This window comes from Neltuma alba, unplaced genomic scaffold, assembly GCF_004799145.2.
Source record: "Neltuma alba isolate B1F8T4 unplaced genomic scaffold, ASM479914v2 tig00012081_pilon, whole genome shotgun sequence".
Lineage (NCBI taxonomy): Eukaryota > Viridiplantae > Streptophyta > Magnoliopsida > Fabales > Fabaceae > Neltuma > Neltuma alba.
In genome coordinates this window covers 1,017,583-1,080,027 of record NW_021636640.1, presented here as the reverse complement: position 1 = coordinate 1,080,027, position 62,445 = coordinate 1,017,583, and the positions used below count along the sequence as shown (strand labels likewise).

Sequence of the window (62,445 nt, the reverse complement as noted above, 5' to 3'; positions counted from 1 at the left end):
ATTTTAGGAGTTACGTTTATTATCATTTGAAAAACATTATAGCCAATAGATTAAAGGGTTCCCCAATCCACCTGACAGAATACCCAACACCTACTGTTCCCTATTCCCAAATAAAGACATGAACCTTTACAACTTGCTATGCAGTAGAAACAAAGTAATGTTGCATTTTAGCCATTAGATTCTACATCAAGACACGTAATACCCCTCTACATAAATCTAGCTTTCAGAGTAAATAACTGAAACAAAGTATAAGGATGGTTCCAAAAGAAAAGTTTTATGACAAGTTGTCGTGATAACTCACAGGGAATACAACACGGAAATTTGATTCTCCTGTCATGCATCGTTTAGAGCTACGTGCATGATTCCAACAGTTTTCCCTAATTCTAGTTTTCCACATACCGTAGTAGTAGATTTTGGCTCCGATGTTAACAAGGAGTTGTTGAATATCTATGCAAGAAACTATTGCTACTATTATTGTATAAGTTAACTGTGGTCCAAATGTGCCAAATTACTTGGAACTTATTTCCGTTTTAGTTTGTCAAATTGCAGTAGAATAGACACTTTCGACAACGGCCCATATGAAGTTAAGAATAATATTGAATTTCTCTCAAGAATTTTGATCATGATGATCAACAAAAATAAACTTTTGGCATTAAATCGAAGCTTGAGTGACACTTCTGAGAATGAAAGTGGACTTGTGCAACTTATGAAACTTTCAATATCTTCAGCATCTCATTTTCATCAAACCTATTAAGAGATTACGAATAACCATCAATAATTATCAGGTCAAAAGCAATTTCATGCTTAAACCACAAAAATAAACCCCTACGGAGTGTTTTATCATGGTTGTAGAGATCCTCTGCTTTTTTTATTCAAGATGCGCAGTTTGAGTGGCATTGCCACCAATACAAATAACTGGACGTATCAGGGATGCAATTGTATCAGTGCATGAATCCCTAAACTCATGAAGCAAATCAGAAACGCAGGTTTGCAGCATTTCAACCATTTAGAACGAGCTTTTTGGTCCAGTCCCTCGTGTCCTAATGGACTCAATAGCCGAAAGCGAGTGCTTCAGCTGCACAAGTCTTAAAATTTCCCATCCTCAAGCATCTGTTCTTTGGCCCCGGGATAAAAGTCTCCCATCTCTTTGTCCTTTGAGATAATTAACAAGTTATTATCCTCAAAATTTCTAGTTCAAGTCACGGCTTTGAAAAAGGTGAAGAAAGATGTTTCTTAGATAACCTATAGTTCGAGCTATGAGGTATTTTATTAACTTATAAGTTGTCAAATTACAGAGTGACTGAGTTATGACTCGTGATTTTGTTTTGTGAGAATTGTAACTTTTTTTTTTTTTCAATTCCTTGTTTATATGTTATCAAGTGAGCCCCTTTTTGTAGTATACAAAATTTATATACTCCCTCCGTTCCTAAATATTATACCCATTTTGTAGTGTAAATACATTACAAAATGGGTCTTATAATTAGGACCGGAGGAGTAATATATTTCAAGCTGGCTCTCATACTATATTTGAATCGTAAGATCCAATATGATTGACAATTCATGATTCACAAATTGGCCCCCCATTCATAATTGCAAATTTGGAATTGTGAATTGTTGACTACGTTCCATAAATGACAATGGTGGAAGAGGAGCTTCATCAAACCCAACTTTTAAGAATAGCCAGCCAACATCCCAATTCCTTTGTTGACAGAGAATATGTTTCCAACATTGAAAAGACATGGACCCAAAAAAAAAAAAAAAGAGGGGGGGAGTCTGATAGCCTGATCAGCATTAGTTAATAGGTGGGGACTTCCATAGACCACGATGAACTTGGTCTGGTCCTCACCCAAGTTATCAAATTTGCCATCGGTAGATATGTGAGAAATGTAAAGGACATACCTGAAGCATGGTAACCTGAGCAGAGAGGTTTGTTGCTTCATTTTGAAGCGTCTGCACCTTCCTTTCCAGCTCGTTTGTGTACCGAATTTTTCTCTCCTTTGATCGCGCAGCAGATTGCCTATTAGCAAGAATCCTACAGCGCCAATTTATCAAATGTCATTACATCAAGTTTATACCCGAAATTTCTTCTCCAGCTTTTAACCCAAACACCATTAAAAGAACCCGCGATGAAGCATGGTAAGCACAAAATACTCATAATTTTCAACTGCAAAATAAATCAACATTATCACGAGATCAAAGTCACAAAATATATTTCTCTCGTTTCATTATCCTCATCACCAAAGCAAACCTGGTAGTCATAAAATGCCATCAACGATTTTTTTAAGCTGAAAAAAAAAAAACGGTTTTGCCCAAAATTTAGTTGAAAAAGAAAGAGCGAAGTAGCAGAAGTAGACTGATCAACCTCCTAGCTCTCTTGGGATCAACGAGAGCAAGTTCAGCGAGCTTATCGGGAGCCATGGCCTTCTTCACACCGTCGATATCCATGGAAGAGTCGGCCTCAAAAGACAACGATGATGACCCATCCATGGAATTGCTGTGCCTGTGATGACCCACCCTTCTCTCCTCTACACCTTTCCCGCCAAGTTTGTCCCCATCAACGCCACCAGTCAATCCCAGGCCGTTGAAAAAATCGGAGTCCATGGACAAGCTCCGGATATGGCCGACGGGGGAACCCGCGGGCCTGGACCGGGAATTCCTGCAGTTAGATTCCTCCGACGGCTTCGAGGCAAAATCCATGGCGGCAGGAAAGCCGCTGCTGGGTGCAGTAGCGGCGGCGGCGAAAGGCGAGGGGTTGGTGCCGGTGGCGCTGGGCAACGCCGGCGAAGGAAGGTTGGAGATATCGAGGTCGGAAGGGTCGAAGAGGAGGAGCTCATCGAAGTTGGCGATGCGGAAGGAGTTGTCGGAGTGGGCCCTACGGTGGTGGGACCCTCGCTGTGGGGTGTCAGGCATCTGCTCGAGGTCCACCGTCATCGGCGGCTTTCCGACGAAGTTGGGGTCCATGGAAGAAAGAAACTCTGCTGCTCTCTTTCTTCCAAAAGTTGGCGGGTTGGCTCTGAGAGAGAGAGAGAGAGAGAGAGAGAGTGATTCTTCTTCTGGTGGTGGTGGTTGTGATGGTGGGGTATAAATGGTGAGTGTCTGCCTGGGGGGGAGAGAGAGACGTTTGACTAGAGGTTTAGTGGCAGAAGAAGGAACTGCGTTTGATTTTGAACAGCATCACCAATTCTGGCGATCGTGCCCCCACTGATGATGAATCATCAGAAAATTGGTTGACTTTTTACATGTCCAAAAGTTAATTGTCTCTGTACCCGGGGGGCAAGATTAGGTAATTATCTTTTCAAATTACTAATTTTACTACCACCACATGTTATTCAAGTCCTACTTATAAATCACTTCTAGCATATTTTATACAGATTAAAAAAAAAATCTTAAACTTTATTTACTCTCATTTAAAATTAAACAACTTTTCAACTTTAATCCTATTTAATATATATTATATTTCATATAAACAAAGTTAATACAATAATAAATAAAGGGTAAAATTATACATTCATATAAAAAACTTCTCTCAGCACTCTATAAATAGGACCAAAAAATATCTTCTCTCTCTACTTTATAAATATGACTAAGGGAGTAACTCATGCATTCATTACATCTTCCATTCAAATTTTAAAAGGAGAAATGTAATGAAATCTCAAAAAAAAAGTCCCAAAAGTGAATATCATTTTTTTACTTTAAAACTTATCATTACAAGCTGTTTAAATTGTTATTAGGACTTATTATTTTTTTTCCTGAAATTGGATTGTAATTCTCCTAAAAGTGTCGCATCAAATTAAAATCAAGCAAAATATTAAAACCTTGAGTTGTTTTTTTCCAAAATTAAAAACACCAATAGTTATTATCTCAAGAAAAAAAAAGGTTCAGCGGTTGGATAAGGTAAAATAGGGGGCAAAAAAAAAAACCTTGTTGAGAATTATCTACATTGCCTGAACCCTGAAGCCTTGAATCTAATATGATAATAATGAATTTCAAAGAACATAATTGAATCATTTCAACATAATCAATTTGGATTCTCGATTATTAGTGATCAATACTAATATTAATTTCAATAAATCTAACCTCGAAATATGTGCCGTTACCCCATATTCGATGACTAATTATAATAATTTTAATTATAAATATATTTCACAATTAGAAAACAAAGTATTTATTTTGATGCATGGTTGTCAGGTGTTAGCAGGCGTGAATATTTTCAATTCCTTAATTTATTATTACTTAGCTGATTGGATCAAATTAAAATAAGTATTTTCACACTGTAAAAGATAAAACTTTCTTAACATATCTATCCACTGCAACTCAAAATGATCTCTTCACAACTAATCCAAACCATGACCAAACAAAGTAAGTTTATGTAAAGTTCACCTAGAGCTTAATTTCTCAAATTTCATTTGCTAGAATCATTTTTATTTTAATGTCTCGGCCACTAGGTGCTCACAAGGGACAAATAGTTTTAATCCTTAATTTATGATTAGTCCTGAATTGAATCTTTATCGGGTCAACACGATAGAATCAAGATTTTCATTTGTCACATTGCTGAGATGAAATATTATATTGCCAATATTTACAAAGCATGAGTCAAAATATTATTACATGATATATATATATATAGAGAGAGAGAGAGAGAGAGAGAATTTACTACTCATTAGGCTTGAGCAGTGTGGCTTATTTTGCTGTGACAAAATTTGGATTTTTCCCACTTCCAGTCCATTTACCCCACTTGCTCATCCCAATACCCAATTCTCTTTGTAGCACAGTTTCATAGTTCGTTTCCACTCAAAATGTTCCATCAAGGGATTTGCCGCACTCAAGGGTAAATGATTAGAACAAGTTAAATATAAGAAAATTTGTAGAGTCTGGATTTTATCAATGACTTGATTAATAGAAGACTTAATCAGAGGGATTTAAATCACCACATACAGCAAAAAGCAAAATCGAAGTGGCCATTACATCAGAAAAAGGCTATTAATCACTGTATCAAAAAGATGAAGAGATAGCTGAAAAGTCCAATCAGTAGGGGGATACATCAATTTTATTTAAGAAGGGCATCAACCATCAAAAACAGGGGACCTTCATTATCTTCCTTGCTATGCAAGCGTGTTCCTCAGACGACCCAGGTGTTAGGTACACCCAAGAATGTTAACATTCAAAGAATCCATCCAGCCCTTGCCACTTCAAAATCTTCTTGACCGATCATGGGTATGAATTGAGTTATTATATCCTACTTTTAAAAAGTAAAGCTGCACACCGATAGCCTTGTAATTTAAGGACACGAAATTAAAGTTTCCAATAGATTAATGAGAGGTCCTGATTTTTATTCTGCCTGTAACATCAGGTGCTTACCCCTTAATTAGAGAAAAAGATAAAAAGAAAGTAAAGTTGCATACTTACAATGGAGTTTCACTTTAATGGCAACAGTTTAGTTTAGTTTGAGGTTAATCATATTCAAAATTTAGAAAAGGAGGCTTAATATCTTTCTTTTCCTTAAGTCCTCAAGCAAGAGCCAAGTTATAGTGCCACGAGATCCTATTTCAGTGGTCAATAGATTATTTCATTGGGACATGGATGAAATAGTAACGTTAGGGAAACACCAGATTTCGCCATTGAGGATCGTATTTAGATAAAGCCATAAAGTTGAAAACCATTTTGGTGTCTAACCAAAAAAATAGTATGAACAATAAGAGACGAGCATAAGCAACAAAGGAGGATGTTACTATGAAAAGGGATTGCAACGGGAATGGATGGATAAGGCTATCTTTTCTTTACTAGCCTAGATTTGCTTTTTCTTCTCTTAAAATATTAAAATTTCTCGAGTGAGGTGGCACTATATGGACTCTAAGATAAATCTAATGACTATTTTTAAAATCTGAATCTCTCCTTTTTTTTATTTTTAAGGTATAACTAAAAATGGACATCTTGTAGCAAATTTTTTTTTGGTTACCCAGAATATCCTCATATCTGAACAATGAGAGATTAATTTCTCGGGATATTATCAAGTGCCGTAGTGAGAACCCCTCTTAAAAGTGTTTGTTCTATACATACCGTCTTAAAGATCGAATCCAGGATATGATGTTTAAGGTACCTAATTCCTTTCTACTTGGACTAACACTTGTTGGTATCTTATAGCAATTACACCATTCAGATAAGGAGTAAGAGCCCACTTAACTTGTGAGTTTCCACCACTCTCACCCTCCCCACTAATTCACAAGCCAGAAAGGCTGAGAGGGGTTGAAGTGGCCCAAATCATATGTTGATCCCTTAACTCTATCTCTCTTCATTGTATTATCCAAACCGTTGTCGAGAATTAAAAACATTAATATGTCAAAACCATGCTAATCTAATGTTTGTCCTCGATCATTAATATTTTCCATTCTCTGTTTTTTTCAACATTTCAAACTTCTATAGCACTTGTATTGTTCTAAAAAAACAGAGAGAGAGAGAGATTAAGAGGGTTTGGTGGGCCCACCTGACGTATAGGTCCCACTATTATATCTCTCTATTTATTGCATTCTAAAGTATATATTTAGTTTTTTCAATTTTATAAAAAGTTTTAATTTGATTTTTTAACTCTAAAAAGTATACTTTGGATCTTTTAACCATAAAATTGTTAACCAAAAATAATGATATTAAGATCTTAAATGTTGAAACAATATTCTCAAATGCTAATATATTAAATTTAATTTTTAAAACATCTATGATTGTTATTAAAAATCATAATATAAACCTAACAATTTTAGAGTTAAATGACCAAATGTATGCTTTGTAAAATTAAAGGACCAAATTAAGATCTTGTGTAAAGTTAAAAAACTAAATATACACTTTAGCTTTTATTGTATAATTAAGAATCCAAAACATCAATATGTGAAAGTTATGCTAATTCAATGAACGTCCTCACTCGTTAATATCTTCAATTCATTGTATCTGACAGCGTTTTCTTTGCTGTAGGGAAAGAGAAAAACTGTAAGTGCTGGGCAGGCCTTCTTAAGTAGCGTATTTTGCAAGCTAAAAGTTTTGCTAGTGATATTTTCTGCATTGAAAAAAGAATATATATTAGAGGCTCAATCCTTTCTGCATTTGTGAATTAGCAACAGATCGATTTTGATATCAAGTAGGTTTTACTTGAATATGTCGAACGCAAGATCTAATGCAGTCAATTTGATCTCAGCTAGATTGAACTTGAGGCTGAGCAATCTAGATATTGATTCGGAGGGAGAAATATGGAGCATTCTTGATGATGTTTATGATCTGTTGAAACTCAAGCATGCAAACTTGGAAAGACTCAAGATTGCTCGTGAGAACATTGAGGTAATGAAGAAAATTTATTTTTCAAAATGACCAATATTTTCAATTGTTGAAGTTGTGAAAAGTTACAGACATGACGAAATATAGATGGCATTTTATCAAAAGCACATGCATATTGCTGGCCTTAAATGAGCGCTAAGAAGTTTATCTTTATATATATATGTGTGTATATATATTTTAATATTGTCCTTGTCCTTTCATTATGTGAATCAAGCACTGAGATTTTGACTAAACCTTCAACAGCTAGTTTTTCCCAGAATGTGAGAATCATAAACCCTAAAAATTATTGATTTGGGGATTTTATTTAGAGAACATGAAAACATCAAACAGGCAAATTTTGCACTTGCCATGCATCCACTTCATTTTGCCCATTATGGGCCCGTTTGGCACAGTTTATAAGTAACTTTTCAATCGTAATTTATAGAATACGAGATAAATAATAAGAAGAGTTTTGTTTCAGTTTCCATGAAACATGTTTATAAGTGATTTCAATTGTGATGGCAAACATGGGCTATATCTCATATGAGCCTGGCTGTGGATGCATATAGCTTTTTTTCACTATATGGAAACACTATTGCAACTCAGAACTATTGGATTGAATTTGATGACAGATTTGATGGTTTTTTAAAGTAAAGATCCAATTCTGATTTGAGCAGCTCGTAAAGCGGAGAGAAATCAAGTCCTTATTGTAAAAATGATTTTTTTCCCCCGCAAAAAGTCAGCTCCAAAAGTATATTCGGATCTGTTTAACATCTGTTTTAGGTTTTAATCGCAACACGTTTGAGAAATGTGTGGATGCTGATGTTGTTGTCTCATAAACTTGTCATTTTCCTTTATCCTGTATGAAGGATTATATATTTATGTTCATCTTATACGCATTGCTGGCTCAAGATGAGGGAGGCTAGTTCTTCAATTATTCCATCTTTGATGTATGCCCTATCAGTTGTACGTCTTCAATGATTCTTTATGTTTCTTTGGGATTCATGAGAGAAGGAGACTGATTTTTGAGTTTTTTACTCCAACTTGTCTAGAGAATATTGTGTATTAGGTTGCCTCTCGGGTGAAACTCATTGCATAATTCAATTCAAGATGAGATTCAAAAGCCTCTGCCTTATATTTGGATATGAAGAGAAAACTAGAGAAGAAAAAACATAGGAAAAATAGAAAATAAGAACCACATTTTTTTTTTCAAAGTTTTCCTTTCCAAAGTTAAGAGATTTTGGAAAGAACACGTGTTTTCTAGATTTGCCTCAAATGAGAGAAAAAGAGGCATGGGATTTATATCTTCTTGTGATATGGGTGTTACACTCCTTCTAAAGTTAGTCACTTTTCTTTCTTCCGTGATTTCTCCTGTTGATCCAAAAGTAATTTGAGAAAATATCTTCTCTTCACTATTTTTTTCTTTCCCCGTCCAAACAAAGCAAACTAATTTGTATGTGATATACAGAGAAAATATGGAGAGTTGACTGCTGAGACTGAGGAGCTTAAGGGGCAAATAGAAGCTATGAAGCGAGAAATCAAACTTGAAAAAGGTAATTTTGGGTGAATATATATGTAGTTTATGCTCGTGGTTTCCTACAATGAGTTGGATTATAGACAAAAATATGCTCAATCTCTACTGTTATTACTGTTGAACGAATTGTGTTATGTATGAATCTTCATGCATAGCTTTCAGTATAACATTGTTCTGCGTATTAATTGTTTTCCTATATATAGGTTCAAAGTGGAACAGGAAACTCGCGACTTGATATGCTTTTGATAATTTTCCGATTATCGTGTGTCACTGGTTTTTATGCTTAGTTTATTATACATTATATATATGGATTCTACTCTATATATATACTCCTCCGGTCCTAATTATAAGACCCAATTGACTTATTTGAGGAGATTAAGGAAGTAAGTTAAGTTGGTTATTTATAATAAATAAGTGTTGTCATTCCTAAAATATCCTTGCTAATTAAGTATATTGGCTAAAACTATCATTATTAGAAGGATTATCTTGGGAAAAAATGCATAAATATAAGAGACAAAATGGATTGAGTCTTATAATTAGGACCAAATAAAAAGTCAAATTGGGTCTTATAATAAGGACCGGAGGAGTATATATATAGACAATAATTCTTTCTTGTTGGTGGCTGTTTACAGCTTCCCAGAAATCAATGATGGAAGAAGCGAAGCGACTGAACCTGGATAGTTTCTTTTTCGATGCTATTGCAGCAGCTCTTGCAGCCCGTGGCCTTCTCCCTCCCGATTTTTAGTTGTTTCGTTACTTTCCTCAACAGACAACTTCCTTAATTTAGCATGCATCATCATCAGTACTGTTTCTATTTCTATCTCTACTTGTTGCTGTTGTTGTGTTGTTGCTGTTTCAGACAACATCCTTGATTTTATCATGCATCATCGGTACTATAGTTGTTGTTGTGGTTTCAGGCATGTTATGGGTTGAATAAGAAAATTGTGAGTGTCTGATTTCTCATGGTTATCTTTCTTTTTTCCTCCCCCTTGTTGAGGATCTACATTTAGATAACAACAAGATAATTTTAGAAAAGATATTTTGGGTTAATACATTGTTTTGATCCTCATAGTTTGCTTTTATTTTTATTCTGGTCCCTTAAAAAAAACAAATGATCCAAGTTTTTATTAAAATATAAGAATAATGTTTTGGACAAAAAAAAATAAAAACCTAAAACCTATGATTTAAAATTATAAACTAAGTACCCGTTTGGTTCAATTACAGGCTTTCTTAGTAGTGCAATGCCTTGTCATGCAATCCAATGTGATACAATCTTTATTACCTTGAGCATGTTTAATTTGGTATGATATTAAGAACAACTGCGCTAATGTTATTTGTTAATATTAAACTAAATAAAAATAAATATGAAATTACTAAATTATGTTTGTTAAAATACCCTCTTTTCCTTCCATCCTCTTACACCTTCCTGTCATCACCATTCCCAGACGGAATAGTTTCAGCGGGAAAGAAAGTATAGTACGTCGTCATCATCTTCTTCTACCTTGAACTTAGTTGAGCTACAGATGTTGCTGATAGTGGGGAAGATGCAGAGGCAAGAGGCTGCTGGTAGTGAAGAAGATTCACATACATCTGTTCTGCTCCCTCTTCGATCCATTATTTTACAAACATCATCATCTTCTACCTTGAACTCAGGAGACGCCATAGAGTTTAATGGGGAGGGAGAAGAGGTCAATGATAGTGGAGGAAATGAAGAGGGAATAGGGTGTCGGTGGTGGAGAAGATGAAAAGGGAAGAGGCCATAGGTGGTGGAGAGGATGAAGAGGTCAGCGATGGTGGAGAAATGCAAATTTGTTATCCTCCACTTCAATCTATTCTTTTAGAACTCTTTCGATATTGTAGACATCACCATCTTCTTCCTTGAACTCAGGCGATGTCGTAAACTTCAATGGAGATGGAGGTGGTGGATGACTGCGGGGGAGATGAAGATGAAGAAGTCACGGGTGGCAGAGAAGACGAAGATGCCGCCGGTGGTGGCATTGATGAGAAGAAAGGCAGAGATGATGGCGCTTCGTACAAGAGAGAGGAGGGAGAGGATTTTTTTTTTTTAATGGGTAAAATAGACAATCTAAAATGAGAGAATTCTTACAATCAAGTCTCACACAAGACAAATAATTACCAAAAAGTCTCACTAACAACCTCAACAGCTTATAATGACAAGTCCTATATGAAGAATGACAACCTCTGGGACTTGTTTTTCTTACTTGGGACTTTATTATAATTCTGTCATTTAAAAAGGATTGCAGTCTTGTAATGATCTGAGCTCATATGTCCCTCTTTAGGAACCAATATTACCAAAAAAAAAAGTGCGATTCTCATTATTATATAATTTTTATTATCATTAAAAAGTCTAGCTAAACATGCTTTTGATGCTAATGCAATAAAAATTAACACTATAAACTGTTGAAACAAACTGGCTCTAAGTGTCAAAAAACAGATGAAGGCAAGTTATAAAAACAAAACGTTCTAATGTTCTATTAACCCAACTGAAACTAAAAACGACCATGGGTAGAGTTGTATACATGTCTCGATTTGTTTAACTTCTTAAAGAAGAAAACCCAACTTAATTAAAACAAGAGCTCAAACTAGTGTAACTAAAATTAAATATTTCCTGGAGCTGCATATATTGGATTAATTAACTATGTGAACATCGATTTTAGCACTAAAATAATTTACAAACAAATGAAGCTTATGACCTGCGCAAGCCTCTTCACATGGTTCAAAGAATCAGTTATTTTTTTCACGTGCTTCGCATGTTTAGTCTGAGCGTATCTGAGTGTAATTATTCAAATTAATTAGTTTGAGAGGCAATTAAACATGAGAAGCTTGTTATTCCCTCAAATTTGAATCTCGATTCTCTACATATAACTATCTAGAGAAGTGTACACAAAATGTATCGTCATATATCAATCAGAATTGGTTCAAACAATTTGAATCTTATTATTTCTTTTAATGTTTAAATAAACATAATACCAATAAATATAAGTTTTTAACTGCTTAAATAATTATTTAAATTAAGAAAATTAAAAATATAATTAAAAAAATTGTCAGAGAATAAGATAGATTAGGCTACAAGTTCATATAGTCGGTGCGCATGGCGAAGTTTTGGATTCTATCTATCTAGTTTTGTGTCCAAGATTTGAGCCTTCCGTTCTATATACTCCACAACCAAAATGAAACTCTTCTGATCTTCACACACGGCAAATTGATATTTTAAATGTTGTAATCTCCATTAGATAAGATTATCGAACAGATAGGACAGTGAAGCCCACGAGTTCTTGTAAACTTAACAAACACATTCTGAGGGAAAACGTCAAAAAGTTCCTTAAAATGGTGTCCCTTTTCCCTTTACTTCCGCAAGGAAGAAAGGTGCCATTACATGTGGGTTATCAGTACCTTCACTTGTCTTTGTCTGTGTTTCATGCCCTAGTCATGATGTTCAGATGATCAAGCATAACTGCCTTCAACATATATGACGTCTTATATGTTACCATTCTTTTCTTCCCTTACCTTCCCTTGATAAAACCCCTAAATATTTCTGTCTTTTTCTTCTTCCATCCTAAGAACCTATGTTTTCTATGAGTCTATAATGCTTTTGTTTGGTAAGTTCTTATCCTACCCTACAGGCTCCCCTATGTGATCTTCATCTTCATTATTTAAGAGAAAATCTGCCTTGTTCATCAACAAAAGCGCTGCAAATAGATGCTAGCTATATATATTTTTCTGGCACTCGGGATATATACTGCGTCTACAATTTTACGTTTAGTAGTGTAAATTTTTCTACTCCATAAGATACTTTACCTTCTGAGGCATAATATCTCATCCTTATACTGTGTTTTTATCTGTTGCGTTTTTAACATGTGATAATGACCCAGGACCGCCAAGTCATACATTAAACCACCAAAAAAGCTCAAGAATATATCCTTCGATTTTGAGGCCAATGACTGAATATATGAAGTCAGTGGAAAATGAAAAACAACACAATCTTGTTCATCATCTGCTTCTTCCTCTCTTTCTAATGAATGAACTTTTTTCACCTCACCGAAAACACGATACTGTTTTGTCCTAACAAATTTAGTAAACACAGCACATCCTTTCGTCTTTAACTGGCGGGATATTGTCCAACTTTTGCCTCCAAAGTTGACAATGTTCATCCATAAATACTCTTCTTTATAATAGCGTGTGTCCTCCACACTTTTTCCACACGTCATCTTCTTCTTCATCCATCTCTCTTCTCTCAAGAGCTTTGGTTCTCATGGCGTCCAACCATATACCCAAAATTTCCCTTCAAAGCACCGACCTTGAGACGCAAATCACACCTGTAGAGATAGACCAGACTAATGAAACCAAAGACTTTGATTACTCCAGAAGATCTCAATGGCTAAGGGCCGCAGTTTTGGGAGCCAATGATGGGTTGGTGTCCACGGCGTCTCTCATGGTGGGTGTGGGAGCAGTGAAGCAAGACATAAAGGCCATGATTCTCTCAGGCTTTGCTGGTCTTGTGGCCGGAGCTTGTAGTATGGCCATCGGAGAGTTCGTGTCGGTGTACTCGCAGTTAGACATCGAGATCGCTCAGATGAAGAGAGACAAGGAAAGTGGGAAAGATCAGAAAGAAGAAGAGGAAGAGAAAGAGGGTTTGCCAAAGCCATTTCAGGCAGCGGCAGCATCAGCTTTGGCATTTTCTGTGGGAGCAATGGTGCCATTGCTTGGAGCTTCATTCATAAGAGAGTACAGGTTGAGGTTAGGGGTGGTTGTGGCCGCAGTGAGCTTGGCCTTGGTGGTCTTTGGATGGCTAAGTGCGGTTCTTGGTGGGTGTCCTGCTTTGAGGTCTGTGGTGAGGGTGTTGGTTGGGGGGTGGCTAGCCATGGCCATAACTTTTGGATTAACCAAGTTGATTGGCTCAAGTGGACTCTAGTGAATCAATCATTTCACTTTGCCAACTGAGTTTTTCTGTGTTTTCAGGATGTATGGTTCCGTATATATGTAACCAGCTGATGTTATTTTGGTGACGCACCTAGTATCAAGAGAAAGGATGATATATGACTCAGATCTCTCCGAACCGGAAATATACTATTGTGCTGTTATTCTTCACAGGATGTTAATAGCTTTGTCATGGCTTCTTTCAAATCCTTGTATGATCATTTCCTATTGCAACACCTGTGCTTTCTCTTTCTTTTCAGTTTTCATAGTATGTTTGTTTCTTTTATTTTCTAATTTGACAGAATTTATAGAAAACTCAGCGTCCCCGCTTTAATAAAATTCACTGTTATATTCCTATGCATGGGGCATGTTAAGAATGGGAGGGGGTATATCGAAGATTGAAGGATATTGATTATTAAATTATGTGTTGTTAATACGATTATGAAATCACGTTAGCTAAATAGACGAAAATGATTTATCTGAACAAACGTGTCTTATTGTAAGAAGTGACAAATTACAATAGTTTAATTTAATTTCCTTGAATAAAGAATATAACGACAATAATAAAAAGGTACGGGTAAATACTTTAGACAACGTTCCGTGCCCATTAAATCTGCTATTCGTATTGAAACCGTTTAATTGTTGGCAAAAAAGAAGAAGAAGAAGAAACCGCTTAATTGAGAATTTCTTTCCTTTCACAAGACACCATAATATTTCAGTTGTTATGTTCCGCATGACTAATAAACATGTGTCCGCAATTGATATTTCACAAGGACCAACTAGAACTTCACAGATGCAATATCAATCGCAACAATTAAGTATAGCATATCAATCGGAAAACTGTTTTTGCAGCATCTAAGCCCACATTCATAAACAATGCAGCCACATCAAAGTGCCTTATTCCAATAAGGTTATAGCTTCCCTAAAACAACCTATATCTTCTAAGATATTAATATAAGGGAAAATTAATTTGAAAGTCCTTGTAGTTTACTTTCATTTTGAATCAGGTCCTTCTACTCTCTTTTTTTTTTCCTTTTTATTGGATCCTTATATTTTTTACAGTTACATATGTTGGTCCTTGAGGGTTAAATCTGTTAAATAAACACTAACACCGTTAATAATTTTCGTTGGGCCCCCCTGAAATATCCCTCCCTCCCTCATAAACCCAAGTTCCTGTAAATTCTACTCTCTCCTGCGCTCATCCCTAAAACCGTCTCTTTCCCCACCATTCTCTCAACCTGTAAATGACTCGCCATTCCTTCCTAGCTCTGCATAACACCTTTCCTTCCCTTAGTCACAAAGTCACTGTGATCCTCTTCAACCATGCTCACGGTCACATTTCCTTCACCATCCAATTCGATCCCCGTTAGACAATTATGTAACAAAATAACATGAAAGAAAATGATAGTCTAGAAACTCAGAAGAGTTTAGAGTGAGGAATACACTTAGATAATGATGAAATAAAGAGGCACCTTTGAGGTCAATATATGTAGACATATAAAGCAGCGCAGGATGTGATTTCAACTCAATATATACCATCTTTATTTGTAGAATTATATACCATTATATATACAGATACATGAAGAAAAATCAAAGTGTTAGTAGGAGCATGTATTATATATAGTATGGTCACATTGAGGAAGAAATTGAAACAACTATATTTGCGGAGGCTATATGAATGAAAAATGAAGAATGCCTCCCCTGTCTTAGTACTAAAAAATAGAGGCATTTTTCATATCTTATTAAAATGTTGTTTGCAGTGTATGGAATTTTGTTGCAAACTAGTTTTAGTGCATCATATTATTCATTATCATTCTTTGTTTGTAGAAGCATCCTGACAACCATTAACACTAGCGATCTGGTGACACCGTCATCACTGTCCACTGCAACAGTATTTCTTTCTTTTGAATCAGTCAAGAAGTGGGTCAGAATTCTCTCCGTACAATTTACGTTGTAGATCGTTTCCTTAAGGTGCGAATAGCTCAGTATGAGAAGATCACCTCGTGTAGCTTCTTCGAGCTGCAGTCCTATCTTCTCCAACACATCTCTGCCCTATTTGAAAACATCCAATATGTTGGCCGTTCGCAGTAATCCAAAAAAATACCTAGTTGTTGTTGAGGACCCAAGATTCCTTTGTAGGGGTAGATTAGAGAGTATAAACCCTAGCAACTCTTTTTGTTCAACCCCTACAACTACAGACTAGGACGACGACGATGATGACATTAGCGACCTTTGACTTGGACTTAAAGTGCTTGGATCGTAATTCTTTGCATAATACATGAGGCAGCTCTATATGTATCTCGGGTGACATGAGCGAACGAGAGGAGAGCTTGCATGGATATGGTGTTATGGCAGAAGGAGATATTTCATACGGTGCTCACAGGAAATTATTAACGGTGCTGATATTTATTTTAACAGATTTAACCATTAGCGACTAACGAACGTGACAGTGAGAAGTTAAATAATCCAATAAAAAGAAGAAAAAAATAATATAAAAACCTGATTCAAAATTGAACAAAACTGCAAGGACCTACAAATTAATTTTCCCTTAATATAATAAACACAAACCTTAATACCTTATTTAAGCAAACGCCGCCCTCGTTAGCAAAAAAAAAAAAAAAAACGCCGCCCTAACGTCTCAACCAGAACGGGCCGCCACGTTCATTGGCGAAAAAAGAATGGGTAGACAGGGCAGGAAAATTGTTGGAGAAGCTATATATGGTAAAGAAAATGCAACAAAAACTGAACGTTCTACACTATAGGTGGGTACATTCATGTAGTTTACTCAGGTAGAAGATATTTTCCCCAGCGAATAAACAATCGATCAGTAACAACTGTCAGCTCCAGTCACTCTCTTATCCATGTTTAGATCCTTGTAACTGCTTCCGGCCCCGGTAAAAGTATACCGCATGATACCGGGAAACATTTCACAAAACTCCAGCTTTTGCCAGCCCCCTTCTCTCAGCGTTTTATCTTCAACTTTGCCTGCTGATACTGAGCATGAGTTTCTCACGGAACAAAGCGTTCCTCGACAAACAATGCCCCTCTATACTCATCGCACCATTTGTACGAAGGATCCAAATCGCTGCCAGACAAAAATCTCTGAACCGCTTTGTTTGCGTAAAACCAGACACTTCAGTCAACTTGTGTTTACCGTAAAGAACAATACTCGAGAGCGCCCACATCAAGTCTCATTGTATCTTGAAAACATTTTTCAGTTTCGCAACCAGCTTCCATTCCTCCATACTCAGTTCATCCTACACCATGTAATAATAGCATAAGCAGCTATGAAACAGAATCCAGACCTGCATACAAATATTGATGCTCTATTACACCATACCCGATAATTAGCTTTGAGAATATCGATGGATCTCCTCGAAATATGGCTTACAAGCTCATCATCATCGTCAAAGTGCCTCCCGTACATCTTTTGTTGTTCCTCCGGATTGCCGCCAACAATCTGTAAAGCATAGAGGACTTGTAACTGAGAAAATAAATCTGTGCATACACAAAATCAAACATGATATGCTTTTCTCTCTAATCTTATGCACGAATCATAACAATGTCTGACAATGCTACGAAATTTTACTCCAACAATTTAACAACTACTTATCACCCATTTTCTGTCAGTATTACTTACACAGACAAACCAATGTTTTCATTGTCAACCACAGCATGCTTAACCCACGTTTCAAATTCCCCCTTGCGCTGGGGCAACTTCGTGACAAGTTAAATTTAGGGAAAATATTGCTTTAGGTCACTAAATTTTCTTTTAACTATTGATTCGGTCCTTAAACTTCAACTAGGAACCACTTGTCTCAAGGAGCTTATTGGCTCAAACCGCTTCAGTTCTCATAGTTTCTTAACTCAATACAGCCCGATCCCCATAATTTTCTAACAAACTATCAAGCATCTCCAAGTCAGTGTTCAGTTAAGCATCTCCAAGTCAGTGTTCAAGGACTGAATTGATAATTTAGGGAATATTCAAGGACTACAAATTATAGTTTCCATTAATTTTAAAAATTTAGATTCAGTCTAAGCACATTAAAAAAGATTTCCAAGAAAAGCATCCTTATTTACGAGTTCAATCCAACATAAAAGTTTTCCAACCAAAAAAAATCATACCATGATTCTTTCATTCTATGGAAGAACATTCAACAGAAAAGGTTTAACATATAAAGATAATAATAATAATAAGTGGAACACATGGAGTATTCATACTAAGAAAGTATCACATCTGTCCCATACCTTAATGGCTATTTTCTGCCCTTTCTTGGCATAATCAACAGTTTTATGGTTATTTTCAATGGATGCAATGCGACCAATATCAATGTAATCTCTGGAAGGAATACAAATTGGAGTCCCAACCTGTCAAGCACATATTATTAGATACCAATTCAAAATGACGCAAATCAGTCAAGAAAAAGATGCCACTAACATGATCTAATATTCAAACTTTCAGAAGTTCATCCACGTCAGAACACACCAACAGGATAAAGTGAATTAGACAGTGAATTGAACATTCTTTCCATTTTTGAGTTCAGAGATAGGTAATTAGGTCGCAGTGACACAGATGAAGCATAAGTTTATTGAGAGTGCTTTGTAAACTACTGATACACAACTAAGCAAATACCAAGGAGAAATATAATCTAAACTGTGCAAGAAAACATCAGTGATAAAAGTTAATAAATAGGGGAAAAAAGTGCTATAAATAAAATCCATCCATGGCTATACCTTCACAACACCTTCAAGAATATCAACTCCCAATATGATTGGATCCTTCTTGTTGAAAACGAAATTTGGTATGATTTTCAGAACACATGGGAAGACTGCCTCATCAGCTGCTTCTTTCTTCTTTTCCTCCTTAATGTTGTCAATATAGGCCTTGAATTGGTCAAATAGGTGATAAATTATATCAGCCATAAAAATTTTCACACCTAGTTCTTCCGCAAGATCTTTAGCCTCCTGATTGACTTTGACATCAAATGCCAGGATAGTGGCAAACTCTCGTTTCTTTTCAAGCATTACACTGGCCTTCATTACATCTTTTTTATGTACAGGGCCTATGCTTATGCCACTAACAGGAATATTGACTTCTGGTGTTTTCAAAAACTCCAGCAATGCTTCCAAAGAACCGAGGGTGGACGCCTGCACACAAACTCCCTCACCACTCTTGTCAATCCTGCTCATGACCGTCTTCATATCATCCATGGCATCTTCTTTAACACTTTCTAAATCATCGTCAGGCTTCACCACATATAAAGCAGTGCCCGCAATAGCATGTTCAAGCCCCTGAGATACAATAGATCAGAATAAAATCATCAAAACTTCCACATTCATAAAAAAGGCAAGAGATAAATAACAAGTTGGATTGGCAAGAACAAGGCCAGATCAATATCAGCACGAAGTACCTGGGCAGTTATTTTGATACCCATAGCAGCCTTAATTTCTTTATGATGGAGATAAGTGCCCTGAAATCCAACACCATCAAATTACTTCACAGAATATGTAAGCTGACGGTTAAAGAATTCCCCCTCCATACTGGAGATAGATGGGATATGCTTACAAGTCACAGACCAACCAGGCTCCCCTATCTTACATTTCAGGGTTTTTGGCTGAAGTACTTGACCATTTCAGTGCAGCCAAAAAAGGGCCAAAGCAATGAAACACACCGAAATAACACCAGAAGTTGTTGAAAAACAGAGTTCTAATATATTAAATTAAATAATGAACACTAGCATTAATAATTATAAACTGAAGTTCATTATTAATTTTATTATTTCCCACAATTCATTTATACCACACTGTATTCTAGATTATACAAAACTTACTACTATATCAACTTCAACCAGCAACCATGCATCACAATAAAAAACCTAGGGTTATTACATCTTATCTTGACTTCTAACTTAAAAAATTCCAGCAATTAAGTCATTGATTATCATTCCACTTTAAGACTGACAGAAAGCACGAGGCGGAGTGCAGTGCATAGTGACATGACAAAATCAATCCAGAAAAAGAATCTGAGAATTCTCCCTCAATGTTCAAAGAGATTTTCACACAAACCTCTGAAAACCACTCATTTACTGCAATAAATAAATAAAATTAGAAAGAAGGTCCCTTTCTTCAATCAAGAGAGGGGACATATTTGTTAAAAGAACTCGACAGAGAAGGTAAGCAAACCTTAACACGGAGCTCCTTCATAGGATGAGGTGTCAATAGAGCTCGAATTGTAGTAACAATAGGCCCCTATGATAGAAATTTTATTAGTCAGAAGCTCAATGCAGATTAAAGATGTCGCAAGTACAGTTTTGAGATACTTGCCTGCATTCCACATACAACTATTTGATCCCCTTCATGGAGAACACCATTAACCAAGACGACATCAATAGTTGTCCCATGACCTTCAACAACCTTAACCTCCAAAACTGTACACTGGTGGTAAAATCAAACAACAATCAGTGCCCGGCAGTTAAGCCACCTTACAGCACTCAACCAGCATAAACTTATGTGACAAAAAGCTAACCTGCACTTCATCACTATATGTGAGTTTCTGAGCCATTGTCTTTTGTGTCCATTGAACCAACAACAACAACAAATCTGGGATACCTTCGCCACTGTAATATTGAACACTCAAAACATCAACAAAAATACAAAAAAAGCTACGCAGTAAGTATTAAGAGGGTCATACAACAGGTGATTAAGTCCCAGACAAAATAAAAGAGCTTGCTTCACCCAATTTGGAAAGTTATGCATGTGCAGAATCAAATGCGAAAAATAAAGCGAGGGCACCATTAGACCAGAGAGTGACTAAATCTTTTGGGCAATTCTTCCACACAAAAGAAATGGTCCAGGTTCATTTAATGAACTTCAAACTAGCCAGGTGTGCGTTTGAATTAACTACCAATAAAGAATTGCAGAAGACTGACTATTGAAGTTACCTTATAGCACTAGTAGGTACAATGCTGAAAGTTTCTCCCATTTCTTTGTTTTTATAGTACAACTCACTGTTTAACCCCTGTTCCTTGAATTGAGTGATAATCTAACAAGGAAAAAGATGAATCAGAACGAGGTCAATAACAAATATATGTGTATGACAGATAAGATGTGTTATCTTCCAGAACCTGAGTGACTCTCATATTGAACTCATTTTGCACATCCTTGGTTTGCTGCTTCATTGCCTTAACAATTGGAGAATTACGGCATACTTTCCAACCATAAAGTCTGTCAACCTGCAATGTGGCAAGTCCATAGTGACAGCCCTGAGCATTGACGAAAATAAAATAGAGAAAGCAATATCTAAAATAAGAATAAAACTGAAATACTCACTTTGTTCAATGCAACTATGAATTCTGTATTCCTCATTTTCAATAGATTGAGTGATTCTATTGTCTGAGGTTCTAATCCATGCATAATGTCAACAACTAGAATTGCAATATCACATAGGCCAGAACCCCTTGACCGTAAGTTAGTAAAAGATTCATGCCCAGGAGTATCTATCACCAGTAGACCTGGAACTTTCAGCTTTGCATCAGCTTTTAGTTCCTTTGTTCTTTCACGTATGTTCTCAGCAGGAAAGTATGTGGCACCAATCTGTTGCGTGATACCACCAGCCTCACCTTCCTGAACATTAGTACCTCGAATACAATCCAGCAGCTTAGTTTTACCCGTGTCCACATGGCCCATAATACAGCAAATTGGGGAGCGAAGGTTCTCTCCACTAGACTGAGAAGGCACAGCCAGCTTAGCTGGTTGCTTCTCAACCTGCTTTTTACTTTCAATTTTCTCAGTTGAAGCCTGGGAAGCAGCTTTCTTGGTTGTGCCTGTTGACTTGACAGCAGCCGGGGGTCCTAAAAGGTAGACAATCAAAGGAGCAAAAGGTCGCAATTAGAAGGGAAACACTTAAGTCCCTAATAGCAATTAGCAAAAGTAAATGTGTAACAAAACCTCCAAGAGCGACACATACAGACAACATAGACACATTCATGATTTGAACATACAAGAACAGATTATTGCTGGGAGATAAAGGATATTAGTTCACAGTTTCTCATCCTAGCCAAACAAAACATATTGGTTGGAATGTTTGACTGAGGTCCTACGAATCACTTACTTGATAACAACCCTATAGGAATGGAGAGGTATGGCATAATAGACATGCAACGAAGATGCCATACGAGGACACAAACAAAAAATTTTGATCATGTATACCAACAGCGACAATGACAACAACATATATGTCATGAGCCAGGCAATGCGAAATGACTAATTAGCAAGTTTATTTTGCAGCACACTATTAATAAACGAAAATTTTGATACAGGAAGCATCCAACACTAAAATATAATCGAAACAAATGAACCTAAAACCAAGTTTTGATACCAAACAAGCAGTCATATAGTCTAGAACAACAGGGAAGGAAAAAAGTCTCATCCGACCCTTCTGGCTGGGAGCATATTCGCATAGGAAAGTTAAAACACAGTCTTGAACCCCTTTTTCTCCTTGAGCAGGGGGAGGAAAGGGATAAAACACACTTTCACCTCAAAACAACAAATTATCCGTCTGAAAAGAAGGACGTTAAACAAACAAAAAAAATTCATTCAACGCATCAAGCCAGCCATAAAAAGGAACAAAAAAATTTAATGCATAACAAGTGCTCATATTTTAGCTCTCAACAAGATCAAAGAAGTTCCTCAGACTGTACCAAAGGCAACACTACGAAACCAAACATTCAAATTCAATCACCAGATATTTCGACAGTGCTTAAATTATAACAGGAAGGCTTATTGAAATGCACATCTTACCAGCATTTTTTATCTCCTTTTTCACTACAGGTTCCGGTTCAGAGTCAGCCTCCTCATCAGCAAATGCACCTTTTCCATTTAAATTAACATCATCCCAACTCTTTGCATCCCATTCATCCTCATCATCTTCTTCAACTTCAAACTCTTCAACATCTTTAGAAGGTTTAACTTCATCCTCGTCCTGCACTGACTCAGCCGCTTCAACCTTCTCCGGTTCCAATGACTCTGCATCAGGTGCGGTCTCTAGGTTTTCCTTTGCTTCCACATCTTCAGCTGCCTTAACAGGAGCAGAGCCATTCTGCTGATGATGGGTTTGTTTTGACTTCTTTGTCTGATATATGGGTCGTTTGGCTGGGGCACCAGAGTCCCCAGTAGGAAGAGTGACAGCACCTGTACCAGCAAGAAACTGCTTCCTCATGGCCTCCAAACGACGAGCTTCTTCCTTTTGTTTACCGGTTAGCAATTTGCCTTCTTGCTTTTTCTTCTGTAGCTTCTCCTTCTCCCTTTCCTTTTTCCTACGCCTTGCCTCTTCTGCTTGCTTCTCAAGTTCCTCTTGTCGCCGCCGCTCTTCCTCTTCTTTCCTTAGCCTCTCTTCCTCTTCCCTTTTCTTCCTCTCTTCAGCCTCTTTTCTTCGGGCCAGTGCCTCTTGCATCTCCCTAACATGTTTTGGCACTTTCTTGTCACCGGCTTTAGTCTTGGAATCATTTTTCTTTGATTCTGAGGTCTCAGGTTTAACTTCTTCATTCTTTTCATTATCAGGGGCACTTGCAGCAGCTGCTGCCGCAGCAGCCTTCTTCTCCTTCTCTTTTTCCTTTTTCTTTTTCTTCTTTTTTGCAGCAGCTGACTCCATTGTCTCTTCTTCCCCTTCTTTTTCCACCACAGCAGTAGCAGGAGCAGCTACTTCAGAAGAAGCCTGAACTTTGTCATCCTCTGCTGGAGGGGATGCAGGTTTTACTGGAGGCCCCTCCCCTAGCTCGGCTAGAAGCTTGTCCAAATCTTCCTCTTCTTGAGCAGTCCTTCCGCTCTTTTTATTCTTCTTCTTCTTCTTTGCAGCAGCTGGCTCCATTGCATCTTCCCCTTCTTTTCCCACAGCAGCAGTAGCAGGAGCAGCTACTTCAGAAGAAGCCTGAACTTTACCATCCGCTGCTGGAGGGGAAGTAGGTTTTACTGGAGGCCCCTCCCCAAGCTCAGCAAGAAGCTTGTCCAAATCTTCCTCTTCTTGAGCAGTTCTTCCACTCTTTTTATTCTTCTTCTTTTTATTTTTCGATGTGTCAATCATCTCTTCATCCTTATTACCTTTATTGTCTATTACGCTAGGCTGCTTAGGCTCTACAGCATCTTGACTTTCATTAACAGATTCAAAATCATCACTAGCTTTGGTAATAGCGGTCTTGTTTTTCTTAGAAGACTTCTTTTTACCTGAAAACACAGGAATAGAAACATCTTCGTCCTCAGCCTTACTTTCATCAGCTCTAGTAGACTCGAGCACAGAATCATCATCATCATCCACGTCCCCTTCAGCAAAAGCTGCACTAAATGAAGAATTAACAGCCTTCTTGGAAGACTTCGATGACTTCTTTTTCTTCCCTGAGAAAGTGATCGGAGCAATCTCTTCATCTTCATCCTCTTGGTCATTTTTGCCCTGCTCTCCGTCACCATCACCAAAACTAGACGCTGTGAATAAGGCACCAGCCTTCTTGCTACTTTTTGATGATTTTTTCTTACCCGTAAAATTAATAACTGGTTCATCCATGTCATCATTCTCTTCACGGCTGGCTTCCATAGAATTATCGATCACCTCCCCTTCATCATCTTCGTCTATAGCATCAAAAGCTGATGTAGTGAACAAGCTACCACCCTTCTTCTTGGAACTCTTTGAGGACTTCTTCTTACCTGAAAAACTAACAACTGGGTCGTCGTCCTCGTCGTCCTCGTCGTCATTGTCCACCCCACCAATTAACCCGGATTGTTTGTCTTCATCATCATCATCATCTTCTTCTCCGCCCTCCACATCACCAAGCAAACCAAAGCCCGAAGCAGTAAACACACTATTCCCACCACCCTTGTTTGACTTCCCCTTCTTTTTCCCAGTAAAGACAACTTCAGGCACATCATCATCATTATCATCCATCGCCTGTTCTAAATCTTCGTCCTCGGCTTTTGAAGCCTTCGAGTTACCTTTTTTACCTTTCTTCTTTCCCATCGCCGCAGGCTTCTCTTCTTGAGAAGGCTGTTCCTCAGAGAGCTCCGTTCCAATAGAATACTCATCATCATCGATCACTAACCCCTTCTTTTTCGACTTTCCACCGCCTTGGGACACAGTGGGGGCGTTATCATCATCACGGGCGGTCGGCTTCTTTCTACCCATTTGAGACTTTAGATATCTTTTCGACGAATTTACCTTAGTGGGCAAAAATCAAGCCCTCAGATCATAAACTGCAAATCAGAAAAGGCGAAGAATATATCAAAAACAAACATCGAAGCATGAATAATTGGATCCATTCATGCGAATTCACAGCATAATAACCCCAAAAGAGTCGTATTGCCAACAACGTGGCGTACCGATCAACCTGAAAAGGAAGATTAAGCTTGACTGCAGGAAGGATTACTCGGAACTGATGCAATAAAGAATCGAATACCCAGCAGCGATGAAATAAACAAGGGTTCCAACGCAAATGGAGGGGGGTAAAAACTTAATGAATAATCACAACAGGAGTGATGGATGGGGATGGAAGAAAGCAGATTTATAACGCAAGAGCGAGGAGAGTCCGAGACCAGCAATGACTATAATTCCTTTTAGGGTTGGCTTATATAAACTGGACTTTAGGTGAAAAAGCCCACGCCGCCTTCTTGTCAGTTTGGAAGCCTTTTGGACCCGTTTACCCTTTTCTTTTTGTTTTTGCCAACCTATTGGGCCCATCTTCAAGGCTTATGTTTCTATATTTTTTCTTGGTCATCACAAAAAGACTGGCCTGGTTCTAATTATAAAACGTTGGTTAGGCAGTAGTTTCTTGTTGTTACAAGCCTGACGCAAATTTGGGTTTGTTTGGATTGACTTATAAGTAGCTTTTCAAACGTGATTTACGGAATACGAGGTAAGTATGTGAGAAGGGTTTTGTCTCGGTTTACGTGAACTTGCTTAAAAGCCTGTTTTGAACGGAGCTCCAAACAAGCCCTTTGAGAGACCCAACGATACACTGGAATCAGAATACAAAAAATTGAAATTTTTTATTTTTACCAGCAATACAAAAAATTGAATTTACCCCTTAATGGTGGAAAGTTCTCCATTTTATTTATGCAAATTTTAATCTCCAAAATACATAGAATGGGCCATAAATAAGTAGAGATATAAAATTATAGATTAGCTTATCAAAAAACAGTTATAGATTAAAAAATCTTTTCATAATTGAGGAGGATCAGGTAAATGATTTTATTAATGAAAAGAGTTTTATTTGACTCTTATTTTGGGTAATACAATAATTTAATACTCCTCTGGTCCTTAATATAGGACCCAATTGTTGAGTTAGTTTTGGTCCTAAATATAAGACCCATTTCTCATATTTATCAATTTTCTCTAAATTACCCCTATAGATACTCCCTCAACCATAATCAAGTACAAGAGGGAGAGGAGGTATTAATAAAGATGATTATGGTGTTTTAGGAAAAACGCGTCACATTTGTTATAATTAACTAACTTACCTAACTTCCTTAATCTAATCAAATTAGTTAAATGGGCCTTATATTAAGGACCGGAGGAGTAAATCTTTACTTCCAAGAAACAATTAACCCAACTCGAAATCTCTGGGGGAAGAGACTCGAAATCTAAAGACTATATGATTACAAACTCGAGTCTCGACCATCAAAAACATGAAACTTAACGAGATCCCATGAAAATGTAAAAATAGACACAAAATACAAAACTAAATGAAATCTTCTAGCTAATAATTGTATGACTTACTCGAGGAGCAAATGGCCATATGACTAGAGCCTACCAGCCCACAAAAAATAATGGACTCATGTTGGCAAAATGTTAACCCACCAAAATACGGGTTACTCCAACTCGCACCACTTTGAACCTGTTCCGCCACGAGCTAACCCGCTTTTCTTTTCTGTCTTTTTTAATTTTTATTTTCATGTGATTTTTAATATATTATAAAAACATAGTTGGAAGATTTTGATCATCAAATTTCACATTAACATCGCCTCATTTATATAATTGCATATGCAATACACATAAAAGATCTACTTAATTACTCCTTCGGTCCTAAATATAAGACCCTTATACTAGTAAGGGTCTTATATTTAAGATCGGATGAGTAATTTAGATAAGAAAAATAGTCAAATTAATTATTTACAAAAAAATGTGTTAGTTTTTCTAAAATATCTTCTCAAATTATAAATTAATCCTTATATTATTTTATTATAACACACTACTCAAATTCAAAACTCTAAGTCCAATTTCAACATTTCAAACTAAACTCAACCTATACAAATAATAATAATTTTTTTAAAAGAAAATTTAGGTGGGCCGCCAAGCTAGCTCACTAACCCGCCTTGGCAGGTGCAGGTTGGCATTTTGCCAGCCCACTAAAGCACGAGTTACTTCAGCCTGCACTATTATAGATTTGTCTGTATCCACATCGCCAACCCATATTATCAGCTCTACATATTACTTAAGCAGTAAGATTGGATAGGTAAGACTCCTTTTGGGCTTTCCATAGCTTCACCTCAAATATTCTCTGCGATCCTTGCAAGATTTATTTAATGAATTAAGTAGATTGTTAGATAAGTTAACCGAATATAATAAATGTGAACAAATTTTCTTAAAATACTCACGTGTTAATTTATAAGCTAAAGCATGTATTTTTATTATTTAATTTTGTGCAAAATTTTAATTTGATTCTCTAACCTTACAAAAAATATTTTTTGTTCTTTAACTCTAAAATCGTTAGACTCAAATGATAATTTTTTTAAAACAATTATTATTGTTTTGAAAATTAAACTTAATATGTTAGTATCTGAAAATATTTTATTAACATTTAAGATTTTAATATCATATTTTTTGTTAGCAATTTCAGGACAAAGCGACCAGAGGTGTACTTTTTAATTAAAATCCTATATAAAGTCCAATGATTAAATGTATACTTCAAATTAGTTTACAATTAGGTAAATTAAGTTGATAAAAACTGCAAATACGAGAGACAAATTAAATTAAAGTCTTATACTTAAAATTAAATTCAATCATTTAAATAACTTCTATATCAAGAAGTATGTTAAGAACCAGAGGCAAAGCTAACTAAGTTTTTTTTTTTTTGGTGAACAAATAGAAATACGAGAAAGCTAACTACTTATACCGCGCATAATGCCTACACCCTCCGGGTCTTCGAACAACAGTGGTTGAAGCTCGCTGGGAGGAGATGCCAGTAAACGACTCTGATTTGTTGTTCCAGACTTAGATAAGCCAATCTATCTGCACAGCGATTACTTTCTCGGCAAACACGAGTGATTATCACGTTCCACTCTTTCACCATCATTTCTTGGATCTTTGCAAAGATGCTGTAATTTCCAGTCATGGTAGCATTTTTATTAATTGCTTCCACAATCAGCTCTGAGTCACACTCTACCTCAATTTTTCGAAACCCCATCCTCCCACACAACTCCAGACCTTCCAGTACACTCCTTGCTTGGCTTCATTGATACTGCATCCCGCAATTTTCATTGTAAATCCTCTTAGCCACTCTCCACAGTCCCCTCTAATCACTCCTCTACAACTATTTGATCTATCTATTGTCCCTGTGCCGTCAGTATTCAGTTTGCACCACCCTGTCCTCGGTCGTTGCCACTTTACGTAGACGCTTTCCACTTCTTTCGTATCCCACAGACCTTCCCCCCATTTATGATGATAATTCTCCATATATTTCCATATTTCCCCCTCTGGGGAGCTAGGAAATTCGAAGTCCTTATTACGCACCCATTGGTTCCTCCACTTCCAAATATGTCAGCACCCCACTGCGAACAGGTCCGCCCACTTGGTTTTCTCGCTCAACTTCTCTCTTAGTGACATGTTTTCCTGTAACCAGTCATTCCACTCTTGACCGAAGAACACGACTCTCCGTTGCTCTGAGATTAGCTTCCTCCAGATAAAGGTTGCATACTTGCAGTCTCTCAGTGCATGGATACTCGTTTCCGTATGGTTTTTACAAATTGGATGCCACCCTCCGCTACTGTCCCATTTGCTTGTTCGCTCTTTCATAGGAAGTTTCATTGGACTACTACAATATACATTTGAGCTCAAACGTACAAAAATAAGGCCAAGTTAAATCATGAATCGACCTATTCCTGACTCCTTAACTCTAGCATAAGATGTGAGGAAATATAGTTTTAGATGAAACTGTAAAATTTATAAAAAAATCATGTTATTTGTTTTTGCCAAAAATGAAATTGCAGTGCATGTATAATATAAAAATGTAAATAAAAAAAAATTCGTTTTATATTTAGTATTAAATTAAAAAAATAAAAGAACATTTTGCGTCACTCGCTAGGAAGCTCTCAACTGCCAACCTGACGCAGCCGAGCGCGCGATGACGACGAAAGCTTGCAACAGCAACAGTCGTAGATCCTATAACAAGCCGCAAATACATGAAGATGACGACGAAAATTGTTATCCGTCGCCACCACCACGAGCTCCCTCCACCCTTCTCTGCCTGCCACGTGTCGCCAAAATCTCCATTGCTCGTGGATAGCCCCATCCATCTTTTTCGTCCTCCCCTATGTTATCTTCGTACCTCGATTCGAGCACCCGCTTGGGGGGCTCATTCAAATACCAGTTCTTTCCACTCAAAAACGTGCTTTTGTTCGTTTCTTTCAGCGCGAAGCGAAGTTCGAAGTGGCTCTAAGTTTAAGAAAGCATGGATCACAGCGCCGATGCCCAACGCACGGACTTAATGACCATCACACGGTTCGTGCTCAATGAGCAGTCCAAGCATCCTGAATCTCGCGGCGATTTCACCATCTTGCTCAATCACATTGTTTTGGGTTGCAAGTTCGTCTGTTCTGCTGTTAGCAAGGTCTCTTTGTATCTGTTTGCTTTTCTGTGTTGGAAATGCTCGCACTTGTGAAAACTCCTGAATTTTAGTGCCTGCCTTAGCAAAATTTGGGCTTTATCTCTTTGTCTGAAGCTAGTTGGATCCCAAACAAAAAAAAACAAAAAGAAAGGTTAATTGAATCTAAAATGATAGTTTGTAATATTTCGAGAATCTTTTATGGCATTGATCGAATCAAGTTTTCGAGTACAAAAGTTGTACAACTTACTAAAAAAATTCAAATTCAAAAGAGCCCATTGTCACGAAGGCCATCTTTGCATGATTAAAATGAGTCTTCAGTAATCAAAGGAAGCTTGATGGTTATGAAAAAGTAATAACAAAATTTAACTTTTAATGATGCAGGCGGGTCTTGCAAAGCTCATAGGACTTGCTGGTGAGACCAATGTTCAGGCAAGTGCTTGATAATTCTGGTAGCCTCGTAAATCTCTGTTTAGCATTTTCCTTGCAACACGTGAACTGTCTGAAATATGTCTCTTATTATATTTTGAAACGTCTTGTCTTATGTTTTCCGGGATTTCATTTTCTAGTGCATTTGTTTTTCAATTTGGAGAACAGGGTGAAGAACAAAAGAAATTGGATGTCCTTTCCAATGAAGTATTCATCAAGGCTTTGATAAGCAGTGGGCGAACAGTAAGTCATAAATGTCGTTTCCTGAGTCGCTGAGCTGAGCTTTGTTGGCTTCCGCTGATGGGTAAAATGTTTTTTTCAGTGCATCTTGGTATCAGAAGAAGATGAGGAAGCAACATTTGTGGAACCCTCTAAACGTGGAAAGTAGTTACTGCTCCTTGTTTCTTCGATTTGTTTGTTCCTTAGGCCATTGACACGTATACTTGTTTTCTTGTGGCTGATGAATGTTAAACGATGGATTTTTCTGATGATGAAGGTATTGTGTTGCTTTTGATCCTCTGGATGGTTCCTCTAACATTGATTGCGGTGTTTCCATCGGCACAGTATAGTCCCTTCTCCATTTTTTATTTTTTTATTAAAGTCCTCTACCTCCTGACTTTAGCATAGACTACAGAGGAATTAATATACCAGAATAACTTGCAAGTTGCGGTTGTCAATTGAATATGTTGTCTTGCATCTAGATTTTTGGGATCTATATGGTGAAAGATCATGAACCCACTATAGAAGATGTCATGCAACCGGGGAAGAACATGTTGGCAGCTGGTTACTGCATGTATGGGAGCTCTTGCACGGTATGATAAATCCTTATTTTTCTTTCTTTCCTTTAATTGAATACTTTGATTCTGTTTGTTGCCCCTATATCTTTCTTCTTCTCTTTTAAATTATCTTTGGCCCAGTCTGTTCTGATTGCTGATCAATATGACAAAATTTGCAGCTTGTGTTGAGCACTGGAACTGGTGTTAATGGATTCACCCTTGACCCATCTCTTGGAGAGTTCATTCTTACTCACCCTGACATTAAGGTATTCCCTGCATTGTCTGTCTATGTTTAGTTTTGAAGGAGGAGAACTTATTTATCAGGCATGGATACAATATAGGCAGCTATGTGAATTTTTGTTATATCTTCTTTGGCTTCTTTGAAGCGTCATATGAATCGTTTCATGTGATCTCCCTGTAGATCCCAAAAAAGGGCAAGATCTATTCAGTGAATGAAGGAAATGCCAAGAACTGGGATGGTCCTACTGCCAAGTAAGTATGAAAATCTTATATATTCTCAGGCACTATGTTGCATCTCCAACAATCTTTTGTTTCTGTTCTATCTAGGTATGTGGAGAAATGCAAGTTTCCGAAAGATGGCTCATCTCCGAAGTCGCTAAGATATATTGGGAGGTACTGCTAATTCTTGACCCCTGCTTTACTTCCCACCTCTGTTTTACAAGTTATGGTCACACCATGCTTTAGCCATCAGCGGCTATGAGAGAACTGTCTCTGTGAGTAGCTAGCAGAAAAATTCAGTTGCGTCCTACAACTCTGACAGAACTGTTTCTTTCCTTCTACAGAACTAATTTTGTTGCATCATTGATTTCAAAAAAAAAAAAAAGGTAATCCAAACAGCAATATAATGTCATTGGACAGTCCAGAACATGCTTTTTTTTTGTTTATTTAAATGAAATAACCACGATTAATGCACATCATGATAATTTTTTATGTATGACAAGAGAAAGCCATCGCCATTCAGTGCGAATAGCGCTTTTCTGTTTCAAATTTTAGCATCTGTTTCCAATTTGTGACCCTTTTGCTGCGTGTATTTTTACGAAAACTGCCAGCATGGTGGCTGATGTCCATCGTACGTTGCTTTATGGAGGAATCTTTTTGTACCCCGGTGATAAAAAGAGTCCTAACGGGAAACTCCGGTGCGTTACATCTAACACATAAGTTTTGGTGATTTGTGAACTCTGAATTCATGCAGAAGGATGACTTGATTATTTAACTTGTTTGGCGTAGCGTTCTCTATGAAGTGTTCCCCATGTCATTCTTGATGGAACAGGCAGGAGGCCAGGCTTTCACTGGCAAGATACGGGTAATTTACTGCCTGCCTCTCCTGCTTCTTTCTTTATTCTTTGAGAAGCGATTTTGCATATATCTGGTTTAGAAAACACTTTTTTCCTTGGCAATCAATGTCCAGAATCTCACTCATGAATTACACTAACGAATAATTGAGAAATTTTAGTGGGTATAGAATCCTATGCTTAAGAACTAGGGAGGCATACATATTAGCATCAGCCTCACGAACATTAGGGCTTTATAGTTAATTGATGACTCCAAATTATATTCTCAACAAATAAGAATCATTCAAGCCGTATACTTGTGGTTAACTGATGTATATCTTAACAGGCACTTGACTTGGTTCCGAAGAAGTTGCATGAGCGATCTCCTATATTCCTCGGCAGCTATGATGATGTTGAGGAAATCAAAGCACTGTATGCTGCCGAGGCTGCGGCTAAATAGGAGTGTGAACCCAGGAAGGAAAGCGCCCGACTGTCTTCCGCAACATGTTGCAGCTGCTTTCCCTGTTAGAATATTACAGATGATCTGGTCGTGTAAATGATATAAAGTTCTTGTGACTGGAAGAAGGAGTAACGCATTCCTTTTCTGGATTTGTATGGCCACACTTAAGACGTATCAAATTATCAATGCAAATCATTTTGCTCGTCGTAATTGAGATTATCCAGCTTATTTTGTTGATTAGGCACAGTATATAGATATGTACCATATTATTGATTGAATTTATTTTCTTTTACAATGAACCTATCTGATAGGTGTTTTTTAATAATTTGCATGAAGCCGATTTTCTTTAAAAAGTACGCCAATAGGTCATAAATTGCCGGTCCAGACATTTCATGCAATGTTCATTCGCATCTTACAAAGCCCGAAAAAACAACTGAAAAAAGAAGTCATAACAAGACAAGGTTACCATTACGCTTGATAATTATCAGTTTTCCTATATCCATCATCAAATCACGCACGACAGTCTCTGTAGCATGTGACAAGCTATAAAGGAATGGCACCACATTCAGAATCTTGAGAGCCAATTGCAAGTGAAGCCAGCTCTACACATCACCATAGAAGCTTGTTCAACTATATTCATGATCCTCATGTTTCTAATAAAAATCAGGAATAAACATACCAGTATCGCAACTAATCTCATTATAAGCGGAAAGGACTATTACACAGAGGTGTCAAAAGCTTATAATGATTACAGTTCATCAGTCCCCATCATGCAGTCCTCAGTGGTGGGGAAACCAATATCACCCCATCTCCCCTTACAAACAGGAAAGGAACTGTTCGCTTGGTAGTCTGAAATTGGAAGAAAACAAAAATCACAACAGGAAAAAATATCAACAGTGTATATGTTAAACACATTCACTTTCAGTTGCCTTTGTTAAACAAGTGCAAGTAATGTTTGATGAAGATTGGGGATGGGTGAAATTCCCCCAATTTGAATAAGACCTGATCCACAAATTCTCCACAGCGTTCCTTCCTAGTAAGAGCAAACTACTGTTTGTTGAAACATCTAGAAATTCCTAGGTATACCCGGTTACACCAAGCCAATAGGTATCACCATCTTGCGGAACCCCTCAAAAAAGTCTACAAGTCTATTCCACATTGGCTTGGTGGACATAACTTGAGCCTACCTTGTAATTTCTCAGACAAAAGGGTATTGATAGCAAGCTGCGGCATGGAGTGGCTTGCAGCAGATGATGGCTGTGACATTGCAGATTTCAAATGACGTGCACCACTTACTGTGGCAAAAGGCACGTACACTGAAACCACATGAGACAGGCCCTCATCAACAGCTTTCTTTACAGGCCCCCATCAACAGCTTCCTTTACACAAGGCGCCTTGTATCTTTTTTTTTTTTTTTTTGGGTTACAAAGGCCTTGTATCCATAAAAGTCAAATGATAAAAAGAAAACTCGCCCCTTAAACCAATAGGTAAAACATGGGAACTACTTAATTGTATGTAATCATGTATACTCATGCCAGTGGCATAGCTCATTATTTAAACTACACAAATGTCAAGAAAGAATTTCAATTACCATGGCTAAATCTTTCCCACATTTTTTTCTGGTCCTTCCTTTTATCTTTGAAAACCAAATGCATTCTTTTAGGGAAGGGGAAGAGAATACAGATCAAGGCTTACCCTGACAATCTCTTCATATGTCTCATCATCAATTTCAACAGTAGTGACAACTTCTTCGACATCTCCAAGAATCATATTTAGATGCTGATCGTAAGCCTGCACATTGGATGCATATAAAAATAAAACGGGGTGTGAAGCCCATGGAATAGAATCATCCAAATGCCAATGATATCAGACCAAAATAAACAGTAAAGACAGGATAAAATACTGGCAAGTAATATATTTTGTGTTTGTCCATTCACACACACAATAAAAGGATTAAGGACTAAGAAACTTTGACGCAAACAACAGGTATTTTCTTTACACGAACTCGTAATGTGAAACCAATTTTCCAATAGAATTCAACGTTCACAGGAAATTGTTCTTAAATAGACAACTCTATCAACCCTAGCGGTGTGAGGGAGAATTGTTGGCTCAATGGAAAGTAGACTTATGATTGGAAAGAAATGCGAGGGTCACCAGTATACCAAGCCTGAAACTGATGAAAACCAATGTAGGTAGAATGCTATGTCATTACCAAGCAGGCATAACCGAATTTAATTCTACTTAGGATTTACACACAGCATGTTCAGCACCAACACGGAGTTCAGGCATACTTTCACCCAAAGAAAAAGCATGAATACAAAGTCCAGACAGTCTGCGTTTGACCAGTAAATTAGAATTCGAAATTTCCAGTAAAATAGCTAGTAAGCGTCAACGGGCAGAAGCGTTAAGACTTCCAAAATTCAAAGATCAATGCATAACACACAATTTACTTCGCAATACAATTCTGTCGTTTCAACAATTTTCATGTAACATGTTGACCAATTCTACGTTTCAAATTACATGGGATTAACCTTGTATCCATAATCGGCGGGGAAAATCTTTCTTACATGGATTAAGAGAGAGGAAACTACAGACTAGAAAACGGCAAGTAACTAGTATTTTCATTGTCATGAATCGAAACTTAAAATTAGATGCCGCGAAGCAAAGGGAGAAAGTCCAAGAATTGAACGCTTAAAAGGCAATAGCAACCCTAATCGTTAAAGAGAAGTCTCATTAGTACAGAAAAAGCTCAAAGCAGCCGATGCTAGGTCGAGCATCAAGTGCAAGAACATAGGAAACTTAAAACAAAAGAATAAATGGTTCTAAGAAGGAGTACGTGAAGCTTGCCGCGAAGCTCTCTGTCAGAACGAAGCTTGACGTAGATACGCTCGTCCAGGCTGAGCCTGATGAGATCCAACGGCTCCTTTACCGCGCTCTCTTCCTCTGTAGCCATTCTTCCTCAGTGAACCCCTCGTCTCTCTCTCTCTCTCTCTCTCTCTCTGTTCTCTGGCTACAGCAACTCTCCCGCCTGCGTTAGATTTCCGGGTAAATAAGAAGGCCCAAGGCCCATGCACTACAGGCCCAATAATTAGGGTATTTTTGTCGACAAGATATTGTCAAAACGTTAAATTGGGCTGCTTGGCCCCGTAATTTCACCCAAAAAACTTTGTCAAAACGTATCGTTTTACTCTCCCCAGATTAAATTTACATCTATATAATTCAACTTGCCATGTTCTTCTTCTTCTTCTTTTTTTGGGTGCAAACTTGCTGAAGTCAAATCAGTCAGAATATACGAGTATTATTTTAAAAGTGTTCGGTATAACTAAAAAAAAAAATTTTGTTAATAATTAATCCATACTGGTTTCATGAATCAGGAACCTATTATTGTCGGCTTCGAACTGGATACCTCAGTTAGCGTTTATCATTGTTTGGAATTGTGAAGCTTTTCTCTTTTCGGGCCAGCGTGATGGCCAAGGTAAAAAAAACCGGACCGGACCGGCCGGTTCAACCGGAAAACCGGTGAACCGGTCGCTAGTCCGGTCTGGTTTGAAGAAAAAACCGGAGGTGGTTTGAACCGGTGGGGAACCGGTCCAACCGGTAAAAACCGGTGTTGAACCGGGAAAAACCGGTTGGGCGGTTCACATGTTTTTTTTTTTGGTTGCCTAGCCACAGAAAACGACGTCGTTTTGTCCAAAAAAAACCAGAATGAAAACTCTTTGTCCCTCCCTAGGGTGCCAATCTCGACTCAAGCTGCCGGTCCTCCTCCAGTCCTCCCCATTTGGCCATTTGTGACCAAATCGCTGAGATCTCTTCCCCCTCCTCCAAGTCCCAGATTCGTGCCGTGAACCCCAACAAAATCGGATCTATGGCGTCGCCTCATCACTGACAATGGCACTCCTTCCTCTTTGGCTCCGTTCGCCGCTCACATTGCTTCGCATTCGCAGCTCTACTTCGCCTTCGCCGGTCGCCTTCACCTTCGCCTTCGCCGTTCACCTTCGCCGCTCACATTGCTTCAGATTTGTAGCTCGACTTCGCCTTCACCGTTCGCCCTCACAGCTCCCATCGCAAGTCATGAGTCTCCATAGTCCATCCTGCTTCACCTTCATCATTCACGGACGTCCTGCTTCAACCTTCGATTCAGGCATTGAGCTCTAGCCTTGTGGGTAAGCTCAATACCTTTCCTTTTTAGTTGGGTTGTTTTTTTTAAGATCGAAGAGCTGCTTCTCTCTGTGCTATGACCCTGTGACTGCTGTCGTGAGATTTCAGATTTGATAAGGGAGGAGAGTGTTGTTTGACTTGATCCATAGCTGTGAGATTTGAGAAGGGAGGAGAGCGAGATTTAAGATCCATAGTCGTTGATTGACTTGATATTAATTTTGTACAGAAGAGAAGCTATCGTTCTGTACTTCTGCATTATAATTTTGATTATACTGTGAGCTTAGTTTTTGCTGTTGTGCTGATGTTGATCTTCACATATATAATTTAATTCCTTTTGTTTAGTTGTGGATTGGTGATGGATATTTTGATTGTAAATTATATATTCTGGAATAGATTTAATCCAAACTTTAGGTGCCTAACTGATTTTGTGAATTAAATTATATTATTTTATTATGACCGGTCCGACCCCGGTTCGACCACGGTCTAACCAGTGACCCTTAACCCACTACCTGGACCGGTTGAGTTCCCGGTCCGGTTTTTTGTTCCTTGGTGATGGCAATTTAGCTGTTCGGAGACTTTGCAATGTATTAGAGGGAAGGAGGAAAGAATAAAACACTAAATAATAATCTGAAATTAGTGATATGAGTCGTATAACTGAGAGAAAAAACACGTAATCACAACGCTTTTTTTATTAGGAAAATTGCTAAAAAGATTTCTCATCGTAAAAGTTAGGGTTTTCTACATGTGAAAAAAAAAATCAGGAAAAAAGTCGCCACTTGTTTACTCAAAAAAAAAAAAAAAACACTACTCCTTTAATCCTCGACGTAAGAATTAGTTTACTAATTTGAATAAATTAAATAAGTTAAATAAATTACTTAACTGTAACAAATGTAACTTGATTCCCTAAAATATTTACATTTAACATCATATCATACTATTTCTGGTTCTTAATATAAGATCTTATTTGACCTTTATTTTAGTTATAAATATAAAACCTCAATATACTTTGTCTCTCGTATTTATCTATTTTTTTAAAGATAGTCCTCCTCATAGTAGTAGTTTTAACCAATAAATTTGATTAGTAAGGATATTTTAAGAAAGAAAACACCTATTTATTACAAATAAATAACTTAACTTACTTCTTTAATCTACTGACATTAGTCAACTGACTTTTATATTTAGGACCAGAGGTAGTATATTGGTTTATTATTTAAATAAGTTAGTTAAGAAAAAAAAATGATGAATACAAAAAGATAAAGTGAATTAAATTCTTCTCTTTATAATCAAAACCAACTTGCTTCTATAGTTATACTTAATATCGGAAAATATAATTCAAATATGAGCTAAATAACCACGGTGTAGTTTGCTGGTAATGTATGTCTAGCTGAAATTACAAATCACAATTCACAATCGCAGCCTAACATAAATAAGCAAACAGATAAAGTAGAATCAGAACAGCATATTTTGTCATCTCCTTCTCTAAAGTCAGATATTTAATATTAAGAGGCCATGGCTTCCACACGCCTCAACTGGTCCTTATTATTCAATATCCCCACATCACATCAATAGTTTGTGTATATAATATGCGAATATAATAAAGTAGTTGCGTTAATCAAGTTGGCCCACGTGCCATCTTACATTGTATCTTGCCAATTCTCATCACGCTCAATCCTTTAAAAACATATATTTTATTCCTTCATGCAATATTAATAAAAATCCTTTTAACACAAAGCCTGGCCAAAAAAAAAAAACTATTACTTCTAATTATAAGATCTCGTTTATAAATAAGATCTTATAATTAGGATCGGATGTAGTATTATAAAAAGTAGTAAAATATTTATGAGTAATTTTTCAAAATATTCTTTCTGACCACTGTCATCATTCATCTCATCTCAATTTTGATTAAATGTGATTTTTAGAAAACTAAAAATAAATTTTGATTAACACTTTAGTGCTTTCAAGTTTCAACTAATTTCATTAGTTTATGCCAAGTAGTCAACATGTTCTTATAATAATAAGGTAAAGATGAGTCACAAATTGAGCATCTTAGACGTCATGGGGAACAAAATTTCGCCACATAAGGGAACTTTGGGCTCACGCCCTTGCCTTGTCCAATGGTAATGTCGCTATTGGGCAAAAGTGAGGATTTAAAAAGGGACGATGTTATGGAATTGTGCAATGAACTTCAGATCATGTCCCTCAAATTAAACTACTCCTCCACTAAATTCCAGCACAAGTGGCCCCGTTCAAGTTTACGCCTTTTCTTTTCATTATTTAAAAAAAGCATATACTAATACTGCAGGCAAAATTAAGAGAATGTTTAGATAAAAACTAAATCATAATTTTAAAAGTGTTTTTAGAAAATTTAAGATAGATGTGTGAAAGAAGTTTTATCTCGACTTACATAAAAACACCTTTTAAAAATGCTTTTGACACCTTCCAAACACCTCATAAATCTACTACAAGTTTGTTTTATGTCTATTCTATTGTGGAGTGTAACGGCCTAAATCTTCATTATCTTTTTTTTTGTTGCTGTGACAATTCATTATAAACATCTGTCCCTTAAAACATTTTGCTGAACATTCTCTTAAAAAATGTTTGAAATAATATGGTGTGATAAAAGATGTCTCAAGAATCAACACTCAAATTCAAGATACAAACAAACGGGTGTTAATAACATGTTAGGCATATATAAACAAACATGATACTCTTCCGGTGCAGAGATATTATACATATTTATCAATTTTTTTAAATTAATACTATTGATATTCTCCCAATAATAATCAAGTAGGACAGAGAGAGAGAAAATTAAGGAAGATGTTTAGAATGTTTAAAAAAAATTATATCAACTAATTTAACTAACATTTTTAATCCACTCAAATTAATTAATTAGATCTTATATTAATGACAGAAGGAGTAGCATTTACAATAAATAATGTACTTTTTCATGAAGTTTATATCAAGAAAAAATACATTTAACCTCATGTATCTGTCCTTATGTTCTCACTGGAACCTCTAATTAGATCCATGGACTAAGAATCTACATGTGAATGACTATTTGCAAGCTTGTTAATCATAGGATATAGCCTGATTAAAGGCTGCAAAGCTTATGACTGAATCATATATAGGTTTCCTCTTTTTAATCATGAAATGTGTCATTGGCCATGAGCAGATCACAATCCTAGATTAGAGGACGAAATCATACGTGGATAACATTAATGATATGGCAGCGTTTGAGATCAACCTAATCTAGTGTAATAACCACAATGATCATGATCAATATCAACATGTAATTATCATACTCCTCCGGTCCTTAATATAGGATCCAATTGTTAAGTTAGTTTTGGTCCTAAATATAAGACCAATTTCTCATATTTATCAATTTTCTGTAAATTACCCATATAGATACCTCCTTAACCATAATCAAGTGGAAGGGAGATGGGGGTATTAAGAAAGATGATTATGGTGTTTTAGAAAAAAACATGTCACATTTCTTATAATTAACTAACTTACTTAACTTTCTTAATTTAATCAAATTAGTTAAATAGGTCTTATATTAAGGACGGGAGGAGTATCTTACAATAATCTCTCTTTTTCATTAATTCCTAACTCTAAATCTTTCAAATCGTGTAATCAAGAAAACCTGAACTGAATAACTAGTTTCAATAAGACAATGTAACATAGAATATTCGGTAGGAACCTCAAATACTCCAGATAATCAAAACCTAAACTTTTGTCAGTCTCCAATTGAACCAAACACTACACTTAAATTTACCCCGCAATCACACTTACTTGTCCTAATTAAATAGAAAATCAGGATGTTACAGCTTGTCCCTTGTACTCCAAACATTTTCAATTGAAAAATTGAAAGTTTGCCCTGTAAACTAGGTTAATTTCAAATTATGTCCTAACTTTTCATTTCCCATAAATTGTCACAAATAATGAAGTAAACTTAGTTAAATATATTCTCTACATATGTAACAAATATATTTCCATTTTATTACTAACCATGTCATCATCTTGACAATAGCAACATATGAATTCTTTTGACTGAATCGCACTTTAGGCAATGACCGTTACTCTAAACATATGCTATTGAACCATCATTTGCATTTTATGCATGAGAATAAACCTACCTTTTGTTTTCATCATCACTAATTATTTTCGTTATCTTGATAGAAATGATCTGTATCTACATATTACTTTCGTCCAAATCATAGTATAGACGAAAAACACCATTCTAAATATGTTATTAATTCACTATTTGCCTTTTCCATGTGAGAAAAACCTAGTTTTTAATTTTACCATTAACCATTTTCATCGTCTTGATAGAAATGATCTCCAGCGATGTATTGCTTTCATTCAAATCACACTATAGACGAATAACCCCATACTAAACATATTATTAAACCATTATTTGCCTTTTTCATATTGGCAGCACCTGCAATAATAATAAAAATATGGTTCAAATTGCATCCAAGAATATTGTCCTTAAGAGTTATTTCGTTACACAAAATTAGAATAAAAAGCAGTCCTCCTCAGGATTTAAAAAAACTATTCCTGCATAGAGTAAGGTGACAGAACAATAGAAATTTAAAACTCAGGAAAAAAGAAAGAAGAAGAGAGCTTGGGGGATAGAACTCAACACACTTTGATCATGCACCACGCATATTACCTTTTATAGGCATATAATGTGTAATTGTCGAGCTCCTATAATGGTAATTAAAGATGGTCTTAATGACGGTTAAAAGGGTGATTTTTAAACAATTGATTAAGGTGAATTAAGACATTTTAAAGTCATTAAATATGGTTTATGAAAGAATAAAACCGATTAATTAAGACATATAGATACTTTAACGGTTATCTTTAACAGTCAGTTCTAATGACTTGTCTTTTCAAACATTTTATTAGATCAAGATCACATCTTAATATTTTTTTCAATCTTGAGTAATATGAGAGTTTTTTTGACATACTCACACACTAAAACTCCAACATTTTGCAAGGGAATAAACGTATATTTTGGATTTGTTACTAACCATTTTATCGTTTTTATAGAAACAGGTTCTACGTTGTTTTCATCAAACACGCATTTTAGATGGCAAACACTACCCTAAACATGCTATTAGCGTCCATCCTTTGCCAAAAGCCTATTTTTTTCATTTTAGGTGGTGCTTAACGCACCATATTTTCCCTTAGATTTTGCCGACTATATCTTAGAAACCCGGGGGGGGGGAGAAAAAAAAAACAAAAGAAATAGTCATCAAGTAGTTTAGATGGGTTTTTTTACCAAAATACTATAAATAATAAAATTATTTACCAATATGCTGCACTTTTAAAAGTATCTACTAATATGCTATACTTAAAATTGTTTTTGACAAGAACGACTTTCAAATTATACACTAGTCGTTCTTCGCAAGAATGATTTTGACGTGAATGATTTCACTTTTTGATTTTTAAATCAAAAAGTGAAATCGTTCACGCCAAGAACGATTTCTAAAATTATTCTTGACGTGAACGATTTTATTTTATTTTCTATTCATTCACCATGTGAGGAAATCTCTACCAATTTTGCTTCCAAGAATAAGAATTTCTAACACTATGACACTGCTAATTTTTCCTATTCACTTTTTTTCTATTCCCGTGAGGCTACAAGATCGTTTGTGGTTTTATATATATTACACGTGAATTACTTCATCTCATGCTCTCTTCTTCTTTTTCTTCTTCTTCCTCTTACTTTATCTCTAAAATCCAAGCTCTCTTCTTCTTCTTCTTCTTACTTGCTTCATTTTTATTATTCTCTTGTTCTGTTATTTTTTTACTCTTGCTTTCAAACAAGACAAGCTCTTTTACTGCTGCTATGGGTATGTTATTTCTCTTCTATTTTTTCTAATCAAAAACGAAAATGCAAGGGAACAGGAACCTCTAATTTTGACTCAGGCTTGTGACATGTCACCGTCACCATCATCCCCCTTCACCTCTATCGATCCTAAGCAACTTGAGTCTCATTACATGGCACCCTCATCATCATTCCCTTCCAACTCAGCTGATCCTTCTCAATTTCAACCATTCATGACTTTATTAGATAATCTCGTATTATTTTCAGCTGAATACAATGCTTCTACTTTTGAACATGGTGGACCATCAAATGAACCATTTGTCACTTCTTGACAATCTATACATTTAAATGAATCACCTTGATTTGATTTGAACACGCCAACTACACAAACAAATGAGACACTTGAATCTCAAGAAGTTGACATACAACAACAACGGCCACAGTGTATGAGAAAGAGGCCAAGATGTAGTACTGGAAGTCACTGTCAGTAAGATGGATAATTTTTTCTTTATAAACGTAATTTTTATTTATTATTTTTTTACAATAAAATATTTATTACTTTTTATTTTTAATTAATATACATCTTATACTCACTTCACAATTAGTTTTAATATCATTATGTAATTATCAACATTTTTCTCCCCATTATTTAGTCATGATTTTCTCATTCAAATGATTGATAAATCATTATACATAATGATATTAAAACTAATTGTGAAATGAGTATAAGATGTATATTAATTAAAAATAAAAAGTAATAAATATTTTATTGTAAAAAATAATAAATAAAAATTAAGTTTATAAAGAAAAAATTATCCATCTTACTGATAGTGACTTTCAGTACCACATCTTGGCCTCCTTCCCATACGTTGTGGCCATTGTTGTTGTATGTCAATTTCTTGAAATTCAAGTGTCTCATTTGTTTGTGCAGTTAGCATGTTCAAATCAAATCAAGGTGATTCATTTAAATGCATAGATTGTCGAGGAGTGACGAATGCTTCATTTGATGGCCCACCATGTTCAAAAGTAGAAGCATTGTATTTAGCTGAAAATAATACAGGATTATCTAATAAAGTCATGAATGGTTGAAATTGAGAAGGATTAGTTGAATTGGAAGGGAATGATGATGAGGGTGCTATATAATAAGACTCAAATTGTGTAGGATCGACAGAGGTGAAGGGGGATGATATGGTGACGGTGACATGTCACAAGCGTGAGTAAAAATTAGAGGTTCCTGTTCTCTTGTATTTTCATTCAATTAAAAAAAAATAGAAGAGAAACAACATACCCATAGCAGCAGTAAAAGAGCTTGTCTTGTTTGGAAGCAAGAGTAAAAAAATAACAGAACAAGAAAATAATGAAAATGAAGCAAGCAATGAGGAGAAGAAGAAGAAGAAGAGAGCTCGGATTTTAGAGATGAAGTAAGAGAAGAAGAAGAAAAAGAAGAAGAGAGCAGGAGATGAAGTAATTCATATGCAATATATATAAAACCACAAATGATCCTGTAGCCTCACGGGAATATGAAAAAAGTGAATAGGAAAAATTAGTAGTGTCGAAGTGATAGAGATCCTTATTCTTGCCAGCAAAATTGGCAGAGATTCCCTCGCATGGTGAGTAAATAGGTAAAAAGTAAAATCGTTCACATCAAGACTTGCAAAGAACGACTTATGTATAATTTGAAAGTCATTCTTCTCAAAAATAATTTTAAATGCAGTATATTAGTAAATACTTTTAAAAATATAACATATTGATAAATAATTTTACTGATTATAATATTTTGGTTAAAAAAAAACCATAAATTGCACTTATGACACGGAACGGAAGTGGTCCCTCTTTGGCGGCTCTAGGTATAAGTCGCTAGCTCCATAGACTCACCACGAAAGTTCTACTTTTATATAGACGGCTAGCCTCGCTTCGTGTTCGGGTCGTCTTGGTCCTTCATTCAGTTTCTTTTTCTCCTTTTCTGCTGTGGCTTGTTCTTTCTCAGCCGTTTGCTTCCCCTGACTCAGATATGGGATGCTTCTCGTGATCTTCAGCACTGGATTCTTGGGTTGGTTGCAAAAAGGTCCTCTTTTGTCTTTTGGATGTAAGATTTCTGGAAGATCTCCTGCAGATAAGTAGATTAGCCCGAAGGCTTTCTTTTGCTTTATGTTGTTTGGAGCCTTTGCTTCCATATTGCTTCTGGGTATTATCGAATTGAGTTCCTCTGATTGGCTTGTAAATTTTGTTGTGGACTCGGAATATTTGTGTGGGAAATAATACTGGTGTGGACGGTCTTGAAGATCTAGAATGCTAATAGAAGCTTTAGGAGGGCTGAATATGAATGGGCTTGGTTAGATTTTAGGTTGAGTGTGTTCATTGGTTTGTCTGGGTTTGTTCCGTGGAAGAAGAAATGGAAGGAAATTTATCTCAAGGAGGTATCGTTCCAGTTGGTGCTTCTTTTGGTGGTTTTGATTTGTCAGGATCAATGCGTGTTCATCAGCAAGCTGAGCACCCCCACAACATGCACCAACCTCAAACACATCTACGCCAAGGGTCTTCAGTGCATTCCGCTTGCCATGATGGTTTTCCCCTTGCCATGGGAACCTTGCAAAACTGTGATCAAACCATTTCAATGGCTGACTTTACGAAGGGAGATAGAAGCAAGAACTCAGCAAGTGAGGATGACGAACCAAGCTTGACTGAAGATGGAGCTGATGGTCGCAATGAAGCAGGCAGAGGGAAAAAGGGTTCACCTTGGCAGCGTGTGAAGTGGACTGATGAGATGGTGAAGCTTCTGATAACAGCTCTCTCTTATATAAGTGAGGATTCAAATTCTGACGGTGGTAATGGAGGAAGAAGAAAGTTTGCAGTGCTACAAAAAAAGGGCAAGTGGAAATCTATTTCTAAGGTCATGGCTGAAAGGAGTTACCGTGTCTCACCTCAGCAATGTGAGGATAAATTCAATGATCTTAATAAAAGGTATAAAAGACTTAATGACATGATCGGGAGGGGCACCTGTTGTCAAGTTGTTGAGAACCCTAGTCTGTTGGAAGTACTAGACTATCTTTCTGAGAAGGATAAGGAAGATATTCGGAAAATTTAGGCTCAAAACACCTGTTCTATGAAGAGATGTGTTCATATCATAATGGTAATAGATTGCATTTACCTCATGATCCAGCATTGCAGCGTTCACTACAGGCAGCTCTTAGAAATAGAGATGACCATGATAATGATGATGTCAAAAGGTCCCATCATGATGATCATGAAGAAGAGGATCAAGATGCGGACACTGATGATCATGATGAGTTTGAAGAGAGTTATGCTTCACATCGAGATAATAGAGGAGTATATGGTGCATTAGGGGGGTCTGTAAAGAAAATGAAACATGTTCAAGGCCAAGAAGATGCTAAAATGTCTGGAAATTCCTTGAATTGTCAAGACTGCAATAAAAATCCCAATTCCCATGGGCCCATATTCCAATACGATGTGAATCAAGGTTTACCTGAAGGCCATAGAGCAGCTTGGTTGCAAAAGCAATGGATTGAATCTCGTAATCTTGAGCTTGAAGAGCAGAAACTACAAATTCAGGTTGAAATGTTGGAACTGGAGAAACAGAGACTCAAGTGGCAGAGGTTTAGTAAGAAAAAGGACCGGGAATTGGAGAAACTGAGGATGGAAAATGAAAAAATGAAGCTTGAAAATGAACGCATAGCTTTGGAACTAAAGAGAAGGGAAATGGGTGCTGGCTTTAACTAGGTTGGTTGCCTTGCTAAGCTTTGTGGCAGTCGCCTCTTTTGTATGGTGCTTCATTTGTACTTCTGGGTCTTTGGTAAGCTGTGGTTTGTTTAACTGAAACTTATGTATTTGATGGGGGACTTTAGAAATCATTAGCTCTTCCTCCTCCTTACAGTATAGAATTGTGTTTTTTTTTTTTTTTTTGGGGGGGGGGGGGATGTACTGTTCAATGATTAGACCTTAGTGAGGTTCTGTTGCCTATGTTTGTAATACATGGTTGTTTAAACCCTGTTAATATTTTATTTTGTAATATTAAATTCTATCATAATATGTTAACCTTAATTTTGTCCAATGTCTGTGATTTTTTGTTGTTTCCGTTTTACTATTCTATATTCATTCTTAAATCTTTGATATTTGGAAATATTGAACCTATGAGGGCAATGAATGAACAAATGTCAAATAGATTAGTTGTAGCTTATGAGACCTTATAGATCTTTCTACATATTATCTTTTCATAGGGTAGTAAGGACGCCTTTCCGTAGGTCAATATTCTTTGGTATTAGAGTTTGAAACATATAGGGGGGTATCGGTAAATGGACTTCTAACTTCCCTGGTATATTGAAAGCTACTATAAAAAATTGAGTATGAGATATGTAAAATAAAATCTTCGTTGTCCCAATGTTAGTTAGGGCAAATTCAACGGGTAACTCTGAAAACTTTGCTTTTATTTTTGAAAACCTGTTCCTTATTAATTGGGAGTTCAGAATGCCTACATACCAAATACCACCATCGTGTCAAGCGCATTCAAGTGCTAACTTGAGAGCCTCTTCTTTGGTTATCCAGAGTTTGCTTTTTGATCCCCTAAATATGCTTTGTCTCTTAACATGCTTGTGATGTTAGTAATTGATAAGTAGTTCTATCTTTTTATCCTTGCAATTTCCAGCATTCAGTTACATCATTAGTGACTGGATCTGTTTCTCACGGCTAAATTGAATTTAGAGCTTTAAGTTGGAATGAGGAGGAGGGCAACGCTTCTTTGCAGAATATATCGTTTTTGATTCCCCTACTTTCTTGTTATTGCTTGAGGTTTGAGTGACTGATTTGTAGCTAATTAACTCAATCAATTTCCTATTCAATTTTGGTGCCCCTGATGAATAGAGCATGAAGAAAGCTACAGCAATTTTCTGGTTTTGGTGTCTCTTGCTTTTCCGCAAATATTACTCGTTATCTTCCTTTACTGTCGCTGTGCGTTCTGCCTTTGTTTTTGAATATTGATCTGTCCAAGTGTTATCTAAGGCAAGTCATCCTAAATAAATTCTGCATCCATAAAAATATGCATCAAAGAAGTACTCATATTGTCGCCCACTTTTCAGTTTATGGGAGATCTATTATATTTTGGCAATATTGTTGCCGATGGAAAGACTTTATCAGCAGGCAGTGAAGTATTTCCATAAAATAACTCAGCGAGTGAGAAATAGATGAAAGGAGGATAGGGTGAAACTTCCAGATTTTCATGTTCTAGATCAAGAAAACTGACGAAGAAGAATGGAATGAATAGATGGGATAATCAGTGATATCCTTCAATGGGTAAGAGCAGTGATTGAATATTCAGCAGTGAGCAGGCTCATCAAGAAGCAATTCGTAATGGTGTCGATTGACATATTAAGTTGCCATAGCTAAGAAGTGTGGACTTGATCTGTAATTATTTAAAGAAATCAAGGTGTCAGTTGTTCATGGCCAGCAAATCGTTTTAAAGCAGATTTTTTGGTAATGGCACAAGGACGAGCAGGCTATGACGTTTTGTTGGCCATCCAATGGCTTTGCATCCTGGGAGCAATTCTCAAACCTTTCAAGACACAGATGACACCTAGGACACTATGTGGATTATATAGGAGACTCAAAAGCCAAACCATCGATCGTAAATTTCTCAGACTGTGATTTCTTTTAGGCCAGAATCATACCTGAGATTGAGAAGCCTTTAAATGAACTGTATGAAGCATATTTTTATTCTTAGGTAGACTGGAGCTTTTTTTTTTTTTTTGGTTCAAACTAGACCTAGAAGTAGGCTACCACCAAATAAGCACGCATTTTGTGACATCCGGAAAACTGCATTTTGCCCTCATGAAGGCTTATCAGTCTTTAGTTATGCCATTTGGCCAATGCATCTGCAACCTTCCAAGGCTTCATGAATACACTCCTCAAGCCATTTCTTAAGAGTTTCATCCTAGCAAACTGTGATTGCCTTGTTACTCCAAAAAACGAAGTGCCATCCTGATTTTCTTTTATGACATCTTGATGTAAAACTGCTTGTGGGAAGACTGCTTAAGGCATCTCAAGGACAATATTCTAATTGCAGAAAGAAGCAAGCAAACCTTTGGGGCCTCCCAGAGAGATTTCTTGAGCCATTTTATTTCAGGATGTGGGGTAGTGGCAGAATCCAAGGAGAATGGGTCAGTGCTCTCCTGGTCTCAATGGTTAACGGGGAAAATCAGTTCTGTACAGTGGGTCTACTAGCAAGCCCTTGATAGACTTACTTGAAAGCATGAACTGAGAAAGCAAACACTGCATTGCAGAAAATGAAGAAGGTGATGACTTCTACTCCAGTTATAGTCCTTCCCAATTTCTCACACCCATTCATTATTGTTGCCTCCAAAATTGGAATTCGAGTTGTCCTTTCACAAAATGTGGCCATCTGCCCAGGCTAGCAACGGGATGAACTAAACAGTAGCTTCGTATATATTCATATTATACAAAGGTCCGAGTAGAAGCCTAGCATTTGGAATAACTGGTTGTGTTTCTGATTCCTGATTCAAGTTCCCATGCATAATGCCATCTTTATTATGTATTTATTTTATTGCTTTTCTCCTTAATCTGAGATTGGTCGGCTAATTCCTACACTCTTAAGTGTGTCCTTTATATGTGCTGCTCTTATTTAAAATATAGGACGAATCGGAATGGGTTTCCAAATTTCAGAACCCTACAGTCATGGTTGATTATAGGGGTATTTTCGGTAGCCAATGTAAATTACGTTTCTGCCCTGATTTGGTGTGTTCTTCATGTTTGCTGGCAGCTTCAATAAAACCTTATCCATCCTATTTTCTTTCCCAACTTAATCTGAAGCTGCTTTTAAAATAATTTATCTGTGTTTATTTGAACATTGAGACTGCAACACATTACGTGCTAAATCTGTGGTGGGAAGATAGCATGAACTTGCAACTTGTTACACCAGAATTAGAATGAAACTCTCCTGTAACTATTCTCTGCTTTTCCCTTGAAGTCAATTTGTCACATTGCGAGTTCTTAAACCGTCGGTAACAGTTAGCCTTATAATGCAGTTGAAGAGCTAGAAAAACCCTTTAATTATCAGACTTGGCTCTATCATGGAACTGTGTTTGCTCATTATACTTGACTCAGACGCTTCTGTTTAGTGACTCATTTCAATAGCACCTGAGACTCAGTGGAGAATACTGTCAGACGGTTGAACTTATTTGTTATAGGGCCAATAACTGATATAATTATCATCTGATAGTGCTATCCTTGAGGTCCTCAGGAAAAATAATTCAGAGCAGCTCTCAAGTTTTTACTGTCAAGATCTTCAATAAAAATGTGGCCAAAGGAATTCATATTGTGTTGAGTTATAATGTAAGAAAATGTTCATTTTATGACATTAAAATCAAAGAATTGAATGGTAAAAACCAAAGGAACTGTGTCCAAGTTGCGCCAATTTTCGCTTGGTTTTGAGGTAATACGATTGTCCGAACTAAACTCTTGCGAATCACTATGAACACGTGGAGACGAGTAAATTAACAAAAACACTTTTTATGTGCGCACACACACACACACAAATGGATACTGTTGATACTGCAATGTTTTTCTGACAAGTACGCTGTACATTTCACTATGACAAGTCGCTGTGAGCACATCTTTGGTGGACTCATGAAAATCTGTACTTCATCAGTTTGTTGCCACCTAAGTCCTGTGAGAGAAATAACATGTCACTCAGACTAATACATTTGTGGTCTTCAATTCAACTCTTGCCGGTCTTGGAAACCACGGATAGCTTGTTCCTATCTTGGGAGTTTCTGATATATTTGCTTGGTATAGCTTCATTCATAGTCTGACTGGGCCGTACCTGTTTATCTTTAGCAGCAGGCTCCTATTACTCTCCTTCCAATCAATAATTGATCGGTTTCTGATATATTTGCTTGCTACAGCTTGTTCCTATCTCGGGGGTTTCTGATATATTTGCTGCTTCAGGAATGGTTTCACTATCTGATCATCACTATAATCTAAATCATCTGCATGTTTATTGTTAAACCAATTAGATACATTTGCTTCTTTTTTTATTGAAAGAGGTAGGGAATAATAGTGATGGCAAAATCTGACCTGATCAGATAATCATATGAAAAAATAGTTTTAGGTTACCAGTGAGATTAAATTTATGACTTCTCGCTCACAGTAGATTCTTGTATTTAAAGGGATGTTACCTAGTTGGGTAATGTTATTAAAGTTTTTTTTTTTTGGTTCTAGGAATTTGTAAAGTACATATTTATAATTGAATAATCAGTTAGTCATATGGGTAATAAGTATGGGTCCTTAAAATAGGGGTTCATATAATCGTGGCCTGCCTAATGTCCAAAAACGCAAAAAGGTTGAGGTCCGGCTTGTCTTGTTTGTTGCTGGCCCATGGCATGATAGTGATAATTAGCATTGTTTCTGGTTAATAAACTAACCTCAACAATTTCATCAATGAATAATAAATAAAGTAACTATGCTCATCTATTCATAATATACTATTGATTGATATGTTGATTTTTTCCCAATCGAATGGATTGATATAATTAAAAAAATCGTTGAATATTAATAATAATTTCTTGAAAAAAAGAAAATTAATGAATTATATATATATGAAAAAAAAACAATGCATTATAGTTTAAACAGGAAAGGAAAAATAGTTTGAAGAGAGCATTATAGATATAATGATGTCAAGTTTAGTCAATGATGCCATGGGTTGAATTCCTGAACCTGATTATGAACACATTTTATTTGACCTTGAACGTCATTAATAATCAATTCTTGAGTCTTCATATTATCTTCTTGCTAATTAAATGGTGTTCTGACTTTTAATTACCGGTACCTGGGCTCTCGATTCCATAACTAAGCAACATTAATTAATTTCGTGGCTCCATATTATTGGGTGTCAACGGTCAAGTCAAGGGTGAGGTTGGTCACAGCAGAATTATCTGACTAATTAATTAACAAATTCATATGACTATATGTTACGCTATACTCTTATAGGATCAGATTAATGAATTAGATTTTTGTTTTGAATGGAAAAAAGAATGAAATAAATTTGAGTTGAATGGTTTGGATTATATGGGAACACATGGAAAGCATGAGAGGAAAGGAAAAGGCAGGATTTTGGGAGGCAGTTAATATGCGAGTGGCAGACGCACGCCAGATAATTGGAAGGAAGCCCTAAATAGAGACTCCAAAGCCATATACCAATGGCGGCGCCGATCAATTTCAACCTCTCTACCTTCTCTCCAACGTAATTAATGCCTTCCATACATCAACTCCCTTTTAATACCTATCTATCTATCTATCTATCTATCTATCTATATCCCAGTATTTTATTATGTTCTCCACTAATAATTAACTTTAATTGGTTTTAATTAGCACAAAGAAACTAAAGATCAGAATCAGATCCTTGTTAGCTAATTCTAATCACTTCATTATCTATCTGTCATCTTCTTCCTTCCTGAGATGACTCTGTATTTATGATTGCAGTTGCTGCTGTTACTTTCCTTTGTGGTCCATTTGAGATATTAAAGTCCGTTTGGGAGGGAGGCTCTCTTATCCTATTTATCCATTTATCAGTAGCTCTTGCATCAGAGAAAGTGTGCATATACATGTATGTGTGTGTGACTCACATAAATTCAAACATACTGCCTCCGGTCCTATTTATAAGACTTTATTTATAGACTAAAAATAAGGTAGTATATCAAGAGATCATATACATATATGAAATAATGAAAATAAAAAGGAAAAAAAAAGGAAGTGGAGGGAGATATGGAATGTGTTCTGTAGTGACACAGTATAATTTTGCTTTCTGGTTTTTGTGGGCATTATGGGTCCTCCCACCTTTTGTTGCTTACATTACTCTCTTTTTTTCCTTTCTTTCTTTGTCTCTTTGGTTTGGTCCCACTCTTTTTGGGACGCCACCCTTTCTCTTACTTCTTCCTTAGGGTTATTGCCTTCATCATCATATCCAACCATACTATTCATTTTAATTTTCACATTGCTTTTGCTTTGCTGCTTCATTTCATTTCCAGCTCTATTTGTATATCTTGGGGTTATTCATTACCCTTCAAATAACACAAAATTATTGGCAGTTTTTTTTGTTGATGCAATTAACTATACTGCTCTTGCTTTAAATATGCCTAGATTATAATTATCAGATTAAAAATTTGGTAAAATAATGAACATTTAAATTTTTTTTATATTATTAGAATAAAATATGTAAATTTCTGACCAGTTTTATCAAAATCAGAGTAACACACGTTAGTCAAATATTAATTTTTATTTTTCAACAAAAAAAAATTCCCTCGATCAACTTGAATGTAAATTTTAAACTAGATTAAAAATCACACTTGAAAATATTAAGGAATTCGTGCACTTTTAATAAAACTAGAAATGCATCTCTAAATTACCACCACTAGTACTACTCAAAGTATTAATTTTTAATGATGATTATGATACCTATACATATATATAAACAAACATTGGGATCGCTTAGGGTTTTAAATATTAACCGTGTGGTGTGCACATGCTTCCATGTTCCAATGAATCCAGATGATATGTAAAACTCGGAGGAATTTTTTGATGTTAGCTTATAATTATAAGCCATCAGAGATGTCATAATAATGAGCGTACGCTTCACATTAAATTAAAGACTAAAATCTTTTGCACATGGCCATGATTGCTTCCTATTTACTCTCCACTATCTCTCTACCACCTGGGATCCAGTTCAAGCTCTAATTAAAAAGGAGCTCATTATCAATAATTATTAATTATATATATACGCGCCTAATGAAGCTTTCTTAATTAAAAGTACATAATCCAATATAATACAATAAAAATGAGAGTTTGAACATAGCACCGCAGGAGCCTATATATAGCTTTAAATAAAAAAATGCCATTAATTAACTTACTTTTTTGATTAAGTCTAAACTCTGCTTTATATATAACAACTCAAAAAACTTGGAGGGGTTAATCATTGTAATGCTGAGCTAATTGTAAAGGAGAAACGGCAAGTGTCAAAATCTGAAGTCCATGGATCATATGTAAATGGATTTTTTATTCACACACCAGACGCTCCTCAGTCCTTTAATATTTTTTAAATAAATGGACAAAAAAATTACTTATATATTAAAATATTAATCTCTGTTTTTTTAATACTTCACAAAAAATACTTATAATTTTTGTTTTTTTGTTACTCGTGATGGCTCCAAAATTCCAACTTGCAGCAAGGGGTTGAAAGAGAAAACGATGGGGAGGGAATTGTATATATAGATATATAGAGAGGTAGGGAGGGAGAACATAAACTAAATAAATAAAGAAGCATCCTTTAGGGTTGAGACATGAGGAGCAAAGAGTGTGTTTGGGAAGAATAATAATAATAATAATAATAATAATAATAATAATAATGTGGTGTGTGAAGTTTGTGGGGATTTAAATAAGTTGGAGAAAGAATAGAAAGCTAAAAAGAAGAAGGAAGAAGAAGGAAGAGAAAAAGAATCAACTTGGTGCATTGCTTAGCTGGAGACAGATAAATGTGAGGGTTAATCCACATGGTAGACAGAAGAAGATGTAAGGGGTACATTCACATCACATGCACACCCCCCGCCATGTGAGGTAAACCCTTTTGTCTACTTGTTCTAAGTCTCTTCTTTTTCCCCCACCCCCCTCCCTCTCTCTTATATCTCTCTAATTAAACTCTCTCCCAGATCCACAACTTGTTGTGTATTTAATTAATGACTGCACACACACACACACACCCACACACACACACATATTTATCTAAACTGTCTCCCAGATTCACAAATTGTTACTATTATCAGTAGCTTGTCCTGGGGGGCTGTATGCGCGCAGTATCACTGTTTATTGCATTTTAAAGAGGGTTTTGATCATTACCAGAAACAAGATGTGAAATGAAGTTTTGTTCTTTTTCTTCTTCATCCTAACTATAACCGTGCCAATCCATATCCATTAATTCCCACGGGCAGTAAATGTTTTCTCAGAAATTAATGTTTCTGTTCTGTGGAAGCATGTCTGTTTCTGCTGTAAAAAGACAAACTCATTCACAGACACAGTAAACCGTGTATTTCCCCCTTTTAATTTTCACAGTCTACATATCCCTCACTCAGCACCTGCACCTCATATTATTCATAGCCATATTTTCTTTACTGTGTTTGCCTGATGTAACGTGTAAATATATGAATTTTACACCCAAAAAATTGAAGGATCCAAGTCAAACAAGTGGTTTTTAATTAATGAGTTTATTTTAACGGTTTATCTTATCTGCACGTGAAGTTACGTAATTTACCTCTCCGATATATGTATATATATAATTAATCATCATCTCATATACATGTCAAAAAAGAGAATTAAAGTGGGGTATATATTTGCATAGATCATATATCATGATGTGATCTCATGTTGTTTCTTGCTATACCACTTTCAGTGCCTGCAGCAACCTTTTGGAATAAGAACACAGAGAGAACTGGTGATGATATATATTGAACTAACTGTAGCTTAGTAGCTAGGGCTTTGAGTGGGTGCTTCTCTGAATTCAAGAAAGAGACCACTACTGATTGAAATTTTGTTTTCTTTTACTTTTCTTCTTCTCACACACACCGTTTTTGTTTTGCTTTTGCTCGCAAGCTTTTCAACACTACTTAATGGACACACAGACACACACACACACACACATATATATCGACATGCTTTTACATGATGGAGTAGTCAACCTGTTCCATCACCACTTTTATGGAACCTACCTATACCGTTGCAGTATTTGATCATTGGAATCAAAGTATATATGTACGTATGCACTGCTATATCAGTATGTACTACTGCAGATAAATGATAATCTTGGTTGGTCATCATGCAAACTGGTTAGCTGATTTATTGATTCATTCTGATTTATAAATGATCTGATGTGTAATTACATGATTTAATGATAAAAACAAAATAAGTGAGAGGTGGGGAAAATTACAGTTGTGAGGGTATGGGATATATGTAAAAATACCAAAAGAGTGGGCATAGTGGGTAGGGCATCTTCTCCCACAACTTTCTCTCTCTACAGCTAAGTAGAGAAGTTCCACAAGGCATATGTCCTTTTATCCAGCTAGAGAGAGAGAGACTCTTGGCCAGCAAAGCAAAGAGCCATATATTTATATATATTGATTTACATATACGCACACCAGTAAAAATTTAATTTGATGCTTTGCAATACAAGTAATGTGAATGAGCAATGTTATATTAATGTTATATTATTGGATTTTTTTAAGAAAATACGTGGAATTCCCATGTAATTCAACATTTTATTTTTAGAGGACAAGGTTTGTGGATGCATAGCTTAAAAATGGAAGAAAATGTTGTATAATTTACAAACCTACATAAAATACTGCATAGAATATAATGTGCAGTACTAATGAGTTATGTGAATAATATGATGCAATTCATTTGAAATTAAATTTTATATAAAAACAAGCCGACAATATAGCGTTAATAAAACTCGAAGGGGGGCATATGTATGAATATAAAGTTACTATGAAAACGGTCAAAAAAGAAATAAAAGAGTGGAAAACCAGAAAAAGGTATGTGGGAAATGCTATGATGAGATGCCAACTTTATTGTGCATGATGAGCTCTCATCTTTAGTTTTATTCACAATTAATATTAGCCAATCCCATATTCCATCCCCACATGTTCATCAAACAAAAAGATGATGCAACAGTGGCCATTATATGTTAAAAACAGACATATGCATGTGTCATTCTGTCTTCACAAAACTGATTTTCAGGGAATATCATTGTTTGTGGGATTTACTTTAATTTTCTGAATCCAAACCAGCAACTTTCGGAGAAAAAGATAATACATCTTTGGGGGGGGGGGGTCACAATCTGAGATATTGCCAGACGATCGAGTTTTAATTAAACGAATTGATATCAAATTAATTTAGTTCCCCTCTTTTAATTTATATGACAAACATATAGGAATAGGACCCAAATCTGAGGAATTATATAAAACTATTCACTGGGGTCAGAGACAAATTAAATGCAGCCAAAAATAAATGGTGGGTGATGAAAAATTAGGAGGCTGTTTTATTTTACCTAATTAAACTCATTTTGTGGTCCTTGTTTGGTGATCATTTACATACAAGGTAACTGCCTTTCACATGATATCTTCTCCTCTGTTAGAGATTGTATAAACTTATGATTATTTTCATAGATCAATGCTAAATTTCCAACTGAAAGCTTGGTTATTAACATATGAGACAAGTTTAGGCTGTAACTTGTAGTTTAATATAATTATTGATCATGTTAAAAAAAAAAAAAGATTGCATTCAGACCTTACCGCACTTATTATTGTGGACTTTAACTAAAAGAATAACATTATGAGTTGGCTTAATTAATAATAATTAGTAGATATAATTTTCTTATAGCTTTAGGTTTGATTAATTCATTATTGAATATTCTCAAATTTGACTTTTTTTAGGAAAAATATCAAACTTGAATTTGGTTTCTCTTGGTATTTAAATATCTAAATTTTTTAAAAAATGTTTTGAAAACTGTTTTACTGAAATCACTGAGCTCAATTGGATCATTTAAAAATCAATACCATTTGAACATGTAATGATCAGTATAGTCAATAATAACACTTTTTCGGTCTTTAATATAAAACCTATTTAACTAATTTGATTAGATTAAGAAAGTTAGGTATAAGTTAATTAATTATAAAAAAATATGACATGTTTTTCTAAAACACCGTAATAATCTTTCTTAATATCCTCCCGGCCCCTCTCTTCTACTTGATTGTGGTTGATGCAGTATCCATGTGGATAATTTAGAAAAAATTGATAAATATAAGAAATAGATCTTATATTTAGGACTAAAATTAACTCAACAATTAGGTCCTATATTAAGGACCGGATGAGTAATATAAAATATAGAATTGATTATAATTTGTGTTATCTACTAGTTATGAACTCTATAATTTATGCATTAGACTTCCAAGAAGATACAAAAATGCATAATTCAATTAAAACTAATTTTTTATGGTCTAAATATATATAAATATATTAGAAAAATCAATTATTATCATTCATTCACCATTGTCCAAAGTAGAAGAAAAGGAGGGGGAATGCCCGTTCCCATTGATGTCAACTTAATTCACATGTCCACCTTGCAGCAAATTACCATGGTGCCCTGGGGACCATATCTTTTGCATCCTTCACTGTGACCAAAATACCCTTCCAATGTGATTCCCGTTGTACTTTCTAATCTTTAATTTTGGACACCTAATTATGGTATAGGTGTCCGAGTGAAAGTTAATCCTTTGATGATTTGTGCATTAAATGGGATATTAATGGAGTGGGTCCCACATTATTCATCCTTCATGTCCCTCCGTTCCCCATTTTTCCCCGTCTCAATCATTGACTTCCAATAATTTTCATACATGCACTTATATATAATACATTCATCCCTCCCAATATTCTATTTTTGTTCCCCAGTAAAATAAATTACTAAATTTTTATTTTATTTTTCTGGTGAACAATGTCTTTGATTTTACATTCAAATCTTGTGTCTGGGTCCTATATATTTTTAATAATTAATTAACTAATGATGAAGTTTTGTAAATTTAATTTACACGGTTTCATATTCTTTTAATCAGCCTCAATTTTTATGCTGAACCTAAATAAGTCATCAAATTAAAGATGCAGTATTGTGCAAGATTTAACTTCAACAAATTGATTTCTTACTTCCTCTCGATTTTGTATCAATTTTTCTTATATATTAGATGGAGTCTGAGAAAGGAATCAACCCACCCAAGTCTTGTAAATAACGCATAGCTTCTTTTTGTTATATTTTGGAACTTTTGGTTTCCTTATCTTCTGCTAATAAAGAACTTTAATAAGCTAGATTTTAGAAGCTGGTTAGAATCAAAACATGTCTGCCATTAACAAAATGCAAAAAAATAATTAAAATTACGTACATACATCTCATCTCACCATTGTTTTCAGTTTCCTTAATCGCAGGGTTTTGGTATAATGATACTTCATAGGTCTGAGTGACTAATTTTTTTGGACAAAAGTGTGCCTTTAATAGTTTAAGTTTATAGGAGTATGATGTTTAAATTTGATCTCTTAATTTTATAAATTATTGTTTTAGTCTTTTAACGTTTATGCTGTTACTCTTGAATGATATGTTTTTCAATCATTGTTATTTTTAAAAAATTAAACTTAATATGTCATTGTTTAAAATTTCAATAGGAGCATGTTTTGTTGATTAATGACTGAAAAAGATACTTTAAAAAAATGAAGGGATGAAAATGAAATTACTTATACTTTTAATCGTTTTGTGATACAAACATTTACGGGCACAAAAAGTCCACAACACAAAAGGAGAATTTTATAAAGCATGATTCATCAAAAAGCACTACCAAACATATTTGCAGTGAATTCTTCTACGCAACACTTTTACTTTGTTATTTTGTTTTTAATTATTAGTTTTTCTTTCTAACATCTTGTCTGGCACATTAATGTTTCCCAAACAAGACACCTTGCTTTGAATCCAAAATTACAGATAATCTCACACACTCAAACGGAATAACAAACCAAAAAAAAAAAAAAAAGAATGGCAAACAGAAAATGAAAAAAATACAAACAATAGAAAATGAAGGGAAATCATGAGAAAGCCTGTCTCAATATTAACATATATCCTATCTCAAAATTTATTCACTTTTTTTTTTGGGTAAAGTTTAGTATAAGGTGAAGGATCGAGTATACGATATGCCACTACTAAAGCATAAGAATATGAATGAAGTCGCCCTTTTTCCTCTTTTTTATTTTAAAGACACCTTAACAAATTTTAAATTTCCCAAAAAAAAAAGACCTCACTCGTTATACGGTTCTTAGATAGAATATTAAACGGAACAAAAGAGCAATCGAATTACCTGTAAGGCAAGTCATTTTCAAGTGGGACGTGCACGGATGAGGGAGGGATGGTTTGGAATTTAAAATTTGAAATGGAAACGGAACGTTAGCATGAAATATCACTTTTTTTTTGGAAAAAAATATAACACCTAATAATTGGCATGTGTAGCATGGAGAGTTTTTTTTTTTGAAAAAAATATAACACCTAATAATTAGTACTCTTCCGATCCTTAATATAAGACCTATTTAACTAATTTGATTGAATTAAAAAAGTTAGGTAAATTAGATAATTATAAGAAATGTGACACGTTTTTTCTAAAATAGCATAATCATCTTTCTTAATACCCCTCTTCCTCCTCTACTTGATTATGATTGAAAGAGTATCCATAGGGGTAATTTAGAGAAATGTGATAAATATGAGAAATGAGTTTTATATTTAAGACCAAAACCAACTCAATAATTAAGTTCTATATTAAGGACCGGAGAAGTATATGTAGTGTGGGGAGGAGCCAGTGCCTTTGATAAAGTAATATAAATATGGAAAATTTATATCCAATAAATCAGACCACCGTCAATAGGGCTAGCTAGCACTATATGGTCCCGAATATTATTTTTATTAATTAATTTCTTTTTAATGACAAAATAAATTATTTTTAATAAAATTTTTTGAAATAGATAAGCTGGGATCTTGGCACAATTACAGCCATCAAAATTTTGATGCCCATTTATTAGGGTAGGTCACAAATTCAACAGAATTGTCCACCATTTACTTCTGTTTCATAAATGGCGTGCCATAATAATAATATGACCTACATCTAACTAGTTTTTCCACAGTGGTTCCCACTCCGAAAAAACAAAAAACGGAAAAATCATTTTCAATACTTTCATCAATTAATACATTGCGAATTACACAAAATCTAATAATCAAATAAAAAGAATTAAGAGTCGTTTTTATCATAAAAGTCAGAAGTTTCTTATTTAATGACCACGAAACTGTTAAAAAACTAATACCGTTATTTTTGTTAAAAATATTAATAATCAATCTTAATTTTTAATAATTAACGCTGATTCTTTAATAAAAAATGTCACATTGCTCTTTTCTTAACACTTTAAAGATAATGAGAAGCTAAAAATACTTCTAGATACTGCTGCTCCCACACAAATATGTTTTTAAGAAAATTTTAGAAAAAGAATCTTGAAATTAGTATTATCCAATTCAGACACCTAACATTTCAAAATAATAAAGGAACAAGTAAACCCAAATCAAAATTTTAAAATTAAGAAAATGACAAAAATGCTCTTTTATTGATTCTATTGAAAAAACATGTTATTAATCCCAAATTGATATTTATAATTTCATAATCAGGACTTGTTATTCTTAGATGAATTATTATTACTTTTATTTGATTTACATGTTATTTCACATTATGCATAAGGAAAAAACATGTAGTTAATCCCAAATCAAAATTTATAATTTTACAATCAGGACTTATTATTCATAGATAAATTATTATCATTTTTAATTAATTCACATATTATGCATTAGGAAAAATATATTATTAATCCCAAATTGAGACTTGTTATTTCACAATCAGAACTTATTATTTCCAGATAAATTGTTATTCAGAAATGGGCATTTTTATCATTTATCTTGAATTTCAAAATTTCAATTTGAGTTAACTTCTTTCTCTGTTATTTTAAAGTGTTAGGGGCCTGAATTGAAAAAAAATAATTTTAGGATTCTTTTTCTGAAATCTTCCTATCTTTTTGGGTAAAAATCATATTCAACCCAGTAAAATAAAATTAATGTGCATATACGTATATATTGATATAAAAATATGACCGACATCTAACTAGTTTATCCACCATGGTTGCCACTCCAAGCAAAACGGAAAAATCATTTCCAATACTTTCTATTAACACTTTACAGATCACACAAAATATAATTATCTATCTTGGTGTAAAAAATTAGTTAACAGATAAAAACATTTAACTCGGATATATATATTGATATGTTAAATAATTAATAGAATAAAAAGTGAAGCTAGTTAGAATAAATATGTCATATATATCAGCATCACTTTATCTAAACTTGTCCCAACCAATGGTGTGTGGTCCAATTTGGAAGTGGACATGAAATTGTAAATTAATTTGAAAATATGGAAAGGATAATTCAACCCACTTGATCCATTTAATTCAACCAAGTTGGACAGAAGGGCTGGTAAATGTGTCTTTCACATCTCTAATTCTGTAGTTTCACACGCAATTACGAGTATTATTTAACTTATGATTTTTTATATGCTCCTATTTTAATTCAATTATTAAAAGAAGTAATTTATAATAAATATAATGGGAAACAGATAATTATAGTAAAAAGTTATATAATAACTGAAGGCAGGGTTGCGAAAAGTGACAGTGTCACGGTCAGGGTAGGACCCAAAGAGGCCACACCTGCACATGTATGTAGAGTACAACAGTTGCACCCATCAAGTTGAAAATTGCAAGCCACTTTTTTTTTTTTTTTTAAAGAAAGAAATTTTAATCAGTAAAACTTTATTATACTAGGAGTATTCTGGTAATTTCACAAGAAATAAAATAAGACACCAGAGAGACAAACCCAGATCAGGAGCCCGTGGATGCAAATAAAATATATCCTGATTTAGCTTCAATGATTAAAGGGCAATGCTGGAACCATGTTAGGGCCACTTCCGTCATTTCTTCGCCCCCCAACCGCCGCTGATATCCAAACCCCTCAAGCAACCTTTTCAAATTAATTTAAATACCAAAATTTTTTAAGCAAAAAAAATATACACACACTCTCTAACTTTTTTCAGAGATTTATTTACATTATTATCACATTTTAACGACTTCTTCATTAAATAAAAAAATTATACTTTTGTTTAATGTTTTCTCATTTAATTACGGCGT

The 62,445-nt window shown here is 35.6% G+C and overlaps 5 protein-coding genes and 1 pseudogene across 6 annotated transcripts in view; 3 read left to right on the top strand and 3 right to left on the bottom strand.

Moving 5' to 3' along the window:
* Window positions 1-3,099, bottom strand: part of LOC114722083 (transcription factor VIP1) — a 4,207-nt gene extending 1,108 nt beyond the window's left edge. The window contains exons 1-2 of the mRNA XM_028908011.1: window positions 2,363-3,099; window positions 1,900-2,032 (exon numbers count right to left, since the gene is read on the bottom strand). Of these exons, the coding sequence (XP_028763844.1) occupies window positions 1,900-2,032; window positions 2,363-2,961 (732 nt within the window). The 5' untranslated portion in view covers window positions 2,962-3,099. The remainder of the gene's footprint in view (window positions 1-1,899; window positions 2,033-2,362) is intronic.
* Window positions 3,100-13,103: 10,004 nt separating this feature from the next.
* LOC114721971 (vacuolar iron transporter homolog 2-like) lies at window positions 13,104-13,763 on the top strand. The gene has a single exon (XM_028907865.1). It carries the CDS (start codon window positions 13,104-13,106, stop codon window positions 13,761-13,763), a length of 660 nt encoding a protein of 219 aa, XP_028763698.1.
* A 2,645-nt stretch (window positions 13,764-16,408) lies between these two features.
* Window positions 16,409-25,301, bottom strand: LOC114721979 (eukaryotic translation initiation factor 5B). Of its 2 annotated transcripts, XM_028907875.1 has the most exons (13): window positions 25,130-25,301; window positions 22,568-25,003; window positions 21,098-21,618; window positions 20,893-21,000; window positions 20,710-20,810; window positions 20,295-20,385; window positions 20,093-20,203; window positions 19,952-20,017; window positions 19,180-19,239; window positions 18,503-19,060; window positions 18,017-18,136; window positions 17,109-17,228; window positions 16,409-17,025 (listed from the first exon to the last, which is right to left on the bottom strand). In XM_028907875.1, the coding sequence occupies exons 2-13, from the start codon at window positions 24,933-24,935 to the stop codon at window positions 16,960-16,962; spliced, it is 4,290 nt and encodes a 1,429-aa protein (XP_028763708.1). In that variant the 5' UTR covers window positions 24,936-25,003; window positions 25,130-25,301; the 3' UTR covers window positions 16,409-16,959. The 2 variants fall into 2 exon arrangements, with proteins under 2 accessions (XP_028763708.1, XP_028763709.1); XM_028907876.1 differs by lacking the exon at window positions 25,130-25,301 and having other exon boundaries at window positions 22,568-25,108.
* Window positions 25,302-29,310: 4,009 nt separating this feature from the next.
* Window positions 29,311-32,795, top strand: LOC114721977 (fructose-1,6-bisphosphatase, cytosolic). The gene is made up of 12 exons (XM_028907873.1): window positions 29,311-29,634; window positions 30,013-30,060; window positions 30,226-30,300; window positions 30,380-30,441; window positions 30,554-30,620; window positions 30,759-30,869; window positions 31,013-31,099; window positions 31,255-31,325; window positions 31,401-31,466; window positions 31,904-31,990; window positions 32,082-32,157; window positions 32,472-32,795. Exons 1-12 carry the CDS (start codon window positions 29,476-29,478, stop codon window positions 32,583-32,585), a joined length of 1,023 nt encoding a protein of 340 aa, XP_028763706.1. The 5' UTR covers window positions 29,311-29,475; the 3' UTR covers window positions 32,586-32,795.
* A 217-nt stretch (window positions 32,796-33,012) lies between these two features.
* On the bottom strand, window positions 33,013-35,597 carry LOC114721984 (sm-like protein LSM3A). The gene is made up of 3 exons (XM_028907888.1): window positions 35,422-35,597; window positions 34,281-34,376; window positions 33,013-33,434 (listed from the first exon to the last, which is right to left on the bottom strand). The coding sequence occupies exons 1-3, from the start codon at window positions 35,536-35,538 to the stop codon at window positions 33,354-33,356; spliced, it is 294 nt and encodes a 97-aa protein (XP_028763721.1). The 5' UTR covers window positions 35,539-35,597; the 3' UTR covers window positions 33,013-33,353.
* An 8,884-nt stretch (window positions 35,598-44,481) lies between these two features.
* Window positions 44,482-46,648, top strand: LOC114722054 (uncharacterized; annotated as a pseudogene).
* Window positions 46,649-62,445: the final 15,797 nt, after the last annotated feature.

What these genes read in the sequence shown, in the direction of transcription:
- LOC114721979 (XM_028907875.1), bottom strand. Translation starts at nt 24,935, where the DNA reads ATGGGTAGAAAGAAGCCGACCGCCCGTGATGATGATAACGCCCCCACT. An exon ending in TCATAGTTGCATTGAACAAA is followed by an intron (nt 21,001 to 21,097) that starts GTGAGTATTTCA and finishes GCCACATTGCAG; the next exon opens with GTTGACAGACTTTATGGTTG. An exon ending in GGCAGAAAATAGCCATTAAG is followed by an intron (nt 17,229 to 18,016) that starts GTATGGGACAGA and finishes TATGCTTTACAG; the next exon opens with ATTGTTGGCGGCAATCCGGA.
- LOC114721977 (XM_028907873.1), top strand. Translation starts at nt 29,476, where the DNA reads ATGGATCACAGCGCCGATGCCCAACGCACGGACTTAATGACCATCACA. An exon ending in TCTGTTCTGCTGTTAGCAAG is followed by an intron (nt 29,635 to 30,012) that starts GTCTCTTTGTAT and finishes TTAATGATGCAG; the next exon opens with GCGGGTCTTGCAAAGCTCAT. An exon ending in AGTCCTAACGGGAAACTCCG is followed by an intron (nt 31,991 to 32,081) that starts GTGCGTTACATC and finishes TGTTTGGCGTAG; the next exon opens with CGTTCTCTATGAAGTGTTCC.
- LOC114721984 (XM_028907888.1), bottom strand. Translation starts at nt 35,538, where the DNA reads ATGGCTACAGAGGAAGAGAGCGCGGTAAAGGAGCCGTTGGATCTCATC. An exon ending in AGCTTCGCGGCAAGCTTCAC is followed by an intron (nt 34,377 to 35,421) that starts GTACTCCTTCTT and finishes TCCAATGTGCAG; the next exon opens with GCTTACGATCAGCATCTAAA. An exon ending in CATATGAAGAGATTGTCAGG is followed by an intron (nt 33,435 to 34,280) that starts GTAAGCCTTGAT and finishes TTCCAATTTCAG; the next exon opens with ACTACCAAGCGAACAGTTCC.
- LOC114721971 (XM_028907865.1), top strand. Translation starts at nt 13,104, where the DNA reads ATGGCGTCCAACCATATACCCAAAATTTCCCTTCAAAGCACCGACCTT.